General features: G+C 42.7%; 1 protein-coding gene across 1 annotated transcript; it reads right to left on the minus strand.

Annotated features, from left to right (window-relative positions):
- Positions 1-13350: 13350 nt before the first annotated feature.
- On the minus strand, positions 13351-16807 carry LOC126474433 (trypsin-7-like). The gene is made up of 2 exons (XM_050101904.1): positions 16400-16807; positions 13351-13713 (listed from the first exon to the last, which is right to left on the minus strand). Exons 1-2 carry the CDS (start codon positions 16805-16807, stop codon positions 13351-13353), a joined length of 771 nt encoding a protein of 256 aa, XP_049957861.1.
- Between the last annotated feature and the right edge of the window lie 55282 nt (positions 16808-72089).

Consider the following 72089-nt stretch of genomic DNA (forward strand, 5'->3'; position numbering starts at 1 on the left):
TATAATAACATTTCAACTGCCGCCTCCTAAGCTGGTAAGGAAAAACCAATCAGGAGCGTTAATATGAACAGCAAAACCGCTCACAGATCTATTCCCATGCTCTGCACGCAGGTTACACTTTCTGCTCCCATAAGCAGAGACTAAACATGTAAGCATGAGAGCTCTTCACTTCCGAGAGACATGGCAAAGATGTTATTTTTTCAACAAAATCACTCAATCACATTCCAGAGACTCGCCTGTTTGTAGCGAAATAGTGTTTATGTTTCCTCTCCTCATATGGCATCCTCAAAAAAGGACACCACATTGCTTAGCCGAGACTCTCATATTGTCTGCAATCGTATGTCCGCAGAAAACCACCCACCTGGGGTTTGAAACACTCTTTTTTCGCCAACAGACTTTCAGCTGACTGTGACATACTAATACCCACTACTTTAGAGGTTGGTCCAAGCCGATTCTTTAGCTGTGTCTCCCCATTGGCTTCCAGTGGCCCGGTCCTTCCGGCAGGCAGTATACAGCTGTAAATTCCTCCGCTTTCCACTAACACTGGGTCCCACACATTGTTTCTCAAGGTGAAGCCAATTATCACGGAAAATTAAACTAAAGGATCATTCAAACATAAAAACGAAATCACTCGTTACCCCGCCAAATCAAACACGTGTTAATAAAAACTCTCATTTGAGAAAATGATAAGATTCGCTATTGACTTTGTTATCGCAGTGAAGGTGAAGAAGCACTGACGAATGAAATGAACTGTGTGATGAGTACTGAATATGGATGAAGAGTAAACCGGAAAACGACAAATTTCATGAAATTCAGCAGACATGAGAATAGCGAAAAGCTTAACATCAATGTAGAGGATCCCAAAGTAAATAAAGCTAAGGAATTCTGCTACCTCGGAAGTGAAATAACCCATCAGGCACGGATCAAGAAGACGCAAAAAGTAGATCAGCACGGGCAAAGAGAGCATTCTTGGAAAAAGGAAGTATATTTTATGAACATAGAACTTAATTTGATGAAGAAGGTTCTTGGAATATACGCTTGGAGCACAGTATTGTATAGAACTACTTTGGGAATATCGGAAGAGAATCGAGGCCTTTGAGATTTGGTGCCAGGGAAGAATATCGAAAATTAGGTGGACTGATAAGGTACGGAATGTGGAGATTAAACACAGAATCGCCGAGGAAGGGAATATATGAAAAACTCTGACAAGTATGGAGGGACATCAGGGAAAAACTTACACGGTATAGAGGGAGCTTTAGAGCGTAAAAACTGTAGCGGGAGATCGAGTCTGGAATACGTCCAACTAATAATTGAGTGCGTTGGAGTCAAGAGCTTCTCTTAGATGATGAGTGGCACAGAGGAAGAATTCATTGTGGGTTGCATCACACGAGTCAGAAGACTGCAGACTCAAAAAAGACACTTAATGTGAATGTTCTGCGAGAGAGAAGAGCGTTGAAATCAAATTGACAGATCTCTATGCGAGTCGCTAACAAAAGAGCATGAGTGGAGGTGAAGAGAGTGAATACCGTCGTGTGTAATGAGGGAATGGCACGTTTATAGCTGCAGCGTTCCATACTGCGTCTTCTCTGTTTTTCTTGGGCTACGAGTTTAATGGAATTACAGATCGAAGTGATTCTTATTATAAAAAGATTAGCTCAGAAGCTAGTAATGAGATGAATACGAAATCAGAACAGTGAAGAGACACACGTTCTAAGTGCTCTTTTGGGGATGTTTAACACGGACTGTGAAGTTATAATATGAACGTATTAAAGTATATGTTGACATCCACTATCATCAAACCTAAGTTAGAAACGACAATGCAAGTATAACTAAACTTAGTGTCAGTCATTTCCACATCCAATTACTTTTTGCCATATGAAATTCTTCCCCTGGCGGCCTATTTAACTATACCTAGGAGGCTTAGTGAGTACGAGTGGGGCAGAGAACACGCGAGTAGGGGAGAAAATCCACCGTCAAGCCATTAGGAGGACCGCTGAGGTCTCAAAGAACGAACGCCATCTGGGGGATGAGACTCACGGGTAGAATGTTGGAAGAGTATGTTGCGTGCAGGCATAACTCCGTAAAAGAGGCCCCGCCCATTTTGTGTTCTAAATGACAAGAAGAGGTAGTATTGTGTTTTTAAAGTGAAGAGATCTCTTGCGCCGGAGGGAAATGCTGCGACAGACAATAAAGAGCGGACTTTAATGGCGCTCTGTAGCAGGTCAGCATTCTGTGAAACGCTTGACCAGAAGTAACGCAAAGATAGAAATTCTGATGTGAAATAACACGGAAGGTCAACCGACGCTTTTGTGTTTAAGAACATGGCACCCACAGTCGTCAGAATGGTGCCAAGTTAACTGCTCTTTTTTTGACTCTGCAATAAAACAGTAAAAGTGGCCGGATGAAATCTAGAGTGGGAGAATAGGAACCGCTTTGCTTTCTTGCTGGAACCTGTTTCGGTGGAAACGCAAGATAGGATGGTGTTCGTTTATAAATTCAAACACTAAATGCTAATTAATGTTGTGGAGGGGAGATTGTTGTAGAACTGGAACGACCAAATTCTTGAGCACTCGAAAGCATCACTTCCATGCGTGCCCAAAATCATGCACAAGTTGAAAATTCAGCATTTCGCTAAGATTGGTCTGTGGAAGTTCTACATAAATACTCCACGATCCATCTTGAAACGCCTGGCGTAGGTACCCAGTACCACCATTAGTCATTTCCTTTCCTATTCCACTCGCAAGCAGAGTGAAGGAAAAGTGACTATCTATATGCCTTCAGATGAGCCCTAATTTCTAGCGGCTTACCCTTCGTGGTCCTTAAGCGCGTTGTGTGTGGGAGGCAGCAGGATCATTCTGCTGTCAAATTCTGGTTCTCCAGATTTTCTCAATAGTGTTCCCCGAAAGGAACGTCGCCTTGCCTCCACTGATTCCCATCTGAGATCCTGAAGCACATCGTAACAGTTTCATTCTGTTCGAAGCTTCCTGCAAGAAATCTGGCAGGCCCTAACTAAACGGCTTCTATGTCCTCCTTTAATCCGACCTGGTACGGATCCCAAACACTCAAGCAGTACTCAAAATGAGGTCGTACTAGGTACTATAAGTGGTCTCACAAATGAACCACGCTTTCCTTTTAGTCTTCCAGCTAACCGAATTCAACCATTTGCCTTCTCTACCACAATCAAATTGTTCAAATAGCTCTGAGCGCTATGGGACTTAACATCTGAGATCATCAGTCCCCTAGAACTTTGAACTACTTAAACCTAATTAACCTAAGGACATCACACACATCCGTGCCCGAGGCAGGATTTGAACCTGCGACCGTAGCGGTCGCGCGGTTCCAGACTTAAGAGCCTGGAACCGCTAGGCCACTACGGCCGGCCCTACCACCATCCTCGCGTGCTGCTTAAATTTCATAACGCTTTGAAACGTTACTCGCAGATATGTAAACGACATGACCGTGTAAAGCAGGACACTACTAATGTCGTATCCGAATATTACGCCTTTGTTTTTCCTACTCATCTGCATTAACTTCCATTTTTCTACATTTAGAGCTAGCTGGCATACATTACACTAACTGGAAATTTAGTCTAAGTCATCTGGAATCCTCCTACAGTCACTCAACGCCGACACCTTACCGTACACCAAACCATCATCAGCAAACAACCGCTGTGCGCCCTGTCCTACAAATCATTTATGTACGTATAGAGCAACAGTGGTCTTGTCACACTTCGCTGTTTCACTCCTGTGTGTCTTTCACGAACACTCACCGTCTAGGACAACATACCGGGTTCTACAGCTTTTCGACCCATTCACAGACATGTGAACATATTCCATATGATTATATCTCCTTTAACAGCCTGTAACGGGGCATCGTGTCAAAGCCGTTCCGGAAATTTAGAAATAAGGAATATGCCTGTTGCCCTTCATCCATAGTTCGCACTATATCTAGTGAGAAAAGAGCAGGCTGAGTTCAGCACGAGCGATGCTTTCTAAGACAGTGCCAATTCGTGAGCCTAAGATTTTCGGTCTCAAGAAAATATTAAAAGCCGTGGCTCGTTTTTTTACAGGTTACTATCCCTTGCTGTAGGGGCTGTAATTATAATATTTTCTTTAGACCATCAAGGTAAACCAGTGGCCACTATTTCCATCACATCAAGTGGATTTAGTGCTCACGCACTCACACTGAACCGTGAAAACTTCCCAGTTTATCAATGGGGGATGATTGAAAATTATTATTACTTTTATCGGTGCCATCGGTGCAATGGTCGTGCCAGGCGCGCGATATCGAATCTTTATCCTATCATTAAGGCGCGAGACCTCCACGACCTTATAGGAACCATTATCAAGAGAATAGTTCTGCATTATTCTACTGCGACACTAAGGGTGATTTCACGTAATGAAATGGAGAATGTAGAGATTAAAGGACTCATATATTTAACAGTTGAATATTGAACAATTATACAATCAAATGGGGCTGGGGAAAGAAAGAATTGAGTTCAGCAGCCTGCCCCAACTTAGGTTCATAATAAGCCACGGTGGCAGGAGAAATGGAATTTTAGGAACCATCTCCGTGTCATCAAATGGAGTTCAGTTTACTAAAGGCTGGGGATGCAGGCATTCAACGACCACCATCATGAATTAGCCAAAGACTAAGAAAGATGCTACTATGGGTAAATCGCTAGGTAGCCTCTTGTACTAAAGGAATAAAACCAGCAGGACGCGAAACTATTCATATATCCGATACTAGATAACTTTGGCTCCCTGTCCGACTACGTTAATGAAACATGAAGGGGCGCCAGACACTCACCACATGGCGTAGGACAAAGGGCACAAGTTTTCAAGCTAGGAAGACCCAAATTCTGAGTCAAATTTTACACGGGAGAACTGAAAGAGCTACTGCCAGACGAAGCGGAAAAGCGAGCAAGAAAGTATACACTTTAGTGCCGACCTGAAAGCTACTGTGACTAACCAACACATTGCGCACATTATGCCCAACTGTACACGGAAAACCTACTGTCTTACAACCCGGAAAAATGGCGTAAACCGTAATTTAAGGAACACACATCAGTAAAATGACCTTAAATTTTCCCTCTGGGCCGCAGGGTGCTAAGCTACAGTGCACGCCGGCGCTCATGCTTTCCGAAACTTCATCTTCTGGAAGCAGCACCTCCAGCCTCAGGCACGGTCACACTACAACTGCTCACTGCCCCTTTGCCCACTATCCACCAGCGGAGAGCTATTGGCGCCCACCCGTGAAAAACGGTCACGCACCTGGACTGGCCAATCAGTGGACCGGAATCTCACAGGGCAGCGACCTCGCGACGTTAAAATCGAGCAGAAATAGCAGTTACAAGGTTGGTAAGGCAGGTTGGGGAACTGAGAACAGGAGACACTTTGGCCACTTCTGAACGTTCCAACGACACCGCATGGTATCCTGGCGATCGGAAAAGGATAAGAAATGGGAAGCCATCATGGCTGCTAGGAAGATTGCTGCACACGCACATAAATAAATAAAATTCCTAGCGCCAAGCTACTCTCACAGATCAGTGTGAGACAAACTGTAAACGTCGTCAAAAAAATTAGGCAACCCATAGAAATCATTAACAGGGCCTGAATTATTATATTCCGCATACCAGAATGCTGGGGTTAAAAATATCAAATACGAGCACTGAATGGTGAATGAAGTGCATGTCTTTCAATATATTATATTAAAACTGAGAATATTTTCAAGGATTCTGCTGCAAACCAGTATTAGGCATGCTGGTCTAATTTTTTTGGGCACATTATTTTGCTCTTCTTATACACAAATGTCACCTGCGCTTTATTCCAATCGCTTGGGACTTTGTGGTGGGCGAGAGATTTGCGAGCTCGGTAGGGGCTGTAGAGTGCTCTTTGGAAAATCAAACTGGGACTCCATCCAAACTGGATGACTTATTTCCTTTCAACTCTTTCAGTTATTTCTATAGTTCCATCTGATTCTCCACAGATGAAGGTTCAGCTGACAGAAGCACATCGAATCCAGACGCTGAGAGAGAGCCTTTTTCGATGCAGGCCTGCTAACCTCGAATTTTCAGCCATTATAGCCGTTACTCAGTTTTCCCAAGACATGGTTAGCAGCAACCAGTTTCTAGAGGCACTCTGTGAAATAACGGAGTTCACAAGGAGTTGTTTGACGATTACAAAGATGGATTACGATAGCAATCTGTAATATGTTAGATGTAAGAGCATTCCGGCATTTTCTTCAGGAGTTTGAATATACACATGTGGCTGGAGCTGAGGAGACAGTCTGCTATGTAACGTTTCGCTTTCAAGCAGAACGACATGTATCAGAGAATCAGAACTGGAGTGGGAGATATCCACCTGAAAGGTACAGACATCAATGGATCTCTCGGATCCAACGTGGACAATGGGGACGACAAAACTGGACAGATGAACGAGGAAATAGTGGGACCAGAGACGACCAATACAGGCAGGCATCAGAAATAGTGGGGGTAGTAATCCAAACCCGGGAGAAATCAGTGAAATGAGGAACAAGGAAATGATCAGAGAATTTACTAGTGGCTCATGCTACGACTTCGCCGTAAGATCTTTCACAGTTAGCAGGAGCCTTATTTTTAAATTTAATTAAATTGAAGAAAACATTAAAAAATGTAAAGAAATTTTACAACAGTCCAGATGGTATTATCTACCGGATTAAATACGTAAATATGGGCAGTGCCAGAGAACCATGTGTGCTGGACATGGGAAGGCAGGTGTTCGTGATGGATAAAGAAGGAAATGAAATGTGTGACAGAGCTAAGAAATGGCCACGGTTCAAAATGTATGTCCGAAAATATGTGGCTCAGCGAACGCCAAGTGCTCAGATGGGAAAGAACTTCGGGTACCAGTAACATCACTCATCAGTAAATGGCAAATTGGGGTTTAAATTTCTGAACTGCTACTGAATTACTTTCCTCTTACAGAAAATATTTACTAAGGTGTGTACAACCGATGAAGAACTTAAATTAAAATTCAGGGATAGTGGAGAAGAGCCTGAAGAAGGAAGGTTTGATGTACTACGTCTTGTTATGGACGATGCGTTGGAAGAGCTATCAGCAGAAAGCGAAATGGAACAGAGGAGCCGTGTGAGTGGCGATGAGGCCAGTCAGGAAGAGCAAGAGAACTGTGGTTGTTCGAATATATGATTCTGTGGCCGATCCAGATTCGATCGCTGATATCAGACAACGAGGAATGAATGTCAGGGTGACGTAGACTGGGAGGACATCTGGATCAGTGAATCTGAGAACAGAGAGCAGGAACAGGAAAGATGCAATATGAAACTTCCTGGCAGATTAAAACTGTGTGCCGGACCGAGACTCGAACTCGGGTCCTTTGCCTTTCGCAGGCAAGTGCTCTGCGAACTGAGCTACCCAAGCACTACTCACGCCCCGTTCTCACAGCTTTACTTCTGCCAGTACCTCGTCTCCTACCTTCCAAACTTTACAGAAGCTCTCCTGCGAACCTTGCACAATTAGCACTCCTGAAAGAAAGGATATTGCGGAGACATGGCTTAGCCACAGCCTCTGGGATATTTCTAGAATGAAATTTTCACTCTACAGCGGAGTGTATGCTAAAATGAAACTTCCTGGCAGAGTTCGAGTCTCGGTCCGGCACACAGTTTTAATCTTGCAGGAAGTTTCGTATCAGCGTACACTCCGCTGTAGAGTGAAAATTTCATTCTAGGAGATGCAATATATTTGGAGATAACAGTTCTGCGTTGGGCATTTTAATGTGTGGAAGCTGGTCAATGTGCTGCTGAACAAAACTGAGGAAGAGATGAGTTACGACGAATGTATGACGAGAGCCCAACAAGAAGAGCAGACTGTAATGAAAAAGTTCATCTGTTTTCTTGAAGAAAGCGCAAAGGGAGAAATAATGGAAGGAGGAAGGATTACCTAATGCCAGCGAGTGCAGCTTGTGGGGTAACATGTTTAATGACGGTACAGTGTAGAAGGGTAGTATAAATCTAGAGTACTACTGTTGTGATGTCCAGAATAACTGTGTTGCATGTTAGGTTGTCTGCATAAAACGATAAACTTATGAAAGTTGTGTTTATGAATCTAACGTGAATTTCAGAAAATCAAAACTGTTGCATACAGACGGTTCTGTTCATCACGGCAGACAGATTTCTGGCGACAGATGTCTCACTCGCCTCAGCCGCCACTTGCAGGCATAGGTGTCCTTAAGTATTGTGAATGACTAGAGTATTCTTAAACCACTTGACAGGACGCACCCGGATTATCCAAATTGCCGTTATGATTCTTGCGTTTCTAATTCATGTGCTGTCATTAGTAATCTTGAGCTTAACATGTGCTCAATCAAGATAGGACGTCAATACATGAATCTTTCTGTAGTTCATTCTTTCCTCTGTGACTGAAAATTCGTCAACCACCGCGCGACGTCCTCGAACTAGATCTACCCCCAAATAATGTTTTGAACGTATTTACCTCGATCTTATTACCAGAGCGTTTTCAAGATGCTGTTGTTATAATTCTATTTTAAACAAGTATTAATACTCAATGAGCTTTCCATGTGTACTTGTGATTAACATAAAGTAGACAGCCAATTGTGATAGACACGGTTTTATAAAAGTCTTTACTGCATCCCGTACTTTGATGAAACTCCTCCCCATCAGATGATTCTACGTGTTACCGTACCCACGTTTCTCGTATTCTAGGGACACACCTGTTTAGTATATTAAATTCAATAACTCATCCGTAGAGTGAAACATGTAACTTAATTCTATAGGAGGGAGCTGATTATAGGTAAGGTCATCCGTTGCAGCTCTTTCTGACGTCCACAAGGGTATGTCAACGGCTCAGCAGTAGCCTCAAAATTTGAACGGTAAATTGTGATGACGTAAAACGAGTCATGTTATATTCACAGCACCCTTTACTAGCATTATGAAGATATAACTACATGTTTATCTATTACAAGTGATTAAAGCAATTGCATGTGTGAGTTAGTAATTCCTACCCACGACCTTGTACATTTTACGATATAGAATTTCTTCTGCAGGAGAGAGAATTTGTCAAAGAAGACATTATTTCAAGTTTTACTTTTCTGTGTATCAGACACATTATATTACTGGGCAAGCAAACAAAAATTTGGTTGCAGCACTGAGTAGCCCTTTTTGTACTAAAGACAACCTTAATGTGCCTTAATGAAGGTCATATCACTCTGGATATCACCATTACAACAAGAACTGTTTTTGATACTAACCATTTGCTGTAAACTACACACATAAAATTACTACCCTGATTCATACCGTTTACTAATAGCTCAGAAAGTAATACAAAAACAACGATACCTGAACAGTGGTGAGAAATGTTTAATAAGCACAATGGCGTCGTTAAACGTTGTGTTTTCCTGTGTGAAACATGACTGGGCTACGTCGGAGACTGTAGATACTACAGTCAACGAGGAGAACGTACACAATTAACTTTCTACAGCATCACCATACGAGAGACCGTTTTCCAGAAGACAAAACTGCACCATTTCTTAATCAGGATTGTACTTTTGGTCTATCGGATAGTAACGGCAGAGACAAAACACCATTTCCCACTGCTAAATATTCTTCATCGCAGATTATAACTATTAGGGAGGTCTCCCTTCATAAATTTGATTCAAGAAGACTTATTTAATAAACATACAATTGATTTTTGTTGAAATTACATTCACGGCTTCTCACTTGTTACCGATTTCACTTAATTTCGAGATACTTTAAATCACAGTTACAGCAATCTCAAAAATGCGGAACTGAAATTAATTTCATTTATGAAATGCTTTCTCGTAGCAAAATATTGTATGTTTGCGAATACTTTCTTTTCAGTCATTGCTTCCATTATTGTATCGTAATCGTACACAATTGCTGAAAATTTTCATTTTATGTTTTCTTCCTATCTTACTATACGTAAATGTGTAATTGCAGTGTTTTTGAGTTTTACTCCTTTCTTTTGCACGTTTATGTAGATTTCCTGTTGAATTACATGCTCATTCCTTCTACACTCCTGGAAATGGAAAAAAGAACACATTGACACCGGTATGTCAGACCCACCATACTTGCTCCGGACACTGCGAGAGGGCTGTACAAGCAATGATCACACGCACGAGACAGCGGACACACCAGGAACCGCGGTGTTGGCCGTCGAATGGCGCTAGCTGCGCAGCATTTGTGCACCGCCGCCGTCAGTGTCAGCCAGTTTGCCGTGGCATACGGAGCTCCATCGCAGTCTTTAACACTGGTAGCATGCCGCGACAGCGTGGACGTGAACCGTATATGCAGTTGACGGACTTTGAGCGAGGGCGTATAGTGGGCATGCGGGAGGCCGGGTAGACGTACCGCCGAATTGCTCAACACGTGGGGCGTGAGGTCTCCACAGTACATCGATGTTGTCGCCAGTGGTCGGCGGAAGGTGCACGTGCCCGTCGACCTGGGACCGGACCGCAGCGACGCACGGATGCACGCCAGGACCGTAGGATCCTACGCAGTGCCGTAGGGGACCGCACCGCCACTTCCCAGCAAATTAGGGACACTGTTGCTCCTGGGGTATCGGCGAGGACCATTCGCAACCGTCTCCATGAAGCTGGGCTACGGTCCCGCACACCGTTAGGCCGTCTTCCGCTCACGCCCCAACATCGTGCAGCCCGCCTCCAGTGGTGTCGCGACAGGCGTGAATGGAGGGACGAATGGAGACGTGTCGTCTTCAGCGATGAGAGTCGCTTCTGCCTTGGTGCCAATGATGGTCGTATGCGTGTTTGGCGCCGTGCAGGTGAGCGCCACAATCAGGACTGCATACGACCGAGGCACACAGGGCCAACACCCGGCATCATGGTGTGGGGAGCGATCTCCTACACTGGCCGTACACCACTGGTGATCGTCGAGGGGACACTGAATAGTGCACGGTACATCCAAACCGTCATCGAACCCATCGTTCTACCATTCCTAGACCGGCAAGGGAACCTGCTGTTCCAACAGGACAACGCACGTCCGCATGTATCCCGTGCCACCCAACGTGCTCTACAAGGTGTAAGTCAACTACCCTGGCCAGCAAGATCTCCGGATCTGTCCCCCATTGAGCATGTTTGGGACTGGATGAAGTGTCGTCTCACGCGGTCTGCACGTCCAGCACGAACGCTGGTCCAACTGAGGCGCTAGGTGGAAATGGCATGGCAAGCCGTTCCACAGGACTACATCCAGTATCTCTACGATCGTCTCCATGGGAGAATAGCAGCCTGCATTGCTGCGAAAGGTGGATATACACTGTACTAATGCCGACATTGTGCATGCTCTGTTGCCTGTGTCTATGTGCCTGTGGTTCTGTCAGTGTGATCATGTGATGTATCTGACCCCAGGAATGTGTCAATAAAGTTTCCCCTTCCTGGGACAATGAATTCACGGTGTTCTTATTTCAATTTCCAGGAGTGTATATGCTAGTAAGATCCGTATTTTTGACGTAAAGTACCCGCTACTAGCCCGCTAGGCTACCACTGCGTACTTACACTTCCATTGGAGATGTTTTCATACCACATTAAAATTTTAGACAGCCGCCCATTGACTAGGGCTTGTTTATATTTCAGAACTCGTCACACAAACATCAGATTCCTACGACACTGTGGTTTTCGAGGAAACATTTGGACCAATCAACGATTTCGACCATCTTTCGCCTGCGCTTTAACCATTCCTCTGTCTCTTTCAATGTGCACTGGATGAAACATTAAAGTGCTCAAAAATGTGACTGTGATCCTTAATCGGGACCTGATGTAAACCATTTCCTGTTTTTATGTCTCAAATTTGACTGAACGATTGGACTTTCTGAAGACATAGCTGAGTGTGGGCTATCACCTTCCTCAACCGGTCTCTTCTCTTTCATTTACTGAAGACATTCGACTTCTTAACATAAATATTAATTCCCTCAGGAATAGTGTGAAACATATGTATGTATAAATGACGTAAATATTTCACATTTATGTCTTATTTGTGATACAATTTCATGAATAGTATGAGTTAAAAAATTAAAACTGTCCCACTTACTTTCAGAGTAGTTGTTATTTTAGAAATCATTATGACCATTATGACATCTTGGGCTCTTATATCAACAAACGCGCGTTCGTGTATTCTGTTCATGCAGTTCAATATCCATTAAATGGCTAAATAAAGTACCCAGTCTGAAGGACAAATAAATTAAAAAGGAAAAAAACAGCTTTCATGCTATGGTAGTCCAGAACTATTGTGGGTCCATGCTTGCCTGTTTTGGTGAAAACCAAAAATTGTTTCAGTCCAAGTTCCCTAACATGCAATAATTTTTCGAAGCATAAAATTCTATGTTTGTAGTTAGTAAAAGAATACATTCAAAAGATCTCACGCTTCTTTCGTTACCAGCATATGAGGTATCCTCCACTTGTAATAATTTTTGGCCAAATCCTGCTATAGTTGACGATCAAATATATTTGTAATTGAATATTCATTTTTGGAATAAGTAATGTTATGCAGGTTCCTTTTTCGTTAGGTGATGGGCGCCGTTGTTCTAATAGTAAAACAGCAAATGCTTTTTTTTGCAGTACAAGTAAATTGACTTGTTTTCTGCTGTGACACAGCGTGAGCGATATTCTAGCAAACGCTGTGACTTGGCCTCATAGTCTGATTGTCTGAAACCTGTTGGAATCGCACTTTTCTAACATGACACACGGTTGACATATGTTTTACCGTCTGGTTTACATTTTTCCAGGATCTGTTTAGTTTCGTACAGCCAGTGGTTTTTCCTCAGGTAAGTATTTGTGCATACATGTTATCATATAATCAAGCAGTGCATGCGTTTGTACATCTGTGGGTAACGCAATTCATTTGGACCAAATAATAACTAGGAAATTATTATGCGGTGTTTTCAACCGTGACGAACTGGTGCGGCTGTTTGAGTGAGAATGAAGTGCCAGTATTGAATTGGACGGTAAATAAATTAGATTTTTTTGTGTTGCTCTCGAGATTGAATCCCATTTTTACTAACATATTAAAACAGCAACATTTCAAACAAAACCTACTTCTTTCCTCTTTCGCATAAATGGTGAATTCCATTATAAAAAATGATTTACAATCAACGTCCTCCAACATTACGTAATTTGTTTTCACAATACGTCTTACATTTCTGAGGACGTCCTCACGTTAGATGTGTAGCACAAAAATTATATCTAGTAGAATCTAATCTGGAGGACACTTCGGCATGGACGACAACGCAGTACGAGTGTGTACGATGAAACAGCTTCTCGCTGTAAAGTCCTGTACAATCCTGGCATACACAAGCCTCACAGTCACCTACACGCCGGTTGTTTCAGTTATCCAGGAGCGCACGGCAGGCACATTAGAGTAGACACCTGGGTAGCCGGGGTATGCGCATCCTGTGCCCCAAGAGACAACTCCATACTGTGTGGTTCCCACCACCAGGGGTCCGCCGCTGTCGCCCTGGCACGAGTCCTTGCCGCCCTCCTTTTCGCCGGCGCAGATCATGCGCTCCGTGATCCTCCCGCCGTACGACTCGTTACACTCACTCCGCTCAACGATGTGCGTGGTGACCGCCTGTAGCTGTTCCGTGGAGTTTCCCTCATAGGAGAGGTCGCCCCAACCCGTAATGGTCACTGCTGTGCCTGCAGCGAGCTCCGAGTTGCCGAGGCTGACCGCCTACGGAAAATAATCAATATATTAGTAGAACACTGCAGGTATGGTAAGATAACAATACATGGTATCAATTACTATACAATTTTTCCCTTTTAGATCGGAATTGTGGGTTGTGAAGCCATGTTCTCACCAACAGATGCTAGTAAATTAGATAGCATGTTTTATTGCCACGTACACCTTTTTTTCGCTGTCGGTATAAAATTTGCTGGCAGTGGTGAGTAGAGTCTATTGTTTGAATAAAACCTTAGTCTGTCCATGTACATTGCATCAGAAGTGCTGTTAGGTGGAGCTGGATTGTTAAAATACATTTATTTATTTATTTATTTATTCTAAACCACACCATGGAGAGTGTAGACCCTTCGACAAAATGTGTGATTCACGTCTATTACTCGTAGATCACCACAGCTTTTAAGCATAAAATTTGAAAAATTCAGTGCATTTAATATGTTACTGATTGTGGATGTGGTCTTCACTGAAGCTCTTCTATCAGCTGCAAGAGTCTTCATCTCTGCTTAGCTACTGCAGTAAACATACATTTGAACCTGATTACAGCATTCGGCCCTTGGTCTCCACACCGCACTTCCCTCCATTATCGAACTGAGGACTTCTTCCTGCCTCAGGACGAGTCCTATCAACTGTTCTCTTCTTTTCGTCACGTTGAGCCATAAATTTTATTTTTCCACAATTATGTTGTCACTTTTCAATAATTATTCGTTCTACCCATTCAATCTTCAGCATTCTTCTGTGCCACCATATTCCAAAAGTGTCGTTCTCCTCTTGGCTGTTCAGCGTCCTTGTCTCACTTCTGTACGAGGCTACATTCCAGACCAATATCTTAACCCTTCAATTCAACCTGCAATAAATGTTAACAAATCCATCGTTTTAATAAAAACTTATCTTGCTAGTGATAACAGCATCTTATCCCGTCTTCCGTTCGGCCATTATCTTTTGTTTTGCTGCCCAAATGGCCAAACTCATCTACTACTTTCGTTGTCCAATTTGCTTGTCTAATTCCCTCAGCAATAACACATTTAATTTGAGTACATACCATTACCCCGTTTGACTTTTGTTGATTTTCATCTTATAAATTCTTTCCAAGAACATTTCCGTATCTTACAGAGTTACTACATCATCAGTAAACTTGAAAGTCTATATCTCTGCTCTATGAACTTCAATCGCCTTTCCAGTTTTGTCATTGAATGCCTGTACTGGTTTGCTCGACGTATACAGTAGACCGAATTACATCGGGAATAGGCTACAGTCTTGTCCCACCTCCTTCCTGACTACTAATTCCCTTTCGCACTCTTCGACTGCAGTAACTTAGGTTACTTCTACACATGTATTATATCCCTGCTACTTTCGAAAATTACAGAGTGTATTCAGCTCAGTATTTTTAAATGTTTTCTCTAATCTACAAATGCTATGAATGTGGCTTTTCCTTCTTTCATGCAAATTTCTAAGGTTATTTCTAGTGTTAGATTTATATCTCACTTTCTGCATTCTCTGGAACAGAAATTGTTCTGCCCCAATTTCACCTTTTACTGGTCTTTCAGTTCTTCTGTGGGTAACTCATTACAGTGTTTCTGAACCAAGTCTTGTAAACCAATTTCAGTATTATTCATACATGTCGTCACTTGCTAACAACACATAAGTCTGATAATAATTCTATGCTGAAAAATAGGAGACTCTAGCAGAAAATGTAAATGGACTTTTTAGCAGGCACGTAACGGATTTCAGGACTTTTATCAGTTTCCAGAACGGCATGCCATTTCGCTGGTCATCTCATTTGCGATCCACGAACTATCCATTACAAATGATTACCGACCATATCTCCGCTAGATGTGTGAACCACGAAGCCTCCGACAGAAGTTTGGGATACTCATGGTCAGATTGTAATTCTGCTTGGCAGTCACATATTACTCATACCAGGCAATGTTTGAGGGTCAGGCATCAACAGCTGTATTCGTACTCCGTTATGCCATGTAGTGGGATGTCAAATTTCTCTTTAAAAGTATTAAATACGTTAAGAATCGAGGATAGAGCAACAATAAATCAAAGTAAGAGTAATCCTATCGAGCTCTCTACCAGAAAATCTAGAATGATATACGTTTGACATGAAATCTGCCACCATCAACGATGTTTGCAAACTGTGACAACTTTATAGCAAAGCTTGTAGGACTTCAGAGAAGATTTAGGTCAGTTATTCCCAAATAAAGATTCGTTTAGTTATAAAGCTCTGACAGTATCCGTATTTGCTGACTACACTACGGGAATACCGGTCGGCCTGCCTAGCAAAAAACTGTTACTTGTAATGCAAAAACATTTTTCGCCATCTTTGTTCTTTCACCTTCGAGTATGTTAAATGAGTTAGCATTTTACTTTGATGAACAGTTGAAAGCCGAATCGTGGTTGAGCATTAGAAACGAGAATTATCTGCGTATTAAGTATATACGATATACTGTAGTTCAGTTCCTCTCAGTCTTTTAGTACAAAGACAATATTTCCCATGTTCATTCAATACGTACAACAAGTTCTTATTACTTATTCTCACATCCAGAATCAGTAAGTGGGCACAAGTCCTTAAATAGACTTGATGATGGATTTGAATTTGTGAAAGTATTAGTTGTGAAACACAGTGTTGTGACGCACTGTCCTTTCCGAAAGAGTAAATATATTGTTGTGCAATTACCTGGACGTTGCTTTCAAACGAGATTGATACGGAAAGCTCAAGGACTGCAAAGTCGTAGTCTTGTGTGGCGGGCCAGTGATTGCGGTGTGCAATCATGTTGGCAACGTCATAGACGGAGCCGCCGCTTCCACGAGTCGAGGTACCAACTCGCACGGACAGCATGTTTGCGCTTAAACGGTCGAGGCAGTGCGCTGCCGTCAGGACCCACGTGGAGCTGATGATGGAGCCGCCGCATTGATGGGATTCGTAAACCTGCAGTGAGATCTGCCAGGGGAACTGCGAGATATCGACCGGCTCACCGCCCACGATGCGGCTGTCGAGGATGGGTCTGAGCCTACTGTGTCTCGTGGAGGGCGCGGCGCTGCAGGCAGCGACCAGCAGGCAGAAGACGGCGGCGGACTTGGACATCTCTCTGGTGGCTCTCAATGCCCCCGGCTCCTCTGTGTACTTATAGCGAGCAGGCTTATCAGTCTCCTGCTGTCCTATCGGATACTTCAGAATGCGACATCCGGGTTCTCTCACGATGTGTGGATAAGGTCCAAGACTAACGTGTGACGCAAATGGCTGATTTATTGACGCACAAACAGACAGTAGCCTCACTGACGGGTAGTACAATGTTCCGGAGTACTAACATGAATTTCTCTTAACAAGATAAACATCAGATACACAGGTTTATCGAGCCGCAGGCACTGTCAGATGTACGTAACAGAAAACGACGAATAGATTTTATGTATAGGAGAAGGAAATATTTCTGTAACTCTGGCCTGGCAAATTATTAACGGTAATTTCGGTACACAGTGCAAGACAACAGAAAGAAACATGATGGAGTAATGGCACGCTGTAGCTCCCGAAATCCGTAATAATCTGAAAGTAGGACTTTGAACGTTTCCTCCAGCTTCTCAAGAGGTGCAGATATCAAATCAAACACCTTTAAGCCGTCAAATTTCCAAACTTATTTAATTTGGCTACCAGTTTCGGCGATTTACTACACCATCTGCAGACCTCTGACTGGCGTGTAGGAAGATTCCATCTCTGTTCTGGTCAAAATAGGGGCCAACATTCAAATACTTGTATCTGTAGATTTGTGCTTGCTACGGCGATCTCTTCAACCATCAACCGAGTCGTCAGTTGATGGTCGAAGTGATTGCCGTAGCAAGCAGAAATCTACAGATGCAAGTATTTGAATGTTGGCCCCTATTTTGACGAGAACAGAGATGTAATCTTCCTACACGCCAGTCAGATGTCTGAAGATGGTGTAGTAAATCGCACAAACTGGTAACCAAATTAAATAAGTTTGGAAATGGCTCTGAGCACTATGGGACTCAACTGCTGAGGTCATTAGTCCCCTAGAACTTAGAACTAGTTAAACCTAACTAACCTAAGGACATCACAAACATCCATGCCCGAGGCAGGATTCGAACCTGCGACCGTAGCGGTCTTGGGGTTCCAGACTGCAGCGCCTTTAACCCAGCGGCCACTTCGGCCGGCTAAGTTTGGAAATTAGACGGCTGGAAGATATTTGATTTGACATCCTGTAACGAACAGCCGAGTCCTGCAACCATATCTGAAAAAATTGATATAGAGAGTCTCAAGAGGTAGGTTTTTTTCTTTTAATTTCTTTAAATTGTTTTCTGGCTTGTTATAGTGATAAACCGAAAGTGTCACATCAGGAAAAGTTTTGTAAATTTATTTCTTTGTGTTATCATGTATATGTCGATGTAACGCAGTTGTCTTGAATATGCTTGTTAGTTTCATTAATTCTGATGCTATATGCTTTCCCATTTATTATCATGTCCTTCGAAATCAGTATCTAGTTTGGCCAGAAACAATAAATGGATATAATCATAAACTTTGAAAGTGTTACGAGAACCAAGATGTGTGTGCGGTGTACAGGCATATCAATAGGTCGACACAGAAAAGCACCAACAAAAAGTGTGTGGTGAGGCGAGAAGAACTGAGTTGAAGTGTCTGTCACGCCACACGTCTGCCACCACTCATTACGTGACACACACGTGATTTCGGGAAATTCCGAGAATAAATAATTAGTAACTTTTCGTGTGGCGTTGCTCATTATCCGGAACTGCAGTTTGACTCACTAAGCTTAAAACTTTAATGCACAAACCGATAAGTTGCATGAAAGCCGTAAATACACCGTTTTCGGTTGTAGACAACACTGGCTGTTTAGTGCGTACCGCGGACTGCGAAAGTGAGAAACCATGCTAACGAATTTTCTCGTCGTATACTGATACAAAGAACTTTATCTTTGAATGTACAGTACGCTGATCGCCCCGTACGTGACTCTCCACGGCACGGATTGTTTGGTGTACAATGCAAACTGTTGCTTCAAGGTACAAAACACTTAATATATGTTCCTAGTGTTGGCAGATAACTGTGAAATGAGCCGACCCCCGATCTAATAGTAATATATAAATCTGAAAACCGTGGCTATAACGACTAACAAATATTACGGCTTCGGGTTACATCTAGTGTTAATGGAAAGAAAAGTTACTTATATTCGTTGTATGCAGACACGCAAACTGGCGCCTACTCTTGAAAAATCGAGCGATGCTGTTACATTCGCGACAGTAGCTCGCGATCAAGATCAGCAACGCAACAGCACTTACAGGATTGCACGTTCAAGGATCATGGACTAATGATGCAGAAGTCGACGGCTACCCGACAGTATAAAAAAGTGGAGACTGGTTTTTAACGAACATTGGCTAAGAAATACCACCGACTACATTTCCTAACCAGTAATGTAAAAAATCATTTTAAGAAAGTAACTGTAACTTTTCTTTCTCATAGATCTTACGTAACTTATTTTCATTAACATCAAGACTAATAGTTTCGTTCATTACATTATTTCCGTTTATAGTCATAACACTTTTGAAAATCGATTAAATCCTGACACTATAAGTATTACAGAAAATAACAACGGTCAACAATCGATTTGGTTCCTAAATGAAAGTAACGAGTAGTTACTAAACTCGGTATGCTGATTTTTAAAATACCAATATAAATTACTAATTGGTTGTAGTTTCTGAGATATCATTTTTGGATGGTTTTATGATGAAACCTTGATGTTATTTTGTATGAGGGTTGGAACTTTGATAGTGGCAACTATTTCTTTACGGCTAGTACAAAATAGATACGTGTTTCAAAGTTTTACTGACCTTCAAAGTAGTCACCAGCGTTGTGTATAATCCGTTGCCAGAGCTGTGGAAGTCGTAGGATACTTTTAGCAGTGCCAGTTGTGTTGACAGTTCTAGCGGTGCGGTCTATTGCCTGACGAATTTGTACCATTTCTGAGGCAAATGCCGTGAAGTGTTCACTTCAATTTAGAAATCGAGTTTAACTCAAGAGTACTTTAGTCAGGGGAGTGCAGAAGGTGGTGTAGCACTTAGCAGCCCCGTCAAACAGACAAATCAGTAACACATGGCAATGAACGTGCTTGAGCATTGTACTGCATTGTACTGCAGAAAGTGTCATCATGTCTGTCTGTAAGTTGGTCGAAGGTTGTGTTCCAAAAATGAACAGCATAGAGACTTTAAGCCCTCGTGAGTTCAGCTCGATTACTAAACAGAAGGAAACACTTCACGGCAGTCGCCAAAGAACTGCTACAAATTCGTCGGGCAATAGACCGCGCCGCTCAAACTGTCAACACAACTGGCACTGCGACGAGTATCCTACGACTTCCACATCACTGGCAACGGGTTACACGCAATGCTGGTGACTACTTTGAAGGTCAGTAAAACTTTGAAACACATATCTGTTTTGTACGAGCTGTAAATAAATAGTTGCCACTATTAAAGTTCCAACCCTCGTATCATGTAAATAAAACTATTTTCTTTTACATTTCAGTTTTGCCTCAATCCCTGTTAGCCGGTGATTAGTTTTGCAATAAAGTGCCACGCTAGTGTGTGAACATTTGTGACAATTTCTGTTACATTTCTTTCGATGTAGTATTTACTACGCAGAAGAGGAAGCGCACGCCTGTTGTCTGCAAAGGTCATCATCTGTATCTTAGATGCAAGACGGGTGACCGGTAGAAAGGATTGGCTCCTCACTTTTGTTGGAATATCTGTTCTGTGTTTCTAAGGGATAGGCTGAATGCAATGAAAACGACTATGCGATTTTTAGTGGCCATAGTTTGGTGAGAAATAAAGAATCATACTGACTACTGTTACTTTTGTGCAACACAGTCAATGAAAGACATGACAGTGACGAAGGAAAGGAGGATTCTGTATCCAAACTTACCATCAACATTTGGACCAGTTCCCCAAAGCCACGAGCTGACTGTACCTCAACCCCACGGACTGTAGACGAAAAAAAAAAGTATCATCTGATGAACGTGAGATACAGATAAAGCTTTTACAGCTAATGAGTCCGAGATGCATGGTTCTACACAGAAATAACTCGATGATCTTGTTTAGGACCTTGAACTTAGCAAAGCCAAAACAGAACATTCGGGTTCTCCGCTAAAATAGTGGAATGTAACTCATACTGGTGTTAGCATCTCATATTGACAGCAGCACAAGGCTTTGGTATTTTTTCAGTGGATAGGACTGTCACTTTCTGCAAGAATATTGAGCGGTTGCTGGCAGCATTGAGTCTTGAATATAACCCACAGAAGTGGAGGCTTTTCAGCGATGCCTCAAAGGTGAGCCTGACGTGTGTGCTACTCCATAATGGGAATGAGAAAACTCCATTACCGTTGTGCTTGCTGCACAGATCGAAGACACATACAATTCACTGAAACATATTCTACGTTGTCTACAGTAAACTACCTATAAGTAGAAAATCTGTGCTGATCTGAAGGTAGTAGCGCTCATCCTAGATATGCAGTTAGGATATACCAAGTTTTCGTGTTTTATTTGTGAGTGGAATAGCTATGCAAGGAGGGCAAAAGTGAAGCAGCCTAGAACCAGAGAAGAAGAATGAAAATGGGGAACAGATTCTGCTGTCGTCACTCCACATTGAACTCAGTCTTATGAAGATTTTCGTAAAGGCTCTGTATAGGGAGAGCGCAGCCTAGGCGTGCCTTCAAAAAACTTTTTCTCACATGAGAGATGCTAAGGGAAGACGTATTTGTCAGCCCACAAATTGAGAAAGTCATTAAGAGCGATCGTTCCACTGAACCATTGGCCGAAAAAAAAAAAACAGCTTGGAGCACCATCAGTTGCCTTGTAAACGAGCGGTTCTAGGCGCTTCACACCGGAACCGCGCTGCTGCTACAGTCGCAGATTCGAAACCTGCCTCGGGCATGGATGTGTGTGATGTCCTTAGGTTAGTTAGGTTTAAATAGTTCTAAGTCTAGGGGACCTCATATGTTGAGTCCCATAGCGCCTAGAGCCATTTGAACCATTTTTTGCCTTGTGAATAGTAAAGCAGAAAATTACGTGGAATTGGCGGAGATTTTGGTCATATGATTCCAAAACAAGTGGTGTAACTAGTCTCTTAAGCTGTAATACTGATATGCCCACTTGAACGTCTTTCCAGAGTCTGTCGGTACTGTAAGTGGTGAACGTGGGGCAAACTTCCATCAGCAGATTCTTACTAAGTAGCAGCGTTATCAGAGAAAATGGAATCCTAAGGTGTTAGCAGACTGGACAGTCGACAGGCAGACTTCAGAAAGTACCTACGAACGGAAACCTCGAAAGAGCAACTTATGGGAGTGTAAATGCGCATAGATATATACGGAAATGAATTTTTAATATATATGCTGAAGTGACGTGTTAATACATTCATCGATGGAAATGCCGCATACAGGAAACAAACAAAAAGTATTACCTGTATACACTATGTGTACACAGCACAATGAAATGGCTACATTACTAAATAAGTACCAACTAAATAGTTTTAGTACTGTCTTTCTGTTCAGTGAAGTACAAGATACCGAATAGAGTTTGTTTCATCCAGGAACCGGGCAACAAGTTTCCATTTGTTGCATGGTGTAATTGCTATTAGTACTAATGAGGTATAGGAGCTACGTTTCTTTTTATTCGAATTTTAATTTCCAATGACATTAATTTGTGTAGTTTGTAAGTGTTAATCTGCATTTGAAAGTTTACTTGTCTTTGCATTTACCACGTGTGTGTCATCGTGCTGTGCCAATGAAGTACAGACGCTATGCGCTATCAGCCATTGCGGTAGCACGCCAAAAACTGTTCAGTTTGTTTAGGACAATATCTTATCAATTGAAATTTGTTTGATTTGGAGTAATGAGTGATAAGTCATAGTGTTATAGTTTTTGGGAAATTAATGGCGTGCATGAATGTAATATTCGGATAAACTGGAGCAAAGGTTGAGTATTCCTGGCCGTCAGTTACCTTAAAACATCCGTATACGGAAAATTAGAGATTTAGGATTAGCGTTTCGTTCACCTTAGTAGTTGAATACCGTTGGATCGAGCTCGGTCGGTATTCTACTGTTTGAGATTATATAAATTATGTGACGTCACTGGTCCGTTATCTTCACAGGCCTCAAGAGAGAGAAAAAATTGAAGGTGCACATACAGATGAATACTGCGCAACAGATTAAACGATCTCTTCTTCGTAATTATTTCCCATCGGAACGTACAAATCTGGAAACTGACTCAAGGGTGCCTACAGTCTCCTGTGCAAGGATGGAAAAGAGTGGTGTCCTGCGGCTTCACCCTCGGGCTCGGCGACGCTTCAAACAGCAACATGTCGACACATGTGAAATAAAGGGCAGAGCTCATAAGTTCACGAGAGGCGTAATGTGGGTTCGTAATGTCTCATTGTAACTAAGGTGGACCATGGTTCTGCCCAATGCCACCGCCGATATGTCACACGATGCGAAGGTCGTTGTAAGCACTCTTAGCCATATTTTACCCCTTCTTTTTGTATCTGCGCGATGCAGAGTACAACTGCAGTGGCCATCGTTGAAATCAAGCAGTTTTCTTATGTGTGGCCGAAGAAAACGATTCCGACACATCGCCTCTCAGAATCGACACGATAAGGCCTCATGGGTGGCTTATAGGGTATGGATGAAATCATTGCCTCCCTTGAGGCGTTGATACCAAAACATTTTGTGATCGAAAACAGTTCACAGTCTGATGAGCAACAGGACGATGTCCTTGACAATCTTTGACACTACCGAAACTCCAGAGACGTTTCAATCTTTCTGTAAGTACATTGAGGGCTAGCAAATCCGTAGAAAGTGAACACATCCGTTTGGAATGCAATGCGGCCGCAATTTTGGATCTGAGTGCAGTATGAACTTTGAACGGTACCCGCCCACGTTTGTTGAGCACCTTAAAAATTTACCTGCAAAGAAAAAACTAGTGAGAGTCCTGGCCGCCTTCTAGCAGGAATGCTGGAATGGAAAGATGTCAAGTATCTACTTCTTGGCGGCTAGCACTCACGTCACAAATTTTTTCTGTACATATAAATTTTTTAAGTGTTCAACAAAGGTGGGCGGACGACACAGGCTGTTGCCGTACAGGGGTATTAGAGAGACCTCTGCCACTTTATTCATGCATGTGACAAAGTCGCAACCCTCGGGCCGCCCGTGATTACGTCCCAGGGGAGCGCAAAAGGAGGGCTGCAAAACCCTAAGCACTCTTAACTGCTTCGAATTGTGCTCTGTATCCGTCGAGTGGTTTTCAACGGCCTTTGTTGTACCAGAGCAATAACTGCGTTCGCGCTGAACTCCAAAGGTGTGCGATCATACTTAGTGGGGATGCAGGCCCTCGATGTTTGAGAGAAAGGCTGAAACGATCGTGAGGTCTCAGCAGGATCGGATATTGTCGAGAACGTCGGCCTGGGCTCATCAGACTATGAACAGTCGCATTCGACCGCATAATGTGTGAGAATCAACGCCTGAGTGGAAGGGGTGGTTTCATTGACGCACTTTATTCCAATCTAAAGGCCTTCTCGCGTCGATCCTGAGCTGCGTTGTGTCTGAAAAGCTTTCGTCAGCCACACATATGAGAAGCTCGTGATTTCAACGCTGCACGCCGCGGATCTAACCTCCTTCATAGTGACACAAAAAGAAGAAGTGAAATGTAGGAAGGAAGGGGTGTGACGACATTCGCAAGGTAGTGTTGGACAGAACTGAGCTGAAATTTGATGCTAATGTGACATCGGTAGGCCACGTCACACCTCACGTGAACATCTGAGCTCTGGACTTATTGTCACTTGTGTCGTCGACACGTTGCTGTTTGATCGGCGCCGAGCTCGGGGGTGACGTAACAGGGCGCCACGCTTTTTCACCATCACAGAGGAAGTTTTTAGACAAATTTGAGCCAAATTTCAAACTTCTACGTCGCAAAGGAAAATAATTACGCGGTTTCGAAAAAGTGTTCCTTAAACCTGTTGTTACATGAATCCCAGAACTGGTTATCCCACAGTATTGACTATACAGAGGATATTACACTCACACTACGTAAATGAGTAGCAGGTCTTGGTAGTTTTCTCACTGACAAAATGTTCTCTGATGGCTTTAGGCAACACTATGAATCTGCGAGGTTAGCGTAGGCACCCTACAGCTTTTATATGCGTTGTTTGCAACCCATAAAGCAATCATCAGCTCCATGTGAAAGCTAGTAAAATACTTTTCTTTTCTAAAATACCTTTCTTTTCTTGGAAAGACTCTTTTCTAAGCTTTTCCTGTAGAGAATCACTATACCAGTTGCCTGTGTTAGTGTGCTCCCTGCCGCCGTTGGATGAGCAGCTGCCTGCAGCAAGCCGTATACTCCTAGCTCACTTATTTGTGACATAGTTTAATTCTTAATTTCTTTGCGTGTTTTTGGTACTTGCATTGTTTAATTCATAAATTTCGGGCGTAGTATAGTATTTGAGAGTTGTAGCATCGCGTTTTAGTACCTGAATAGTGTAAAATCGCGTAGTCTCCTTCCGCCGCCGAGCAGTATGTCAGCAGTGCGCAAGTAGCAGCATTACTGCAATTACTAGGCAATCTTGTGTTTTAATAACCGTTAAAATTTTGTGTCGAATTATTTGTGCTTTCTGTAGATTAGTTCAGACGTTCTTTGCACAACAGTTTTTAGCATGGAGCGGGACTGCAACTGCTGTGTTCGGATGCGGTCTGAGTTGGCATCCCTTCGCTCCCAGCTTCAGGCAGTGTTGGCTTCGGTCACAAAGCTTGAGGCTATTGCCAATGGGCATCACTGTGGGGGTCCGGATGGGGGTTTATGGGGGGCGGCCAGCTCGTCCCACACATCCCCCGATCGGACTACGGCTGTGGCTGCCTGGGATATTGGCCACATTGAGGCTGACCTCTCACCCGTGGTAGAGTGGGAGGTCGTCTCGAGGTGTGGCAGGGGGCGAAAGACATTCTGGAGGGCTGAATGGAAGGCCCCTCCAGTTTGTCTGACGAACCGGTTTCAGGTTCTGTCTCAGGCTGATACTGATCTTTGGCCAGACATGGCTGCTTGTCCGGTTCCAGAGGTTGCCCCTCAGTCTGCAAGATTCGAGTGGTCGCGGGGGTGGGCATACTGGTAGTTGGGAGCTCCAACGTCAGGCACGTGGTGGGACCCCTTAAGGATATAGCAGCAAGAGAGGGGAAGAAAACCAATGCGCACTCCATATGCATACCGGGGAGAGTCATTCCAGATGTGGAAAGGGTCCTTCCGGATGCCATGAAGGGTACAGGGTGCACCCATCTGCAGGTAGTCCCTCATGTCGGCACCAATGCCGTGTGTCGCTGTGGATTGGAGGAAATACTCTCTGGCTTCCAGAGCCTATCTGATTTGGTAAAGACTGCCAGTCTCGCTAACGGGATGAAAGCAGAGCTCACCATCTGCAGCATCGTCGACAGGACTGACTGCGGACCTTTGGTACAGAGCCGAGTGGAGGGTCTGAATCAGAGGCTGAGACGGTTCTGCGCCTGTGTGGTCTGCAGATTCCTCGACTTGCGCCATACGGTGGTGGGGTTTCGGGTTCCGCTGGATAGATCAGGAGTCCACTACACGCAGCAGGCGGCTAGACGGGTAGCAGGGCTTGTGTGGCGTGGACTGGGCGGTTTTTTACATTAGATGGCCTTGGGCAAGTACAGAAAGGGCAACAGCCTCAAAGGGTGTGGGGCAAAGTCAGGACATGAGGGGACCAAGCAGCAATCGGTATTGTAATTGTAAATTGTCGAAGCTGCATTGGTAAAGTACCGGAACTTCAAGCGCTGATAGAAAGCACCGAACCTGAAATCGTTATAGGTACGGAAAGCTGGCTGAAGCCAGAGTTAAATTCTGCCGAAATTTTTACAAAGGCACAAACGGTGTTTAGAAAGGATAGATTGCATGCAACCGGTGGTGGCCTCTTTGTCGCTGTTAGTAGTGAAGTAGAAGTGTATAGTTCATGTGAATTATTATGGGTGGAGGTTACACTCAACAACCAAGCTAGGTTAATAATTGGCTCCTCTTACCGACCTCCAGACTAAGCAGCATTAGTGGCAGAAGAACTGAGAGAAAATTTGGAATACAGTTCACATAAGTTTTCTCAGCATGTTATAGTCTTAGGTGGAGATTTAAATTTACCAGATATAGACTGGGACGCTCAAATGTTTAGGACGGGTGGTAGGGACAGAGCAGAGCATCGAGTGACATTATACTGAGTGCACATCCGGAAATTACTTCGTGCAACTAAACAGAGAACCGACTCGTGGAGATAACATCTTTGACCTACTGATAACATACAGATCCGAAGTCATCGACTCTGCAAGCGCAGAACATGGAATCAGTGATCATAAGGCCGTTTCAGTATCCCTGAATATGGAAGTTAATAGGACTATAAAAAAAGGGAGGAAGGTTTATCTGTTTAGCAAGAGTAATAGAAGGCAGATTTCAGACTACGTAACAAATCAACACGAAAATTTCTGTTCCGACACTGACGATGTGGAGTGTTTATGGAAAAAGTTCAAGGCAATCGTAAAATGCGTTTTAGAAAGGTACGTGCCAAGTAAAACTGTGAAGGCCGGGAAAAACCCACCGTGGTTGAACAACAAAGTTAGGAAACTATTGCGAAAGCAAAGAGAGCCCTAGTTTAAAGTCAGCCAAAACCTCTCAGACAAACAGAGGCTAAACGATGTCAAAGTTAGCGTAAGGAGGGCTATGCGTGAAGCGTTCAGTGAATTCGAAAGTAAAATTCTATGTACCGACTTGACAGAAAACCCTAGGAAGTTCTGGTCTTACGTTAAATCAGTATGTGGCTCGAAACAGCATATCCAGACACTCCGGGATGATGATGGCATTGAAACAGAGGATGACACGCGGAAAGCTAAAATACTAAACACCTTTTTCCAAAGCTGTTTGACAGAGGAAGACCGCACTGCAGTTCCTTCTCTAAATCCTCGCTGACATCGAAATAAGTGTCCTAGGAATAGAAAAGCAACTGGTATCACTCAACAAAATAAAGTCCACTGGACCTGACGGGATACCAATTCGATTCTACACAGAGTACGCGAAAGAACTTGCCTCTTTCTAACAGCCGTGTGCCGCAAGTCTCTAGAGGAACGGAAGGTTCCAAATGATTGGAAAAGAGCACAGGTAGTCCCAGTCTTCAAGAAGGGTCGTCGAGCAGATGCGCAAAACTATAGACCTATATCTCTGACGTCGATCTGTTGTAGAATTTTAGAACATGTTTTTTGCTCACGTATCATGTCGTTTCTGGAAACCAATGATCTACTCTGTAGGATTCCGGAAACAGCGATTGTTTGATACCCAACTCGCTTTATTTGTTCATGAGACCCAGAAAATATTGGATAGAGGCTCCTAGGTAGATGCTATTTTCCTTGACTTCTGGAAGGCGTTCTATACAGTTCCTCACTGTCGCCTGATAAACAAAGTAAGAGCCTACGGAAAATCAGACCAGCTGTGTGGCTGGATTGAAGAGTTTTTAGCAAACTGAACACAGCATGTTGTTCTCAATGGAGAGACGTCTACAGACGTTAAAGTAACCTCTGGCGTGCCACAGGGAGTGTTATGCGCCCATTGCTTTTCACAATATATATAAATGACCTAGTAGATAGTTTCGGAAATTCCATGCGGCTTTTCGCGGATGATGCTATATTATACAGAGAAGTTGCATCATTAGAAAATTGTAGGAAAAAGCAGAAAGATCAGTAACGGATAGGCACTTGGTGCAGGGAGTGGCAACTGACCCTTAACATAGACAAGTGTAATGTATTGCGAATACATAGAAAGAAGGATCCTTTATTGTATGATTATATGCTGGCGGAACAAACACTGGTAGCAGTTACTTCTGTGAAATATCTGGGAGTATGCGTGCGGAACGATTTGAAGTGGAATGATCATATAAAATTAATTGTTGGTAAGGCAGGTGCCGGGTTGAGATTCATTGGGAGAGTCCTTAGAAAATGTAGTCCATCAACAAAGGAGGTAGCTTACAAAACACTCGTTCGACCTATACTTGAGTATTGCTCATCAGTGTGGGATCCGTACCAGATCGGGTTGAAGGAGGAGATAGAGAAGATCCAAAGTAGAGCGGCGCGTTTCGTCACAGGGTTATTTGGTAACCGTGATTGCGTTACGGAGATGTTTAGCAAACTCAAGTGGCAGACTCTGCAAGAGAGGCGCTCTGCATCGCGGTGTAGCTTGCTCGCCAGGTTTCGAGAGGGTGCGTTTCTGGATGAGGTATCGAATATATTGCTTCCCCCTACTTATACCTCCCGAGGGGATCACGAATGTAAAATTAGAGAAATTCGAGCGCGCACGGAGGCTTTCCGACAGTCGTTCTTCCCGCGAACCATACGCTACTGGAACAGAAAAGGGAGGCATTGACAGTGGCACGTAAAGTGCCCTCCGCCACACACCGTTGGGTGGCTTGCGGAGTATAAATGTAGATGCAGATGTATTATACAGTTCGCGTGGATGGTGGACCCTGCTAATGTACTGAAATCTCGCCGTCTTGCGGCTTATCGATACTAAAGGACGCTCTGCATCGCCTGAAAGCGTCTGTGAATATTTCGTCCCTAAGAGAAATTGTTCCCCATGATGAGCTCTGTCATCCCTGGATATTTGGTGCAAAGATTTTAACACACCCTGTATAATGAAGTGACGAAAGTAATGTTCTACAATCTAATATCACCTCAGACGTCCTTTTTCCATACGTAGTGCAGCAACTCTTCGTGGCATGGACTCAACAAGTCGTCGAAAGTCCCCTGCAGAAATACTGACCCATGATGCCTCTACAACCGTCCATAGTTACGGAAGTGCTTCTGGTGGAGGATTTTGTACACGAACAGACCACTTGACTACGCCCTTTTAATGTCTGGTAGGATTCGTGTCGGGCGATTTCAGCCGGCACGTTATTCTCTCAAACTGTTCAGACTCTTCTTCAAACCAGTAGAGATAAAATCCTTTGTCTTCATTCTACTTCACTTCACTGACCCCTACTATATCTAGATTGAGCCTTTGCATTTCCCTTTTCAGATTTTCTAGTTTCCCTATCACGTTCAAGCTTCTGAAATTCCACACCCCGACTCGTAGAACGTTATCCTTTCGTTTATTATTCAATCTTTTATCATGGTAACCTCCCCCTTGGCAGTCCCCTCCCGGAGATCCGAATGGGGGACTATTCCGGAATCTTTTGCCAATGGAGAGATCATCATGACACTTCTTCAAATACATGCCACTTGTCCTGTGGATACACGTTACGTGTCTTTAATGCAGTGGTTTCCATTGCCTTCTGCATCCTCATGTCGTTGATCATTGCTGATTCTTCCGCCTTTAGGGGCAATTTCCCAACCCTTGGCCAAGAGAGTGCCCTGAACCTCTTTCCGCTCCTCCGCCCTCTTTGACAAGGCCGTTGGCAGAATGAGGCTGACTTCTTATGCTGGAAGTCTTCGGCCACCAATGCTGATTATTTATCAAAATTTAGGCAGTGGCGGGGATCGAACCCGGGACCGAAGACGTTTCTATTATGAATCAAAGACGTTACACCTAAGACTGTTGAAATAGGTTGTGCGATCTATGCTTTTGATTGGTTTTTAGCGGTCAAAATTGAAGACAATCTTACTCCAGTCAAACAGACTCCAGTGCAAAGACGTGTCTGGAAACGCCCTGAACAGTAGTGTGACACCAACATGTCTGTCGCGTTCCATAAAGCCCGACTGTCAGGAGTGCTGGTCTGGCGTCACATTTAAGTAAATCAGCTCATTATTCAGTTGGGATTCTCTTTCGCTTTAATAAAAAATCCAATTTTTCTGGGACTGCGATCATTCGTCTGTCTACACATGTACATTACATCTAAAGATTACATCCAACTCGATTATTTATTTTGTAGTGCATCCTTTTTATGTCTTTGATTGCACCAGTATGTCCATTGCATCTCTACTTTTGGACTGTATAATGTTACATCTGTTGCACGCCACCCTTGTATGGGGCAGTAAAACGGATAAAATTTTAAAAATCCCTTAGCGAAACCATCTCTCTACATTACCGCCAGTGCAGCAACCGGCTGCAACGAAATGTGCGGTGTCAGCTACCTTTAACGGGCTGAAGACCGCTTAAGAGGCGATTCCTCAGTGTGCATTGACAGACGATGCCAGCCTCGAGTCAAGACGCTACCTGTATTTTCATGAAAATAAAGAACTAATTCTGAATTTTCATTCAATGCACCTACCGGCGACCACAGGTCACTACCATCCTTCCGAGGAAAATTGGCAAGGATCGAACTGAGAGACTAGCTCCTGACACAGAAGCAACTCTATTTACGCCCTCCTAACAGCCGCCTCTTGCACGTCTCTCAGACGGGTAATAAGTTCATTTTGAAAAACGAAATGGACTGGTAAAAGCCAGATGTAATGGGAATTACCGAGATGCAGATCCAGGAAGAAGAGATTAAATAAGAGCGAAGTAGATCTAATAATGAATAGTAAATGGAATGCGGCTGAACACTGATGAACAGTGTTGTGAGTGCACTATCTTAGTTAAGACAGACACAAAGCGAGGACACGTATTACAATTACGTACTGAGGTGATAAAGGCTTAACACAGAGATTTGCACATGTACTGATGACTGCAGCATCACGCACCCGAAGTACAAATGAGCTGTGCGCTGGCAAAGCTGTCATTTGTACTTAGGTGATTTATGTGGAAAGCTTCCCGACGTGGCTACGGCCACACGATGGGAACTAACAGACTTTTAACTTGGAATGATATTTGTTAATAGACGCATGAGACATTCCATTTCAGAAATCTTTATGAAATTCAGTATACCCAGATCCACAGTGTCAAGAGTGTGCCGAGAATACGTCCCGAAAATACCAAGTTTCAGGCGTTAGCTCTCATCATGGACAAGGCAGAGGCCAACGGCCTTCACTTGACCGAGCGCAGCGGCCTTCGCGGAGAGTTTTCGGTGGTAACAGACAAACAACACTGAGTGAAATGGCTGCAGAAATAAATGTGGGATTTACGACGAACGCATCCGTCAGGATAGTACTGCGAAATTTGCCGTTAATGGGCTATGGCATCAGATGACCGACGTGAGTGTCTTTCCTAGTAGCACGACATCGCCTGCAGCGCCTTTCTTTGTCTCGTAACGTTATCGGTTGGACCCTAGAAGAGTGAGAAAAAGTGACTATGTCGGACGAGTCCCGATTTCAGCTGGTAAGAGCTGATAGTATGGTTAGACTGTGGCGTAGATCCCATGAAGCCATGGAATCAGTCAGATACTTACTGCGACCAGGGGAATGTTAACAAGGCACTGTGCAAGTTGATGCTGCCTTCATAATGGTGTGAGGGCTGTGTTTACTTGGTCTGGACTGGAAATGCTTATGTCTGGCTAGCTGGACCTTACGTACCCAAACAACGATGGCATTTTGATGGATGTCAGTGCGCCATGACATCAGAATTTCTAAAATCATTGGGGGAAGTGGCAACAAAACGACTACTCACGTTGGTGTGTAGAATATATGAGTCTGGCGACATACCATCTGACTTTCAGAAAAGCATCATCCACACAATTCCGGAGACGGCAAGGGCTGACAAGTGCGAGAATTATCGCACAATCAGCTTAACAGCACGTGCATCGGAGCTGCTTACAAGAATAATATACAGAAGAATGGAAAAGGAAATTGAGAATGCGCTAGGTGACGATCAGTTTGGCTTTAGGAAAAGTAAAGGGACGAGAGAGGCAATTCTGACGTTACGGCTAGTAATGGAAGCAAGACTAAAGAAAAATCAGGACAATTTCATAGGATTTGTCGACCTGGAAAAAGCGTTCGACAATATAAAATGGTGAAAGCTGTTCTAAATTCTGAAAAAAGTAGGGGTAAGCTATAGGGAGAGACGGGTCATATACAATATGTACAACAACCAAGAGGGAATAATAAGATTGGGCGATCAAGAACGAAGTGCTCGTATTAAGAAGGGTGTAAGACAAGGCTGTAGCCTTTCGCCCCTACTCTTCAATCTGTACATCGAGGAAGCAATGATGGAAATAAAAGAAAGATTCAGGAGTGGAATTAAAATACAATGTGAAAGGATATCAATGATACGATTCGCTGATGACATTGCTATCCTGAGTGAAAGTGAAGAAGAATTAAATGATATGCTGAACGGAATGAACAGTCTAATGAGTACACAGTATGGTTTGAGAGTAAATCGGAGAAAGACGAAGGTAATGAGAAGTAGTAGAAATGAGAACAGCGAGAAACTTAACATCAGGATTGATGGTCACGAAGTCAATGAAGTTAAGGAATTCTGCTACCTAGGCAGTAAAATAACCAATGACGAACGGAGCAAGGAGGACATCAAAAGCAGACTCGCTATGGCAAAAAAGGCATTTCTGGCCAAGAGAAGTCTACTAATATCAAACACCGGCCTTAATTTGAGGAAGAAATTTCTGAGGATGTACGTCTGGAGTACAGCATTGTATGGTAGTTAAACATGGACTGTGGGAAAACCGGAACAGAAGAGAATCGAAGCATTTGAGATGTGGTGCTATAGACGAATGTTGAAAATTTGGTGGACTGATAAGGTAAGGAATGAGGAGGTTCTACGCATAATCGGAGAGGAAAGGAATATGTGGAAAACACTGATAAGGAGAAGGGACAGGATGATAGGACATCTGCTAAGATATGAAGGAATGACTTCCATGGTACTAGAGGGAGTTGTAGAGGGCAAAAACTGTAGAGGAAGACAGAGATTGGAATACGTCAAGCAAATAATTGAGGACGTTGAAACCAGTCAGTAGACTGATGACCAAAAAAAAAGTGTCATCTTCAGGTCCTAAACATTTGTATAGTAAAACATGTTCCTTTTACATTGAACCTCATGCACAAGTTGTCAAATGGATAAAACTCAGAACATTATAACATGTTTTACTAAAAAATGTTTAAGACCTGAAGATGACAGCTAAGACTGTTGACAACGGTTGTCTTGAATAAATAATATTTTGTTTCATCTTGGGTTTTGAATAGTTTTCCACAGTTAAAACTTATCGCCATTCAATATTCTCCTAATGACAAAATTCAATATCCAATGATAAGTCGCTCTTCGAATGAAGCCCTGGTGACCAGCGAAACCTTATCTTCGACTGTCAAACTCAGTCACACTTGTAATTATATTGCACATAAAAAATACAGATTAATTATACTTTCACTGCATGTAACTGTATAAAAATAATCATGTCATGTGTAAAGGACGTAACAATAAAGCTCATAAAAAAGTCCATGACACCGACTTTCTCCCTTCAATGGCAAGGAAAGCGTTTCTGAAGAAGAGAAATTTGTTACATCGAGTATAGATTTCAGTGTCAGGAAGTCGTTTCTGAAAGTATTTGTATGGAGTGTAGGCATGTATGGGAGTGAAAAATGGACGATAAATAGTTTGGTTGGTTGTTTCGGGGAAGGAGACCAGACAGCGAGGTCATCGGTCTCATCGGATTAGGGAAGGACGGGGTAGGAAGTCGGCCGTGCCCTTTGAAAGGAACCATCCCGGCATTTGCCTGGAGCGATTTAGGGAAATCACGGAAAACCTAAATCAGGATGGCCGGACGCGGGGTTGAACCGTCGTCCTCCCGAATGCGAGTCCAGCGTCTAACCACTGCGCCACCTCGCTCGGTATAAATAGTTTGGACAAGAAGAGAATAGAAGCTTTCGAAATGTGGTGCTACAGAAGAATGCTGAAGATTAGATGGGTAGATCACATATCTAATGAGGAGGTATTGAATAGAATTGGGGAAAGGAGGAGTTTGTGGCACAACGTGACAAGAAGAAGGGACCGGTTGGTAGGACATGTTCTGAAGCATCAGGGGATTACAAATTTAGCGTTGGAGGGCAGTGTGAACGGTAAAAATCGAAGAGGGAGACCAAGAGATGAATACACTAAGCAGATTCTGAAGGATATAGGTTGCAGCAAGTACTGGAAGATGAAGAAGCTTGCAGAGGATAGAGTAGCACGGAGAGCTGCATCAAACCAATCTCAGGACTGAAGACCACAACAACAACAACATTCTCATTGGTTCAAATGGCTCTGAGCACTATGGGACTTAACTTCTGTGGTCATCAGTCCCCTAGAACTTAGAACTACTTAAACCTAACTAACCTAAGGACATCACACACATCCAAGCCCGAGGCAGGATTCGAACCTGCGACCGTAGCAGTCGCGCGGTTCCGGACTGAGCGCCTTAACCGCGAGACCACCGCGGCCGGCCATTCTCATTCTGCCTGATGCTCTCAAAATGGTGTACAGAATACAAGTGAGCATTCAGTCGAATAGTTAGTAGGATCGGGTGACGTGTGAGGGAAAGTCCATATTTTTATATAATAAATATTTATATTCACGTATAAAATAATACTGATAAAATCAACAGATCAGTAGCCATACTAACTGGACAATAAATTCTAGCATGTCATTAATAAAAGTGATACACCATGCGGCTGCCTTGTGGAGTACAAGCGATTTCTTATATCAGGGAAGACAATGACCTGTGATGATGGAGATAAGTCGCACAATTGCTAAGACATTGGTTCCAGAATACAATGATCCCTGTCCTTAGAGATACGAGCGTGACCTGTGCCTTAGATGTCCTTCATTGCCCCACTATGCCCATCACTGCTCTTATCCTCATGACATAATTGTGTGACAAAGGATCCAGTATAATACATGTTTATTATATACATCTCCTTTGTTAGATACCTTAAGACACAAATTAAATATTCCTTTAAAAACTGATAACTCGTTATCCCCTATGTACGTATTAACAAAATTGTTCTTGCTCTGTTCACTATGCCTTCCGAAAAACGTCGCTCACCAATGAGCAAAAAGTTCTCTTGACGCTAGTTAGAAGGTAATTTTGATAACAAACTACTATTTGGGTAGGGCAACGACAGCTGGAATAGTACATGATTGATGATTATAGTATGGAAGTTCGTAACCTCATATTACGAAATGTGTGTTTAGCAAATTATAATTAAAATGAATGAAAGTCTATATTACTGCATTAGCTGTTTATTATAGACCTTTCTAAGATCCAAAGCGTATTTCGCTCTTTAAAGTTGCATTATTAGGTCCATTTTTGTACAAAAGAATTACAACCGCTTTATGATAAAAATCGTACGTGAATTTTTTTAAAAAACCTCAAAAACTTTTCCTCAGAAAGCTACTCTTTGTGGGTATTGCTAGACGACGTTCCTTTAAACACACTTCAAAAAACCTTTTGCTACAATTGCAATTTATAGGGTGATTCCGATCGTCGATTTTCATATTGGTTACTTAAAAGAAATCACGTCAAGCCGAATGAGAATTGTGACGTTCCAAGGTGCAACTATAAACGATTGTGAATGGTCTCACAAAGTTTGTCATCAAGCTACAGGGTTGTCAAACATCGATGCTGGGTGTCCTAAACAAAATTCTTAAGTTGAGAATTTGTGGGTGTTGAAGTTTGTATAATGAAAGAATTAAGTCGGTCAAGCACCAGGAGTTATTTATAAAAGTAATTAAAATAACTACTCAAATGAACCGAAATTTTATCGGTCAATATAATAGGGTAAGAATTACATGTTACTCACCAATAAACGGGTGTAGTGTTCACTAAAATTCGCACAGCAACGAATACTGTTAGGTGAACGGTAATGCATGTACAAAATTCAATAATGACCTTCGTCTTTGGATCAGATCGGTCTCAACATACTTACGTGCATCCCTCAGCCGAATAGAAATCGATGTGGCATTTTTCAGGTCTACCGACTCCTTGAGACTCGAGCGGCTTCGTGCAAGGGAATAAATCAGCTACAGGCTCTAGTTGAGTTTTAGTCGATATTTATGATTGGAGGCAGTATAGAAAGAAACGGGTAACAGACTAGGGAGGTAGAAGTGAAGAAACGAGTTTCTGTTTGGTCTGATTTTATTGCTTCTTCCCTAGTTTACAGCAACATTTCTCGGAGCAGAAGTACTAGGTCATGATTTCAATGAGCGCAGTACACATATGAGGCTTACTAGATACTTAAATTAATAGAAAAATAGCCTTCTTAGTCTATCACTTTGACTCGAAACATAAAAAGGGAGCGAGTTTCTTATTGCTCAATTTTTAACACTCAGGTTCCGTTACACATCACAATGTAAGTGACAATCGGTCATAGGTACAAGTAAGCCATGATGGATTAAGTATCCACAGTCCAGAGGTACGTACACGTAAGAAAAAAATGTTCAAATATGTGCGAAATCTTATGGGACTTAACTGCTAAGGTCATCTGTCCCTAACCTTACACACTTCTTGACCTAAATTATCTTTAGGACAAAGACACACACCCATGCTCGAGGGAGGACTCGAACCTCCGCCGGGACCGGCCGCACAGTCCATGACTGTAGCGCCCAAGACCGCTCGGCTAATCCCGCGCGACGTACACGTAAGAATGCAAGTTCCTGTTAGTGTACAAGCTGAACTGAATAGGTTCGTTCACTCACACAATTTTCTGCTCTGGGCTGACAGACGCCCGATGCTCGTCTGCTGTCAGGAACTCTCGAACCGCTGAACTCTGCCCTGCTGGTCAACTGGCGGCCTCCTTCCGGTGTGTTGGTGCTGTTTACTTATAGATGATACGTGACCGCATTGTACTTTCACTCACAATTCGCCATCAGCCAACTTGAAATCAGCGGTTTTGAAATGCTCGCGATCTCATATTGGTCTGGCGAAAGCGTCAAGCACTGTAAGTCCTCATTTAGGTTTCCAGGCTCTACTTGTTCAAATTCTTACCAAGATGACGAATCATTTTTTTCTTAGCAATCCCATCATGATTCGTTCGTTCCAGATCCCTGTAGTAGAACTAGACCATGATTAGCGTCGAATAGCTCCAGAAATGTACTTAACGCAGTGACATAGTGCCGTTAACTACAAAGTGTTCTTGGTAGGGCAAAAGCTCACTTCATGAAATACCACGGGCATCGTTAATAGCTGCATCTTGGAACATCGTTATTCTCATCGACTATGATGTGACTATTTGTGAGGAATGAATGTGAAAATTAAGGATCAACAGCACCATATAATATTGTATTAGTGAGAAAAGATTTTTTAAAGTTTATTTAACACAACGGCGTTTAGCAATACCTATAAAGGCTTATTTATAAAAAATCATTTACGACTTTTTATTAGAGAGAGGTTGTAATTCTTTTATACAGAAATGTACACGAGGATGCAGTTTGAAGTGCGGGACGGTTGTGGGTCTTTGAAAGCACCACAGTGAACAAGTAATGCCGTAATATGGACATTCATTCATTTTCATTATTATTTGCTAATTACATTTGTGTAATGTTATGGCATGAAAATTCCAGTTTCACCAATCAAGTAACTTTTATGTTGTTAATTTCTCCCACTAGTGCCTGAGTAACTACATCCCACTCGCACTGTTCACAATCACGCGGAAGCGGTCACACATTAGAGCCTAGTTTCTTTAATTACCATCCGCTGACTCCTCTGTACAAAATTTTCAAAGCTGTCTGTGACCTCCACTAGTCTTTTCAGAAGGTCCAAGTCGCAGCTTTCATGACCGTGAGATAGAAAAACTTTCCATCATCCTACCAGACTTCTGCGAACTTGGTGCTCAACGCACAATGCCTTTCGTCTGCATGAAACGCGTTTCCGGAAGGAACATGTTGTAAAACGTCCATTATTGCGGCGGGGTAAGTCATCAGCGACTGTTATTGTTGCTTGTATGTTGGCTCCACATGCTCTCCTCTGCTTCTCATATTTCGCAGACAGAGACTGCTGCATTCACCAAGGCAGCAGCTGAATGGCCATACAGTTTCGGAGTGCCTGCCTTGGGTGTCAGGGAGCGTCTCTTCCCTTAAGGATTTAAGTTGCCCCAAGAGCACGGCAGTGTGTTCTGGTGTAACGCCACTTCCTTTGGACGCAAAGATGAAATTATAAAAAACAGAACCCATAACCCAATACAAGCCCCAAACCCAAGATCCAGATTTAATAAAAAAAAAAAGGTCCCACTGTGATAGCACCACTGTAATAGTAACAAGTATACTGAAGAGAAACAACGTAAAAAGAAATAGAAAAGAAACCGAGTGTAAAGTAACTTATTATTTTTGCAAAGGAAAGTAAAATAGAATGCCTTTTGTATCAAATTAAAGTAAAAGTAGATCGCAAAATAGTGTACTAATAGATCACGGAGTAGAACAAGTGACCTCAAACAATACCCCTCGTGAGTACTCTTTGAGGTCACCGCAGAATACAGAAGATAAAGTCGTACATTGTTAATATGCTTCTAGAGCTTGCTTGATCGTGTCGTAATTTAACGTGTTCTCTTTTACGTAGGCGATACGAGATTGGTTTTACATTTTCGAGATTTGCGATATGCTAGAAATCATTAACCTTGAAATTGGTAGATCAGCAACTTTGAGTGTATCATTACGTAAAGTCAAGATAGGACAAGAACCGAAATTTTTCTTGGATTCATTATTATCAATGGAAGGCCGAACTTTGACCCAAAGTAATACACTGTTAGTTCAAATGGTTCAAATGGCTCTGAGCACTATGGGACTTAACTGCTGAGGTCATCAGTCCCCTAGAACTTAGAACTACTTAAACCTAACTAACCTTAGGACAACATACACATCCATGCCCAAGGCAGGATTCGAACCTGCGACCGTAGCGGTCGCGCGGTTCCAGACTGTAGCGCCTAGAACCGCTCCGCCAATCCGGCCGGCTCACTGTTACTAATTTAACCAAAAAAGGAAGTGAATATTAGTATCGAATTGTGGGAAAATACTTAGATTTCGTAGAAGCAAATGGTTAAATCTGGATCTTATTGCGCACTCTTTGACTGAAATTTACGTAACTAATTCCACCCAGCTTATGGAAAGGCTACTCCTTTAAGACAAAGTCAGGATGTGCTTAGCCTATAAAAAACCAGCGTGTTTGATATTTATTTCAAACCAAATAGTATTATTTGCTCACGAAACATTTTATCAGTGCAACGATACAGATTAATAACAGAACGCTATATATATTCTTTGCCGCGCTATAGAAGTTATCGTACTTATTCAGACTATTTAGCTTACATGTACTGAAAACTTCAGTGGAGAAACTATTGCTGTATATAGACTGTAACCACGAGTAGTGCAATAATAGCAATTTGTATGCACCTACGTGCAGCTGTGCTCGTACAAGTCGGGGACCATATGATTATTTGAGCTGGCCGGTACAATTAATACGCACTCGGCGTGAATATATTGCATCAGGACAGACTTCTTTTTGTAACATTCCTCATCAGACATTATACAGACAATCTATCGCTAGCTCGTCGGTGCACGAACTTCATCAACGAACATTTTCAATAGAAGGAGCAGTTACAAGGAAATGGAGCCCAACGTAGGGCCCGATTCCATCGAAAAACTAGGATACCACGTTTAGGACACAAGTTACAAAACTAGTGCCCTTAAAGCGGGGCCAGATTCCATTAGGACTTAAGTAAGCGCCACCTTGCGCCACACACACACAAACACACACACACACACACACACACACACACACGACCACGGACCATGCAGAGCTTCGAGTCAATGTCGGCGGACGCAGTGCTGACACAGATATGACGACGCGCCGACTTCGAGTACGCGGAAGGCGCCGACTGCTGAGAGCGACACATTCTGACGCCGTGAAGAATAGGGGTGGGGGGTGGGGGGGCTGTAGTTGCCAAAGCTGACCGTGCATCCGCCGCCTCAAGTCAACAAAACACTAGTAAGTAATAAACTGAACAACTCAAGGTTAGTGAGTTCTAGTTAAATTTTCTTCGTCGTGGTCAAGCACCGAAACCCTTGTACATTATTTGTGTATATGTGTAACACTGTGTGTACAACCAGGAAGACAACTTCGTACTGAATGTGCAGAGAGATTTATTAAATTGCTAATTGGTATAACGTTTAAAAATATCAAAGAGGACAAGGAGGGTAAATTAGAACACGAAAGAGACGATTCTGAAATCAGAGAAGAATCGGTAGAGGAAATGTGTCAAACTGTAGAGAACATTCTCTCTCTTGACAGAGATAATGAGCCAAGGGAAAGATTGGATGACCCGAAATTGTACGCGACTTCCGAAGATGAGACAGAAAAAATTCCGGATGTCGTGGAGGCTCAAGTGACAGTAATTAATGATCAAATAGAAATTTCTGGGTTGGCGAATGTTTCTTCCATGCAGCATTTTGATATGTGCGTGTTGTTCAATTTTACGTCCCGTTTGGAAGATCGTGATACACGTCAAGCAGAAAGAGATGAGGCATTTAGACTTGAATTGGTGAAACGTGATACTGGTCACTGATCTTCGTTTCCTGTTACCAGTAGCTGTTCAAGGCCTCGGCTTGTAAGTGAAAATACGGGGGTGTCCCGATTCCCATTTGTCACATGCAAAGAGGTTAATAAAGATGGTTGACCTAATGCCGTAATCCTCGTCATTAGCATCAGAAATAAGGATTTCATGGGCCTGCACAGGACTGATGTGTCAGATGTGATCTGAACATAAAAAATTAAAACTGTCATACTTAAAATGGCTTGAAACTTTTCAGTCCAGCGGATCATGCAAAAATCACTTCAGGACTATCTACGCTTAGACTAATGCGGATCCTGTGCCGCAACAGCAAAGACAAAACCCGAGTTTAACTCTTTCGGTAACAAGTTAGTTTGTTCGAGAGCGGTGTGTCATGCATCACACAACCACTGTTTCACATAATGAACTGAAGTTAGAGCCCTAAAGACAGGAATAAGAAGAGAGTAGATGAAATATAGAAACTAACACGTAGCTTCATTATTAAAAAAAGCTAAATAAATGTCAAGTAAACAGTATAACGCAAGCAACAGGAAAATATAGCAACATTTTATTTGATTTGTTCTTGAGAACGTTTAAAAGTGAAAATTTAATGCTTTTACATCCGCGAAAGATACATAATTTGTAGTAACTTTTGTTCCAGATGCATCTCATTTATGTGATACCAACATTCGTTTGAAGATCGTCGCTTTTTCGAACTGTCAGAGAGTAATCAATGTAGATGGTAGTGCATCAATGGCATCCCGTCTCCTGCTTAACAATTATGTTCGATTAATAGCACAAAAGGGAGGAGACCTTAAAGAGTCTCGTTTGCTAAGTCCAGATTGCAATTACGAGATGTGAGAGTGCTTTGAAAGAACCTCCTCCTTCTATCTTAACGATCCCCTTTAGCATAGCTCCGGCGTCCGAACGACTGCAGCGGTGTCACCCTGGACGTGAATACGTTTGCTTTTAGTATTTCAGCCAAAGCAATGCATTGTTACATCGAAACTTCAACAACATTTTGCAAGAGAGAGAAAAAATTAATAATATCTTTGTTTCAATATTACCAAAACTGTTTAATACAGGTAATTTGGTTCTTAAAGACATACACGTAGGAGGCATGATAGCAATTTCCCAACTTTTCTTGAACGCAATACTTCTAAATTTTGATAACAATCACGACTGATGTAAAGATGATTCACTGCGGTAAATTTCCCTCTACGAGAGAGTACGCTCACTGGTAAGCACTCCGCTTTGCTTCCTAGTCCGTGTATTTCCATGTAGTTTGCACACACCTGAGCAGCAAATGAGAAAGCGTTCAGCAACTGTTTTGATGAAGATCGTGTTTGTAAATACATTACTGCTTCCCAGATATCTTCTTACAGAAGGCAATGTGCTGGTTGATCTCGCAATGATCACAGTCAAGTATTTAAGATATAAAGTTAAATCGCTTGAGCTCCACCCGAAAATTGCAACCTTTATTTCACCATAAGAGGCAGACTAGTGCACAATGCTACCTAAATCTATTCCATCCTCCATTATCCCCTCAGCTTAACTATTGTTGAAATTAAATGTCATCAATTATTCTGTCGTACATATAAACTATAGTGCGTAGATCAATGTTCTGCATTAAGTCTCTGTAAGCCCGTCTTTATGTGAGTTGGTAGCGGGACCTCGGCTGTTCAGCATAAAAAATTCAAATCAAATCACTTTCAGCCGTCTAAATTTAGTATTTTATGTTATTTGTCCGACCAGTTTCAGCGTTAGATTACACCATCTTCAGACACCTGCTTAAACAAAACCATGATAACAGCGTAAAATACATAACAAATAGGGTGGTGTAAATGTTTTTCAGAAATCAAATTATATACACTGGTAATATGTAGTAAAATACACCAGAATGAAATTTTATGGAGGGTTAAAGATAAATTAAGGAATAAAATGAGAGAACAGTTGCGCACGCTGCATGAATGTAAACTAGGGAACAAATTATATTTTTGCTACATAATAGTAAAAGAGAACCTACGAATCGGAAGTCAAAATTCCATGTTATGCATACATTATCAAGGTTTATTGCTAATGTCAAAGCCCACGAAACATAGGGGGCAAAACAATCACAGTCGTACACTGTTGAGTGCAATACTGGAGGTCAACCCCACGGTAACTACCTGTATCACCATCTTCCATGCACTAATAATAACTAATGAAACCGGAATGTAAAGAATCTGTCAATGACAGATTCATAAAGTAACACATTTTAATCAACTAAACAGTGAAACTAATGTAAGATACCGTCGAATTTCCACTAAACTGGAAGTACTGAAATAACATATGGAAAACGTCGTAACCAGCATTATCATGAAAGTGAGAAGTCGGCTATTAGGCACCCTTGTGGCTAGGTGATATACGAAGCTATAAACTGTGAAGTACGTCTAAAGGAGATAGCAGTATCGTAACAGCTATTATGGATGCTATGATAATAGTAAAATAGCCACAGGTATTTTTGTGTCCACTATTTCTAATGAAGGCGTTTCGAAAATATCACCATCAGATTCAATTACGGGAACAGACACCATACAAGGCACTGAGTGAACCGAAGAGTGCCATATCGAATAGGAGTTTCTATTCAATACGGAACGCTTAATTGACTCAGTACATTGTATGGTGACTGTTCCCCTAACTGAATCTCATGTTGATATTTTCGGAACGCCTTCGTTAGAAATAGTGGACACAAAAATACCTGTGACTATTTTACTATTATCGTGGCGTCCATAATAGCTGTTACCATACTCCTGTCTACACTGAAGAGCCAGGGAAACTGTTACATCTACCTAATACTCTGCAGGGCAGCCGCGAGCACGCAGAAGTGCCGCAACACGACGTGGCATAGACTCAATTAATGTCTGAAATAGTGCTGGAGGGAACATGAATCCTGTAGTTCTCTCCATAAATCACTAAGATTACGAGGGGGTGGAGATCTCTTCTGAACAGCACTTTGCAAGGCATCCCAGATATGCTCAATTATGTTCTTGTCTGGGGAGTTTGGTGGCCATCGGAAGTGTTTAAATGCAGAAGAGTGTTCCTGGAGCCCCTCTGTAGCGATTCTGGACGGGTAGGGTGTCACACTGTCCTGCTGGAATTGATCAAGCCCTTCGGAATGCACAATGGACGTGAATTTATGAAAATGATCACACAGGATGCTTACGTACGTGTTACCTGTCAGATCGTATCTAGACGTATCATGGATCCCATATCACTCCAACTTCTCACGCCCCCACACCATTCAAGAATCTCCACAACCAAGAACCATATTAAGCTGACATGCAGAGTCAATGGATTCATGAGGTTGTCTCCATACTTGTACGCGTCCATCCATTCGATACAATTTGAAACAAGACTCGTCGAACCAGTCATCAACAGTCCAATGTCGGTGTTGATGGGGACAGGAAAGGCGTAAAGCTTCCTGTCGTGCAGCCATCAAGGGTACACGAGCGGGAATTCGGCTCCGAAAGTCCATGTCGATGATGTTTCGTTGAATGTTCGCTCGCTGACACTTGTTGATGGACCAGAACTGAAATCTGCAGAAATTTGCGGAAGGGTTGCACTTTTGTCACGTTGAACGATTCTCTTCTGTCGTCATTGGTCCCGTCCTTGCAGGATCTTTTTCCGGTCGCAGAAATGTCGGTGATTTGATGTTTTACCGGTTTCCTGATAGTCACAGTACACTCGTGAAATGGTCGTACGGGAAAATCCGCATTCCTTCGCTACCTCGAAGATGCTGTGTCCCATCGCTCAGGCACCGACTATAGCACCGCGTTCAAACTCACTTAAATGTTGATAATATGACATTGTAGTAGCAGTAACCGACCGATCTATCAACTGCGCCAGACACTTGTTTTCCTATATAGACGTTGCTGATTGCAGTGCCGTATTCTGGAAGTACAGAAGTGGCACGCTTCATAAAATTCTCAGAAAAATGGTTTCTTTCATGGTTTCCTCACACCTCATTTGACATTTTACAGTACATACACAGAATATCAGAAAGAATTCATTTCAATGTCTGTATGACAAAAAAATGGCTCTGAGCTCTGTAGGACTTAACATCTACGGTCATCAGTCCCCTACAACTTAGAACTACTTAAACCTAACTAACCTAAGGACATCACACACATCCATGCCCGAGGCAGGATTCAGACCTGCGACCGTAGCAGTTGCGCGACTCCGGACTGATCGCCTAGAACCGCTAGACCACCGTGGCCGGCAATGTCTGTATGACATGTAACCCCTATGTCTACATCTACATCTACATGATTACTCTGCAATTCACATTTAAGTGCTTGGCAGAGGATTCATCGAACCACAATCACACTATCTCTCTACCATTCCACTCTCGAACAGCGCGCGGGAAAAACGAACACCTAAACCTCTCTGTTCGGGCTCTGATTTCTCTTATTTCATTTTGATGATCATTCCTACCTATTTATGTTGGGCTCAACAAAATATTTTTGCATTCGGAAGAGAAAGTTGGTGACTGAAATTTCGTAAATAGATTTCGCCGCGACGAAAAACGTCTTTGCTTTAATGACTTCCATCCCAACTCGCGTATTATATCTGCCACACTCTCTCCCCTATTACGTGATAATACAAAACGAGCTGCCCTTTTTTCCACCCTTTCGATGTCCTCCGTCAATCCCACCTGGTAAGGATCCCACACCGCGAAGCAATATTCTAACAGAGGACGAACGAGTGTAGTGTAAGCTGTCTCTTTAGTGGACTTGTTGTATCTTCTAAGTGTCCTGCCAATGAAACGCAACCTTTGGCTCGCCTTCCCCTATAATGTTATCTATGTGGTCTTTCCAACTGAAGTTGTTCGTAATTTTAACACCCAGGTACTTAGTTGAATGGACAGCCTTGAGAATTGTACTATTTATCGAGTAATCGAATTCCAACGGATTTCTTTTCGAACTCATGTGGATCACCTGACACTTTTCGTTATTTAGCGTCAACTGCCTCCTGTCACAACATATATCAATCTTTTCTAAATCGCTTTGCAACCGATAGTGGTCTTCGGATGACCTTACTAGACGATAAATTACAGCATCATCTGCGAACAATCTAAGAGAACTGCTCAGATTGTCACCCAGGTCACTTAAATAGATCAGGAACAGCAGAGGTCGCAGGACGCTTCCATGGGGAACACCTGATATCACTTCAGTTTTACTCGATGATTTGCCGTCTATTACTACGAACTGCGACCTTCCTGACAGGAAATCACGAATCCAGTCGCACAACTGAGACGATACCCCAGAGGCCCGCAGCTTGATTAGGAGTCGCTTGTGAGGAACGGTGTCAAAAGCTTTCCGGAAATCTAGAAATACGGCATCAACTTGAGATCCTCTGTCGATAGCGGCCATTACTTCGTGCGAATAAAGAGTTAGCTGCGTTGCACAAGAACGATGTTTTCTGAAACCATGCTGATTACGTATCAATAGATCGTTCCCTTCTAGGTGATTCATAATGTTTGAATACAATACATGCTCCAAACCCCTACCGCAAACCGACGTCAATGATATAGGTCTGTAGTTCGATGGATTACTCCTACTACCCTTCTTAAACACTGGTGCGACCTGCGCAATTTTCCAATCTGTAGGTACAGATCTATCGGTGAGCGAGCGGTTGTATATGATTGCTAAGTAGGGAGCTATTGTATCAGCGTAATCTGAAAGGAGCCTAATCGGTATATAATCTGGATCTGAAGACTTGCCCGTATCAAACGATTTGAGCTGCTTCGCAACCCAACCCCTAAAAGTATCTACATCTAAGAAACTCATGCTAGCAGCTGTTAGTGTTTCAAATTCTGGAATATTCCATTCGTCTTCCCTGGAGAAGGAATTTCAGGAAACTGCGTTCAATAACTCCGCTTTAGCGGCACTGTCATCGGTAACAGTACCATCGGCACTGCGCAGCGAAGGTATTGACTGCGTCTTGCCGCTTGTGTAGGGTAAAACAAAGGAAAGTGTTACCTACGACCAGATAAACAACCATTTAAATGGGCCTACAATCCACTTGTCATGTAGTAAATACAGGATTACAATAAGGTGGGTATTAAGATGCTGTTAGCGGAGGGCTCACGCGGGTGCATGGCTTAGTTTAATTACTAGTCTACTTTCTGATCCTGTTTACATGAAGTCCAGCAACACATACACGACCTGTCAACATACCCGTCCCTACATGTGACGCCGTTTTCTTGTGCTCTGCTCCCATAAGCGAAACCTGAACTTTGCAGAAAGACAACACTCTGCAAGTGGTCGGCAAGCCATTAGAAAAAAGAACTAATCAAATACAATCAAACACATTAGAAAGGGGCTTTGTCCTTCAGTTCTGTGGCATTATAACATTTGTGGAAAGTTGAATTAGTTCCAATTGACATGAGAATATGGCCTTACTGAATTTGCTACTCACACATACAATTCTGATCTGGATCTGCCGGCACTATTTCAGATCATTTGTCCAAGACGCTAGACGGTATAACTGTTCGGTCATTAATAGACGATCATCAGCGAAAGACCTTAGCAACACTGAAAGAGACCACAACACCGCCCAACTTACCGACATTTGTTGAGTGATGACGTATGGCACGTCTTGAGATTTGCTCAGTGAACTTACCTCTGTGTGTCAGTAGATAATTCCATCGTTAGAAATATACTGGGAGGCTCCAATTAACAGCACTTCTTACACGACTAAACATATTCAGATTTGATCAACATTAACTGAACGAATAAAATTCTTATGATGTAACTATGGTGGACTGACATCTGATACAGGTCCTACCTTAGCGAAGCCCCGATGCATTCTTCTCTTCACAATGAACCGTCACTGCTACTTATAACATTATGGACTTCTTTGACGTCAGACAAGCCACAGTCTTAATAAATATTGTAATAAAACTGTGATGTCCTACACCAGTTATTCCAACGGAAACACTTCCAGAACACTGTCTGATATTATTCTAGCTTAGATCTTAATGCCGTGAAATATGTGACTTTAAACCGTTTCATTGCCTTCCGATCAGGTAATAAACAATTTCACATGCTACATTCAGCTCGACTTAAAACCATTGTAGCTAGACAATGTATAAAAGTTATTGGATCAAAAAATTCGTTTTGATGCAATCCATTTATCTTATTCGTGTAAAGTTTGAACCTATTCGTGGAAGTTGGAATTACGGAAGTGGCACGTTTCATAAACTTCCCAGAATAGTGGTTTTCTGCATGATTTAGCACTTAAAATATGAACAGTGCACATAACAATGATGCCATTAGCTGAGCATTAATTTCAGCCCAATTAAAACACATTGCGAAAGGAATTAAACGATTCGCACAATTTGTCTGGGCACTAGCTCTGGTTCGTTGTTCAAATCTTGCTTAATATACTGTAACGTAGAACGTTAGGACCGATTGTCGAATGACTGTACGGATGGTCACTGTCCCAGGCTAAACCAAAAGCTTTTTACCTTATGTCTCTAACTCAAATAGAAACAAATCACCATGAATCCCCATACCTCCCAAGAACCGTGATTCTGCCAGCTGCTTTTTCAGTCATATTTTTGTCCTACGTCGTTTTCTCTAGTAGAAACTCGACCAGTACACTATGCGAAATAATTCTCCCTTTTCTCATACTCTAATTCAATATAATTTTGAGATGGACGTTTTTTCTTTCCTCTGCCAGCCAGGCTAGGAAATCACACCCAAGCGTTTTGCATAAAATTGTCTGCACTTGTATATTGCATCCAACTTTTGGTTTCTGCGCTCCGTATTCTTACACTGGCCTCCCTAAAACTTTCCTATGTTGCGCTCTAAGCCTCGCCATCATTACATGGCGTCCTTGGGTACTCTGTCGCCGCACCTCGCTACAGTGGTTGCCTTCAGCTTCTGTGCACTACCATGAATTTATGCGAAGTACAGAAACCACAAAAACCACACCATGTGGTAACAAGGTAGATGTATATAAGATAAATGTTAATAAAACCGACAAAGTGCAGGGGCAGATTCCTGACTGGAAATGGAGGAAAAAAGTTCTATGAACATGTGTTCGGAAATGCGACATTACCACGATAGATGGCGCCGACGAACAAAAGTTCTTCTGAGCACAGCGGTTTTCCTTGTGTGTCGCAGGCCGTGTGATTGACGCAGCGTACTGTAAGCAGCAAAATAGTTCGTCGGTAAAGAGGACTGATGACTGAAATCCCATAACTGTGATGGTCTGGTACAACAACCACCTACAAAATCCTTCCCGTGGACGGAAATCCACTCTTGATGATCGTTGCTTTCGTTGCAGGTATGGGGACAGCAGTGGTTGTCATGAAGGATACCTTCGACCACAAATAGCTGAGGACACCGCTTTCCTCGCCCTCGCTCCTACCCTCCAACGGTCCCAACGCCTTCTCCAGAATCACCTTGACCTTTTTGCTGCATGGTGTAACCAGTGGCTCCTGAAACTCAACCCTTCCAAGACCCAGGCAATCATCGTAGGTCATACCACTCGCTCCTTCCGGCTACTGGATTTCTCCCTTACTGTCTGCGCCCGTCCTGTCCGCCTCACCCCCACCCTCACCTACCTTGGCCTCACCATTGACCGTCACCTCACCTGGATCCCTCATCTCCGCTCCATCCAATCCAAAGCCCACAACCCCCTCCGACTCCTCAAACTCCTCCCCAGCCGGACATGAGGGTTACACCCCTCTACCATCCTCCACACCTACAAATCCTTAATCCGTCCCATCCTGTGTTATGCCAGTCCTGCCTGGATATCTGCCCCCCCCCCCCAAATTCAATAAGTCCCTCCAGATCCTTGAGCGTCATGCACTCCGCCTCGCCTTCCGTATTCACCTCCCGTCCCCCACGCGGAACCTCTATGATCTCATTCCTTTCCCCCAACTGCTCCTATTCCTCGAACATATCCGCATCCTCTAAAACTCCCGCCGTCTTGAACCCCCTCACCCCCTGGTTGCTCCTCTCCTCTCTGATCCCTGACCCCTGCCACGTCTTCACCGTTGTGTCCCCCCTACCCTCCATCTCTACACCCTACATCTCCTTTCCCAAGGTGGCTTCCATCAACTCCCCCTCCCGGATGATGCCCTCTCTCCCTCCATTTATCCCTCATATCAACTCTGATCCTCAATCCCCCTCCTTTCCTCTGTCCTTTTCCCGGGCTCCCTCTCCCCCCCTTCCATCCTCTTTCTTCCACACCTCCCCCTCTTTGCCCCCTTCTCTCCCCCGAGTCCTTTTACATTTCCCTCCTCTGCCTCCTCTCATTCCGTCTCGCGTCTGCCCTTCTCCCCCTTTATTAGTCCTCTCCCTCCTTGGTTCCACCCCACTTTTCGTTTTTTCCTCTCCTCCCTCCTTGTTTTTCCCCCTACTCCAGGTCCCCCCCCCCCCCATCTGCCTAGGATCGGGAGTGCCATCTTTGTGCCGCCTTTTTCGTGCACTGTTTTACAGTGTGTTTTCCCAGTGCGTGCTCCGTGTTGTGTCTTTTGGGAAGTGTAGCGAACAGCCATCATACTGTCGCTGGGTGTGCTTTTCACCACTTGCGAACAGAAACCAGACCGTCGCCATGTTTTTTAATTGTGTGTCTACTATGTCACTTGTCTGACTCCTGTGTGTTTTATCAACATTGCCGTCCCATTTTGCTTTCTGTTTTAACTTTCCGCATTTTTACGCCATTTTCCACTTTAAATCACCATTTTATCGCCTGTTTTTTCTTGTTTCTTTCTTCTTCCTTTTTTAAAAAAAAGTCTGTAGGCTGTAGAGCAGCTGCTGCCAGCCCGCCCCCTTCGGGGGGAATTGAAAATCAATAAAGAAAAAAAAAATAAAACCCCAAATATAACAGACTGGCGCTGACGTCATTTTCGTGGCTCCAACATCTCTGGGTTAACGTGAATGTTGGGAAAACATGGTTGTTCCGTACTGCGCTTATGGCTGTACTAAGCGTTTTGTCGGGGGAAATGGCATTACATTTCACGTGTAAGTGTTTCTATGATAGTGCAGATGGTTTTTTTTATATGTTTTTTTCATTTGAAATAGAGTATCACGTAAATTAAAGTGCTGAGGGTGATGCCTGTAAAGTCAGACTCATATTACATTTGGAAAGTATCTGTGACAATTCGGTTACAGAAGTAAGTATAACTGTTTCTCGTTCCTATTCATAGGTTCCCTAAGGATGAAAACCGATGGCAGCTTTGGATACAGGCCCTGGAACGGAAAATAAGCCACCTGCACATACGCGCCTTTTTGTATATACTAGTGAGATTACAATAAGGTAACTGCACCTGTAGTCGACACATGAAGAGAATGTTTTCTGCCTTCTAATATTATTAATTAAATGTTAATCCAAAATTATTTTCTGAAACTTCAAAGTCTCACCTCTCATCCGAAATATCTTTTTTTTTTTTTTAAACTGATAGTTTTAACTTTTGTAAAAATAGTAGGAACTGAACCTTTGAAGTGCACCTAAAATAACACTCTAAAATGGACCTGGTCTTAAAGTCGACAATTTTGGCACCTATAGTAGACATAATTCCCATATCCCATTTTCGTTTATAAGTGACTAGAGCTCTAAACGCGGCGAATCCAATGTTTAAAGTTTTGACACGAGCCCACTCTTACTTTAACGACATTTTACTTTAATTGATAGTTTATAGTAATTTCGTCCCGCTGCTACCAGAGGGACGTTCGATGTATAAATGGTACTGTGAACAAATCCATGTCAAATGTAGTTCTGACATAATTTTTCGCAAATGAAAAAGTAATTTTTGTTGGAAGCGTTTGGCAGTCAATTGAGAAATGTGGGTAAAATATGATACGAACATGGGTTGGCAGACCGCTGATTTGAAAACCCGCCACGTTTTGCCAACAGTCACGTGGTTTATGTCGGAGCCACACCAGCACAGCAAGGCCAGTCTACTAGTATCCATGGTCGAAGGAGGATACACATAAGCGTACATTGGCATATGCCATGTTGGCGGGCCACTTCTCTGGAGCTTGTATTAGGGTTCGCCTCAATACCCTGTAGAAGCCGTCCTCCAAATCTGGTGTACGCACAGTCCGCCGTCTTCCTGCACATTCGTCTGCGTGAAAGAACCCATGAGCAAGCAAACGCACAAAAACAGCTTGAAATGTTGTGTGATGTGGTTGGTGTTTGTGAAGGTACTTGTTTGGTATAGCTGTACAGCATCTCGACTGTTTCCATCTGCTTGGTTGTACACGAACGGCATCTCACCTTGTTCCCGACAAAAATGCTTACATTATGCTTCGTCAACCACAAAGCCTGCAGCGCACAAGGAACAAACGCCATGGGGTCAGCGGAACTTTCATTCGTCAGCGCCTTGTACCGTGGTAGCGATGCATTTGTGAATACACGTTCATAAGACCTTTTTTCTTCTGTTTCCAATCAGGAATGCGTCCTTGCTGTTCGTTGGTTTTAATAATGTTCACCCTGTATAAAAAAAAAAACTGCCTGTTATCAAATTTGTGATTTACTTTCTTACAAGTAACAAATTTGTGTAAGTGCTAATAGTAAAGAGCAATTTTCCAGTTATTTAACGGAAGAAATAAAAAAACACTGATGACAGCGCAATTTCAGCGAAACATGTCTGGGTGTTTTGTTATGGCAGAGCGGTTCTAGGCGTTTCAGTCTGGAACCGTGCGACCGCTACGGTCGCGGGTTCGAATCCTGCCTCGGACATGGATTTGTGAGACGTCCTTATGTTCGTTAGGTTTAAGTAGTACTAAGCTCTAGGGGACTTATGAGCTCCGCTGTTAAGTCCCATAGTCCTCAGAGCCATTTGAACCAGTTTTTTGTTCAAAAAAATTTAAAAGGTTTTATGGAGAAACATACGGTCAGTAACAAACGTCCATGCTTACGGTGGTACAGCATTGTCGTAGCCTGTGTAGCCTGCGTGTGTTGCTGTGCAGGGATAAGGAGAGTGACTGCTGCAGCGCATCATCTGTACTAAACAATGAAAATAATTTTATCTGATAAACTAAAAAAACACCACTTTTTCTACAAGGACTGACAAGACGATCAATATGTCGTGAACAGAACATTTATAGCTGTTACTGGATTTGTGAGTAGTACTGTGAGCAATGATATTTGTTGCTCATTTTCATTTTCTCTTTTAATTACTCTCTTTACTTACACCACAGTTTGTGTTCTTAATCCCTAAGAAATGTCTGTTCTTTCCTGTTTCTTTGTTTCTGAATACCCATACAGCGACCCCAGATTAGGTGTGTCATGATTCCACCCATTCATGAGAAGAATGTTTACAACAATGAGATCCTGATATACAATGAAACTGGAGAGCTCATTTATAAAATAGCTTCTTCTGCATTGAAAGTCACAAATTCGTTGGGTTTCGTCAAGGATAAACGTTCACGTCTCATTATACCTAATTTACCAGAGTGGAGTACGCTGTCAATCGTTATAGGACACAAGTTAGAGGACAATGTTATTGCACGACAAGGTGTGAGTGCGTCTACGGTCGCTGTAAAAGTTTGAAGCTCTCCTCTATGAGATGGTGGTAAACGCACTACTGTATTTATATTTAGTATCTGTGAAAAAATCATGAAATAGTCCAAGCACTTATTCTCATTCAGGGGAGAAAAGGTGGCAAAGAAACGAATGTGAGCAGTTTTTCGATAGTGTTCCTGTATTGCAATGCCTGGAGGTGAGCCTGGATAGAAATATCAACATGCAAATTACACCCACCGTTTCAACACAGAAGCGGCTTACTCTATAGTTTCAAACAATATATAATACTATTTCCTCTGATCCATCATGGACAGGGGGCATAGGCTGGTTAAGTAATTGGCAATATCAATGGAATTCTCCAACATCCGTGTAAATGAGACATTACTTTATTTTGAGGGTTACCGGTTTCGGCAATCCACTGTGCCGTCTTCTGTCCCCATATGCATCTCTCCAAATAAACGATAATGTCACATAGTGCCATATATCCCTGCATGTCATGAATTCACAACATACAGGGATTTGTGGCATCTCAGTTGCTATCAAGCCTTCGAATGAAGCACTAGTGAACGATTGAATTCACGACATCCGGGGATTTATTGCAGTATATGACATTCTTGTTTATTTGGAGAGATGCATATGGGGCCTGAAGTTGGCATAGTGGAATGCCGAAACTGGTAGCCTTGAAAATAAAATAATATCCCAGTTACACGGCTGTTGGAGAATGTTGTTTATATTGGTAATATATATGACTTTCCGAATACTTAACCATGTGAGCCTCTCGTTTTCAAAACATTTAATACAAGGTGATGCCGTGACGTTGGTAAAAACTTTTAGTGATGATGGGGAAGGATAAACGTATCAGTTTGAGCAAAGGGGCCTAGTCCGAGAACGACCGGGCCGAAAATTAAAAACGAAAATCGATCTGATACCTCGGACATTAATACATCTACAGGTACTATTGTTGCTAAGACTGTAGGGAGGCAACTTACAGATACGGAAATATGGACCACAACAAGACAATAAGTACAGTAAATATGAATTCTAAAATGCAGGCCTTAAAAGTTTTAAGCACTTGATCAGTATAAGAAATATGTATCGCAGTAACAACGATGTACAAGTGCTAAAAGCACTTAATGTGTACATTTAGAGAATTTGTTTAATGGGCTTTGTTTTGATCCATACTGCGTGCTCCAGAAGTACGGAAACCAAAGAATTTGCAATAGAAGAGATTTCTGTCATTGTATCGAAGATGAAGAAGCATTCATAGTTGTTAAGGTACGTATTATAGAGCCCATGTTTATCTGAAATATTTTTCTTGTTTTGGTCCATAATACCAGCTCTGAAAGTTGCCTACCCTACAATCTTAATTACAATAGGTATTAGAACAGTTTTCGTTTATAACTTTCGATTTGCTCGTTTTCTGACCAGAGCCTCGTATCTGTAAACGATACATTTATCCGTCATCCCTGAAAATCTATATCTCATTACAAAATCAGGTTGTACATTTCGTCCCTCTTACATACATTTAATCATACCTACACATCGTGATTAACAAGGTTCCCTAGCAACAGCAGTACAGCATAGTCGATGACTACACGTCGTCTCTAAACGTTCTTTCACAATGATATGGTGATTGTTTATCGCAATGTATCAACTGTCACATTAAAAATGCGAAACAAGGGTTAGCGCCTAGTACCGATAAGTAGCTGATGGCAAGACTTGATTGACAGCGAAGACAGGTTAGATTAACAAGAAGGATGATTGGAGCCGGGCCTGGCAATATGCGATAAGAGAAACTAATGTGAACTCGTTGATTCCCTTTAACTCATTATAACACCTGACTAGTGTTCCTAAGTTTTTACTATCAGTGTTCTAAGTGGTTTGATGCGGCCAGTACCAAAGTCCTCCATTGTTACAGTCTCTTCATCTCGCAGGAGCATATGAATCCAACGTTCCTAATTCTTTATTGGATATTTTCCAGTCTCCGTCTTTCCCAATAATTTTTTTAGTCTCTACAGTTCCCTCTGGTACAACGAATTCTGTTTGTGGTATGTTAACACACATAACTTATAATCAGGCTGTTCCTTCTTCTTGCCATTGTCCTCTGCATGATCCTTTCCTCGCCGATTCAGTGGAGAACCTCCTCGTTTACTATCTTATCAGCTTACCTAATTCATAAAATCCTTCAACGGTACTGCTTCTGGAACGCTTCTGTTTTCTTCATTTCCATAATTCCCACACTCGATGCAACACTTACATGGATAAAAATTTATTGCAGGAAGTCGAAATTAACAAAAAAAAAAAGTCTAAATGTGTCTGAGCACTATGGGACTTAACATCTGAGATCATCAGTCCCCCAGAACTTAGTCCGCAGCTCGTGGTCGTGCGGTAGCGTTCTCGCTTCCCACGCCCGGGTTCCCGGGTTAGATTCCCGGCGGGGCCAGGGATTTTCTCTGCCTCGTGATGACTGGGTGTTGTGTGATGTCCTTAGATTAGTTAGGTTTAAGTAATTCTAAGTTATAGGGGACTGATGACCATAGATGTTAAGTCCCATAGTACTCAGAACGATTTAGAGCCCAAGAACTTATAACTACTTAAACCTAACGACAGCACACACATCCATGCCCGAGGCAGGATTCGAACCTGCGACCTTAGCGGTCGCGCGGTTCCAGACTGAAGCGCCTAGAACCGCTCGGCCGCAGTGGGCCGGCTCTAAACTAACATTTAGATCAGTTGTTCTCAACTTTCCCGTATCACCTGATTGCAGTCAAATATTCGCTGATTACCTCCTCCCACCTCCAACACTTCACCAAAATAATCAGCGTCAGCGATTAACTGAACTTTAGAAAGCGAAATAAATTTCTTTGACAACATTGATTTTTAAAATGACGAAAGACAAATATTTAGTTTTTCAAATCGTTGTACTAAACCACGAACTAATGAGTCAATGACACAATTGGAACTGCTCATTTATAAAAGTTTTCGATACAATTACGAAGCAATTCGAAGAACACCGCGAGTGAAGACTGCAATTACTTCTCAGGAAAGAAAGCTTACTTTCACTATTGAGAGTACAAGCTTGACAAGAAACATGCTTCGTCTAAGCAGCTCCTGTTCCTAGTGACACACCCAAGCTAAAACACGAGCTGAGTACTGTTCGTAAATCACGTGAAAGATGAACATTTTACTTGTGATGACGTAGATATTGTGATCACACTGGCAGAACTCGTTTTCTGTGCGTGGAGTTTCACTATTATTACATTATTATTACTATTAGTGACAGTGGTACGTGTTATTACTACTATTGTTATTGCTGTTATCATTACTGAAGCCTAAAGTCTTGCTCGTGCAAGTCGGACAGTAGGGAGCAGATACCTCCACACATGAGTCGTTTTTCTAGCATGACAGGAGTGCTTTTGCAATGCAACAGTTCTTAAGTGTTAACAGCTGTGGGTGAAACGTGTCAGCATCTTAAGGACTTAAATCATGCGTAGTCGATACAGTACATTTTGGAAGCAAGCCGCTATCTTCTGTGAATACCCAGTCTTCTATTAAATTTTGTAAATTTAATGTGTTTAATTATTATTATGAATGATGGTGAGAGTGCAATGTAATATATTAAATGAAAATTGTTTTCCTATTAACTGGGTAAATCGTAGTGAGGGAATTGTGTCATTAGAAAGCGAATGACTCATAGTCTCAGCGGAATTTGTTAACGGCATGAGGCCAGTTTATGGTTTTAAGAAAACAAGAAATATTTTACGATAATTCGTTATTTAAAGAGCGACTTGTTTTGATATTTGTAGGGCCTATAATTTTCTTCGTTTAATAAATTACTCGTACAGGTTATGAATGTGTGATTGGTCCAATGTAAAAGAGGTGAGACTGAGCGGTTTAATTCTGATATCGGATTGGCTGTGGTGTAACTCATCTATCAGAAGAAAATACGTTCGCATGTTTTCGTGGGATAAAGCAGTTCTTTGTGAACCCTGACGCATGCATTAGGAACACTGAATAGATGTGGTACTTTTCGGAATAATGTGGTAAACTTGCCCTTGGAGTGCCGCTAAGTGAATGAGAACGAGTGAGGAGAGCGAACGCGCGAAATTCAGAATTTCATGTGTAAACCGTAACTTCTGAACTGACTATTTTAAGTCCGCTTGGAGTACTGAGAACATCAGGACCAAGAACTAGAGGTTAAAGAGATTCAAGTTGTGAGAATTTTGTCACAGATAATCAGGATGGAATCTCTTCGGTAATAGGGTATGTTGACTGCCATAAGGTGGCTGTTACGAATGACGGTGATTGCCGTTTAATTTGTTGTGCCAATCACACGAGTAGATGATTCATTGAGTAATGACGTTTCAGTTGATGATGTACCTCAATTACCTCCGGCTGTTGGGAATAAATGGAACAAAGTTGTTCAACAAATGTAGGTTTGGGAGCTAGTTTAAATTTTGACATTAATCATTAGTGCGATTTGAGTAATACTCATTTATTTCATATTACAGCACGTAATGTAAATGAAAAGGAAAGTGTAGAAGCAGATGCCAGATCGGTTCTGATTCCTGTTTAAAACAGAAAGCAGGAATAGTCTTCTGAAAAACGAAGCGTAGCATGCATGCAAGAAATGCGTGCTGCACTGATGGGCAAACCAACAACTTCACTGATGCCAACGAAGTTATAACGAAGTAGATAAAAATATGAAACAGCAGACGAGTTATCTCGACAGGATTCTTAAGCAGACTGGTAATCCTGATAAGACAATCACTCCAAAGTTTGGGGAGCTTAAAAAGCAGTCTAGTTGCATTAACGGTTTAGCTGCTGAGCTTAAAAAATTTGAATCTGAAATTGGAAATCGAGGCAAGAGAGTTAAGAGATTGTGGAAGAAAGATTTACGTTATTTGGGAGTGAGCTTGACGAAAGAGTTTCTCAGTTTCAGAAAACTGTTAGAAAGCATCAGAAATTTTGAAAATTCTGTTAAGAGAGACTATTAAAAAGATAGCTATTTGAAGCAAGCAAAGAACGGATCAGTTAAATAGGCTACTGTACCATCAGATATTAATTGTTCATAGAGTAACTACGTAAATGATGCACCTGGGCACCTACTCTGAATCTACTCACAATATTTTGTTGTATCGTTCGTTAATACCTCATGTCTACAAGATGAATGTAAACGCTGCGTTAATTTCATTCGTATGCTATTTGTGTTCATCTGATGTTTCGAAAAATCTTGTTGGCGCCATCTTTCGTGGGTTATCTTGATACAGAGGAGTCGACGACACACGGTTAGTGGACGTTAATAAACGAACACTCATTGATTCGGTCATTCGTTCTCTCACAATCACGTCGTACTGCCTATACCAGTCGGACAAAAGCCCCCATGACTTACTGAATTTGATGGTGGTTTTAATATCTTATTCTCGTTGAACTGGACATGGAACGTGGCGTGATTTAGTCGTACGTATTGCGAACGACAGTACACGTGCAGTCACCATCTGGTGAAGCCTACACCAATTAAAAATTATTGTCAATTTGTGTCAAATCTCAGAAATTTTTGTTTTAAAATATATTTACCGTGCAGTGATGCGTCGTCCTGACGTCGTAAGCACGGTCAAGATAAATAATTTGTATTGGATTAAGCTGTTTCTTGTTTTAAGTTTCATGTGCCGATAGAAAAGCAAAATATAAGCTGTGCATGGGGGCTTATTTATTTAAATATGATAAATGCGAATAATTTTTAAATTTTTAGTAGCTGTATGTCCGATTACGAAGTCTCGTAAACGGTTGGCCCTGACTAGTTTTAGTACGCAATCTGACTGCATAGAATAACAACAAAGAATGGAATGAAATTTTCCGTTAGCACAATTAATTAATTAAGTCCCCAGCAGCTATAAAACCAATGCAACAACAAAGCACAAGTGTAACTGTTCTGTGTGTGGAAGTGTGATTCAACGTATACATCTGGCACGGTTCTTCTTCAATAAGACAAGAAATTTTAAATATCATTTATACTGAAGTAATTAAAAAAAATAGATATACTATAATTGTGCAAGAAAACCAGAATTACACTCTAATACAAGAACACAAACCAGATGCTTTGTTGACTGAACCTGTAATGACACATTATTTAAGACATTGAAATAATAAGAAGAATAGGGAATTTTTTTTTTTTTTACCTTCATATATATTGACGAAATGCACTCGGATCATTACAATATCTCCATTCGAACAACATCTGCTGTCTAGCACATCAAACAACTGCATAAAACATGGGACAAGCACTCCCTACTACAACATATCAACACCGACTCACTACTACCACATGTCAACAAGCACTCTCCACCACGACTTCTCGACAAGAACTCTTCACTACGACATCCCAGCAAGCACTCCCTACTACGAGTTCTCGACAAGCACTGCCAGTGGAGGCGGCGGAATAATACTCTTTGGAGCAATCTCTGGCGCTGTGGCTCAGTGTAGCCACCTTTCAGCTGTTGCTTAACAACTCATGTTTCGGCATTTTTCTAGTAACTGTGTTAATTTCCATTATGAAATTAATACTTGTTGTTGGGTTACGATGTGAAACACGTCTGCTCTTTGATCTGTGCCACGACAGGATGACACATTATTCATTCTAGTGTTCAGTTTTGCCCTGCAGGCATCAACCTTGTCTTTTCTGCTTCACATTATTACAAATACGCGTAGTATTAAGTAATCGGCACTTTGGCATTATGCAGTTAAGTTTCATTTGCATTTCGAATATCAACAGTCGAATGCCGAAGTACTCTGTATTTCAAAACATGGATATCGGTGATGAAACAGAAACACAAGCGCATGTCGAAGGCTGTAGTGTTGGCCACCGAGTAACGGGGTGCACGAAATCAGAAAAGGACGTTTCTGATACTGAAGTAGCAAATGTTAACAATTTTTTTTAGTCAGAGGAAGTGCAACCGGGAATGAGTCACGTAACTGCTCAAATTGTGCAACCAACTGCATCATTCCGCGACTCATATCAGAGACGATATTGATATGTTGACTGTTAATATTACGAAACAAAGTGCCGATCTGACAAAAAAATTTGTCAAGAAACAGGTGTAAAATTGGCTGAACAAAGGACTGAATTAGATACAAACTTTGAGAACTTAACCAAGAACATGCGTGAGAGTTTTGATAGTGTGGTGACGCATCTGAACGATCAGATATATGCTAATCTCACCCACATATAAAACGAAATCACGAGTATCAGGAGGCTTACGGTGTGATTTCTAAACTAGTTGAAAAGTTGTCTGATGATGTCAGGGAACTGAAAGATACACAGTTATTCAGACAAGAGTGTAACATTTGAAGCATAGTTTAACGATCTCTCCATTGAGCAAGATCGTAAGATACAGGAAAATCTCACTGCTGGGAGTGAACAATTTAATTTCGTGCTTACGAGTGGATTGCATAACATAACACTCATAAAAATGGTACATGATAAACTCGTCGAACACTGCCTGGCGTTCAAGCAATGGAAAATCCAGGATGGAATGTAACAATATTACGGAAAGGAAAGTAGAAAGAAAAACCCGGCGAAGAAAAATTCGGGATGGAATGTAACAATATTGACATACTTCAGAAAGCGAAGAAGGAAATACGCACCCCAGTGCAAGCTGTCTGCGAAAGTATTCTCAGAACCGGGGACGTCGGGCGCACCACTTCGCAACGAAGTCGCCCAGATACAAAACATACGAGGGTTGGAACTTCAATAGTGGCAACTATTTATTTACAGCTCGTACAAAGTAGATACGTGTTTAAAGTTTTACTGACCTTCAGAGTAGTAAACAGTTTTGTGAATAACCCGTTGCCAGCGATGTGAAAGTCATAGGATATTCTTAGTAGTGCCAGTTGTGTTGACAGCAACAGCCGAACAATGTTGTACTTAAGGACAGTTCGAGCAAGCGTTCTTGGCCACGTATTGGTCGCCGAATATACTAGCCTACCTGCAACTGGAACTACACTCCTGGAAATTGAAATAAGAACACCGTGAATTCATTGTCCCAGGAAGGGGAAACTTTATTGACACATTCCTGGGGTCAGATACATCACATGATCACACTGACAGAACCACAGGCACATAGACACAGGCAACAGAGCATGCTCAATGTCAGCACTAGTACAGTGTATATCCACCTTTCGCAGCAATGCAGGCTGCTATTCTCCCATGGAGACGGTCGTAGAGATGCTGGATGTAGTCCTGTGGAACGGCTTGCCATGCCATTTCCACCTGGCGCCTCAGTTGGACCAGCGTTCGTGCTGGACGTGCAGACCGCGTGAGACGACACTTCATCCAGTCCCAAACATGCTCAATGGGGGACAGATCCGGAGATCTTGCTGGCCAGGGTAGTTGACTTACACCTTCTAGAGCACGTTGGGTGGCACGGGATGCATGCGGACGTGCATTGTCCTGTTGGAACAGCAAGTTCCCTTGCCGGTCTAGGAATGGTAGAACGATGGGTTCGATGTCGGTTTGGATTTACCGTGCAGTATTCAGTGTCCCCTCGACGATCACCAGTGGTGTACGGCCAGTGTAGGAGATCGCTCCCCACACCATGATGCCGGGTGTTGGCTCTGTGTGCCTCGGTCGTATGCAGTCCTGATTGTGGCGCTCACCTGCACGGCGCCAAACACACATACGACCATCATTGGCACCAAAGCAGAAGCGACTCTCAACGCTGAAGACGACACGTCTCCATTCGTCCCTCCATTCACGCCTGTCGCGACACCACTGGAGGCGGGCTGCACGATGTTGGGGCGTGAGCGGAAGACGGCCTAACGGTGTGCGGGACCGTAGCCCAGCTTCATGGAGACGGTTGCGAATGGTCCTCGCCGATACCCCAGGAGCAACAGTGTCCCTAATTTGCTGGGAAGTGGCGGTGCGGTCCCCTACGGCACTGCGTAGGATCCTACGGTCTTGGCGTGCATCCGTGCGTCGCTGCGGTCCGGTCCCAGGTCGACGAGCACGTGCACCTTCCGCCGACCACTGGCGACAACATCGATGTACTGTGGAGACCTCACGCCCCACGTGTTGAGCAATTCGGCGGTACGTCCACCCGGCCTCCCGCATGCCCACTATACGCCCTCGCTAAAAGTCCGTCAACTGCACATACGGTTCACGTCCACGCTGTCGCGGCATGCTACCAGTGTTAAAGACTGCGATGGAGCTCCGTATGCCACGGCAAACTGGCTGACACTGATGGCGGCGGTGCACAAATGCTGCGCAGCTAACGCCATTCGACGGCCGACACCGCGGTTCCTGGTGTGTCCGCTGTGCCGTGCGTGTGATCATTGCTTGTACAGCCCTCTCGCAGTGTCCGGAGCAAGTATGGTGGGTCTGACACACCGGTGTCAATGTGTTCTTTTTTCCATTTCCAAGAGTGTATTCAGTCCTGAGACTTACCATCCCAAACGAGAGCCTCCGAAAGTATTTCGAAAGGTACATTTATGAAACCTTGTATTCGGGCAAGCCCATCGCACGAGAGGATGTTATACTTAAAGGAAAGTTACCTGTGTATGTATGTGAAAAATTGGTTCACGCGCCGGAAGATAACATTGACGGTTTTTTTTATCTGTCGTTGATGCACTGAATCTTATCCAGACTGACACGCGGCGCACCACAGATAACGGTGGCGCACCAACAGTGCATTGTGGCAACCACTACAGCAATGCAAGAAACAGCGCTCTTCGAAACGGTGTGAGCCCACCGCCTCAAGCTGCGTAGAGTGTATGGTAAACATAAATCACGAAGTGCGTAACGGCGCTTGATTCCAGCTCGAGAACTGGAACAATCGATTTCACCTTGGTTATGAGAATGGTCGGAATGATCCGCGAGCAGGGCAATGGTCATCCGGACAGAACCACGACAACTAGTGGCAGCAGAACTGTGTACAGCGTAATAACCTTCCGGACGGTAACAACGGCTGCAATCGATCTGTTTCCGATATGAGATCACCGACAGGATAGTCGCAACCTAAGCGGTATGAGACAATACAGGTAGTGGAGAGCGTGGATGAGCGATCGCCACTCTCTAGTAATACGTCAGATTAAATGTACTCTCGTTGCACTCCTTGATAGTGGGAACTGTAATTAATGGGGACAACAGTTCTAATCGTAGTCAAAGTATTCGTGATGAGCTTAACAGTTAGTCGATATCATATAATGAACTTTTGGTAGATACGGTACAAGCAGCAGTACACGGTGGTAGTCGAAGGCATTCCGGTCACCATAGTGCCAGATACTGGCGCTAATATGTGATGGGTGCACTTTTCCTGAAAAGAATTTCAGAGGAAACAAGGATTCTGACGTTACCGTTAGAGAACTGTTTTGTATCAGGAGCTATTAGCGCCCGCACACCAAGAGTAGAGAAGCAGGTGCAGGGTTTAATTGAATTTGGGATCGGAGCCGATGGGTGCACGTTTTGTGTATTTAAGGGTCTAGCCATAACTTGCTTGGTGAGGATGGATTTGCCAAGACGGAGGAATGCGAGTGTCAACCTTCAACATGTACCCTATTTATTGATGAGAAAGAGGTAAAATTAAAGTTACTTTGTACCAGGGAACGTTAGGGGAGATTCTGCTAGTACCGTCAATTACATTAGTTGCTGTACATGTGCTGGAGGCAGAAAATCATTTTCCCAATTGTAGTTCAGAACCAGTGTCCGTTAATGTGAATGGCAATCTACCTGATACAATCAAAACTGATGCCATGGCTCGGGAGTCTGAATGCCTTCACGAACAGCAAAAGAACGAACTACAGATGATGTATTACTGTTTTTCTGTAAGAAACCTGGTATTGTGAAATATACTTTAATCACACTGTTGCTCCCCCTGACACTAACTGTAATCACACTTAATGCCATCCCGTGGAGGAAATGAAGTGGCAAAACAGGAAATACGCAGGATAACCGCGGGAGACGTCACTGAGAATTCGTTTTCTCCTTATTTAAGTCCGTTAGTAGCTATAAAGGTAAAGGGAGGAGGTGGCAAGCGTTGAGCCATGGACGCACGATACGTAAGCAAAATTATCATGCCTCTCAGAACACGTTATGAAGTTCTAGAAAAGTTATTACAAAAGTTTTGTGGGATAAATTTCCTTATGACACTCGATTACCGATCGTCGAACTGCCAGAGTCCATTGTCAAAGAATTCTAGAATGTATTCTGCTTTTGTGTTTGATAGGCGGTCGTATCACTGTAAAGTAATTGCGTGTGGCCTGAACGGTGGTTCTGGCGTGTCCATTACATCCATTGACACTGCACTCAGGGCAGGTTTGCTATTCAAAGTTGCGGTCTAGACTGACGATCTGTTCATAGCCCAACACTCATGGGAAGTTCGTTTACAGCTATTGGGGCTAGTTTTGCAACGGTTTTAAGACTCAGGAGTGACCACTAATTTTGTAAACAACAAGTCAAGTTTTTAGGACACACCATATCTCCGTCAGATACTGAGTTCAGTCCGTGTAAGATATAAGCAGTAGACAGATGTCCTCCACGAACATCCAGAAAACAGTTGAAAGAGTTTCTGGGCACGACATTTTTCTTTAGATGGTTCATTTCAAATCAACTTCTAAACAACCCAGATTCACGGGCTTTTGCAAAGAAAAATGCTCCCGCATCTGGTATCCTCAGTGCCAGGAAGCTTTTTACTGAATTAAGGATGCGCTGATCTACGCTGAGCTATGGGCCAATTGGTATGGAGAAGAATTTTTGTGTCGGCTCAGATGCGTCGTACACAGCATTCGTATACAGTTTGTTTCAGACAGCAGATATTGCTGGCAGAATGGAAGTTCGCGTCATCAGTGTCAGTTGCAGAAATTTGACAGACTGAGAGGTCATACACGGCTACTGACCTAGTGGCACTCGGTGTGATGTAATTATTTTTATCAGTGGTCGGCGTGTCAAAGTTTTCTGCGACCAAAAAGCCTAAGGCTTAGTTTTAACTTGCCGGCTGCTCCACCGTAAATTAAAGCAGTAAGTATTGTTTCTGCAAGGATTTAATTTTAAAACTGTCTTTACCAAATGAAAAGAAAATGTTCTCGCTGATGCACTATCCAGGCTACACTCTGATCTGCATAAGTTCAGTAAACTTGTGGAACAGGTGACGGATTACGAAGTGTTGTTAATGAAAGATCTTTTTCACCGACATTGTTATTTCGAAATATGCACGAACATGCAGGCATCACAGGATGCGAGTCCTAAGCGGTCTAAGGTTAAGCCTGTTTTAGTGCTTCAAACAAATCACAAGCTGAGCCAGTACTACTCTTGCATTATGGTGTATTGTTCCATAGGACCAATATTGCTAATGAGTTTTGATGCGTGTGTGTACCTCGTGCTAACTAGGATTACCAGATCCTGAATACGCACATGACCTGAGCGTATTGCGGAACAGATAAACGTGAACAGAAATTTGCCACCTACTGCTACTTGCTGAATCTGCACATGCGCGTGCATCGTTTGTTGAAAGCGTGCGTTGTCTGTCAAAAATTTAACTCATGAACATGCCATTGCATCCGATTCTTCCGACCAATTCTGAAGATGGTAGATACATGATTTATTCTCAAAACATGTCAGATTATTTGCAACAAAGTCGACGCCCGCCCGACCTGTAAAAAAACAGATTGAAGAATGGCTACTTGCATCGCTTCGGAAATTCGAATACAGTTTTGTCCAATAATGCTGCGAGTTTTACTGAGCGACTTTGGCGCTCATGTCTTCGTGAACATAACATCATGTAAATATTGCTGGCCGCGGTGGCCGAGAGGTTCTAGGCGCTTCATTCCGGAACCGCGCGACTGCTACGGTCGCAGGTTCGAATCCTGCCTCGGGCATGGATGTGTGTGATGTCCTTAGTTTAGCTAGGTTGAAGTAGTTCTAAGTTCTAGGGAACTGATGACCTCAGATGTTAAGTCCCATAGTGCTCAGAGCCATGAAGCGAATTTTAATTTCACTTTCCCATCCAGAAAGTAACTGTAGAGAGGGAATTTACAAGGAATTAAGCCGTTTTGTTCGACCCCACTCTCAATATAAACAATAAATGGTTCAAATGGCTCTGAGCACTAAGGGACTTAACATTTGAGGTCATCAGTCCCCTAGAACTTAGAACTACTTAAACCTAACTAACCTAAGGATATCACACACATCCATGCCCGAAGCAGGATTCGAACCTGCGACCGCAGCGGTAGCGTGGCTCCAGACTGAAGCGCATAGAACCCCTCGGCCACAGCCGCCGGCTCCACATAAGGAAACAATGTGAATATTTTCCTATTACATTGTGGCAATTTGGTACAGAAACCGGTTTAAAAGTGTTTAACAACAAAAATAGACTCAGTTGCGAAATTATTTAATTTCAGTTCAGTGACGCAATTCAGCATTTTAGGCTATCATCAGATTGAGCTGAGTAGCTGGATACGTGACCAATCAGTCGTAAAACCAAATACTATGTAAAATAGACACCAAGCAAGCCGGATACATAATCCAGGCATCATGGAAAATCTAAACCATGTGGTGGACGTTGAGCTCACGAGCCGGCTTCGTCGTGGCAGTGCAAGAGAGGACCAGGTGCACACTGCACAATGTCTGTATCCAACTACTCTGCACAACCTGGTCATGTCCTAAAAGAATGAAACGCGTCGTTCAATTGGCATTAAATAATTTCACAATCGAGTCTGTTTTCGTTCTGAAACAAACGAAGTGGGTTGATTTTGTCACTTTCTTTGAGGAAATTGTCAATTATCTTCCACATCTTTCCACAGGGCGCACACCAAACTGGATTCTATTACGGTAGAGAGAAATGAGTGGGTGGCTCCACTTCCACTCACCCCAAGGCTTGCAATCTCGTGGGAAGAAAAACCACGCCAAGCTTTTATGTCTTTGAATGCCAGCACCGTGTCACGAAAGAGAGTGCCTGAACACAGTCATTTGACCTAGACGAGATGGTGCTACTTAGATCTGATCGTAAACCATCTCTTCTAAAGAAACGGAACAAGAAGTGGCAGCTATTATATACTGGCCCGTACTGTACTGTGAAAATTCTCCACAATGGGTATTTTCTCTTGGCGTATCCGAATTGGTGTAAAGGGCATTATCACCTCATAGGTCTAAGAAAATTTATAAACTAGAGACTTGTCTTCTTATTGCATGGGTTATCTATGTACTTGTTTTATTTGCTATGTACTTTATATTGTATTTGTATATGTGTATGTCAATGTAAGTACACTACTGGCCATTAAAATTGCTACACCACGAAGATGACGTGTTACAGACGCGAAATTTAACCGACAGGAAGAAGATACTGTGATAGGCAAATGATTAGCTTTTCAGAGCATTCACAGAAGGCTGGCGCCGGTGGCGACACCTACAATGTGCTGACATGAGGAAAGTTTTCAACCGATTTCTCATACACAAACAGCAGTTGTCCGGCGTTGCCTGGTGAAAAGCTGTTGTGATGCCCATTGTAAGGAGGATAAATGCGTACCATCACGTTTCTGACTTTGACAAAGGTCGGATTGTAGCCTATTTTGATTGCGGTTTATCGTATCGCGACATTGCTGCTCGCGTTCGTCGAAATCCAATGACTGTTAGCAGAATGTGGAATCGGTGGGTTCAGGAGGGTAATACGGAACGCCGTGCTGGATCCCAACGGCCTCGTATCACTAGCTGACGAGATAACAGGCATCTTATCCGCATGGCTGTAACGGATCGTGTAGCCACGTCTCGATCTCTTAGTCAACAGATGGGAACGTTTGCAAGACAACAACCATCTGCACGAACAGTTCGACGACGTTTGCAGCAGCATGGACTATCAGCTCGGAGACCATGGCTGCGGTTACCCTTGACGCTGCATCACAGACAGGATCGCCTGCGATGGTGTACTCAACAACGAACCTGGGTGCACGAATGTTAAAACGTCACTTCTTCGGATGAATCCAGTTTCTGTTCACAGCATCTTGATGGTCGCATCCGTGTTTGGCGACATCACGGTGAACGCACATTGGAAGCGTGTATTCGTCATCGCCGTACTGGTGTGTTACCCGCCGTGATGGTTTGGGGTACCATTGGTTACACGTCTCGGTCACCTCTTGTTCGCATTGACGGCACTTTGAACAGTGGACGTTACATTTCAGATGTGTTACGACCCATGGCTCTACCCTTTATTCGATCCCTGCAAAACCCTACATTTCAGCAGGATAATGCACGAGCGCATGTTGCAGGTCCTGTACAAGCCTTTCTGGATACAGAAAATGTTCGACTGCTGCCCTGGCCAGCACGTTCTCCAGATCTCTCACTAACTGAAAACGTCTGGTCACTGGTGACCGACGAACTGGCTCGTCACAATACGCCGGTCACTACTGTTGATGAACTGTGGTATCGTGTTGAAGCTTCATGGGCAGCTACACCTGTACACTCCATCCAAGCTCTGGCTAACCCAATTCCCAGGCGTATCAAGGCCAGAGGTGGTTGTTCTGGGTACTGATTCCTCAGGATCTATGCACCAATATTGCGTGAAAATGTAATCACATGTCAGTTCTAGTATAATATATTTGTCCAATGAATACCCGTTCATCATCTGCATTTCTTCTTGGTGTAGCAATTTTAATGGCCAGTAGTGTATATAACAGCGCTTGACGGCTTGTCAAATAATCCTTCACTGACAGGCTTGTCGCTTAGACGTACTGAATGTAAATGAGGCTTGTGCTAGGGGTGAACTATTCGCTTAAACGATGCCAGACTTCATTAATTATGATTCAAGTTTTGAGGATTGCATCCTGTACACATCAGTTAGCGTCCCAACCAATTATAGTAATGTAAGTGAGTGTGACCCAATAGTTAATACTTTTTTCTTGCCATTAGTCTCGTATGTTCTTTTATGTAAGTATTAATCTGGAATTTAACGATTGAGGAATTGGTTCCTCCCTTTCATTGTGTCACTACTCAGTAAAATTTCATTTAATTACTTATATGAGGACGACATTGTGTACTTGAAGCACGTCCCCTAATGACTTTAATAACCAGTCGTTGTATGGACTATTCCTTGTAGCACACATGGACTTAGCGTCTGTCGCTCCTCTTCAGTTTTCTATGAGATACGGATTATTGTAATCGGACTGTATATAGTACTTTTAAGATTGATGAGGAAAACACTTCAGTAGAAGTAGTTTTTAGTGACTAATTATTTAACTAGAATTAAGTTCTTCGATTTTTGTGTTGGTTTAAATGTATTGTACGAAATTTTATTTTCGAGTGTATTTCTGTTAATGCTTTGTATGTATGTATGTATATTTTGTCGAAGTCCTGAACAAAATGTGAAACTTAAATTACTGGTAAATGTTTAAAGTGCGTCATGTAACGTTACCTTCTGGCGAATTGCCATGAGACTTGTTTTCTTGACTATGGTCGTTTTGCTTTTTTTCTCCACTTTACTGGTTTAGGAGACTTTATGTCCCCACCTTTAATGCATATTTTCTTATTTGTTAGATCATGAGCCATTTGCAGGTGTCTGATTGGTGAATTCCAGACTTGGAAAAGAAAGCCGAATTTTACCTATTCTTTGTAATTGACGTTCGTTAGTTACTTGTCAGATGATCAATTGTAACTGACTATGATATTACGTATGAGCATCTTGGAAAGACTACTACCACTGTCCTGGGACTAGAATGAAAACGTCTAGAGCACCTCTCATTTATAGACAGTGGCGTGAGTAGCAATAGAGGATAGGCATTTTGCAAAGTGAATAAACAAGCTGACGTTTCGACGAAGCAACACTTTCTCATCTCTGGGTGGGATCAATAAAGCTGAAACAGAAGAACTTGTACAGTAGTGGTGTTTACTCAGATTACACATCCTTGCCCAGCCCCTATAGGGTACTGCTGAATTGTGACTCCTTGGACTCTGTAATCCTATATTCCTGCAGGTAGGACACCTCTCACAAACATTTTCGCAAATGAAACACACTTGTGACAAGCTTGAAAGCTTCTGGAACTTATGTGTCACGTGCCCACATGTGGTAGCCAATGATGTCAGACTCTGCTGTGAACTCGATTGTTCACATATCGTGTGCATTTTTAAACTCTCAAACTTTCCGCGAGGGCGATTAAAATGTATGTGTATGCCATTTATGGATACTCAATGATTCTGTGTAGCGTCACTTTAATATGAATGTGACTTTAAGAGATCTTATTTCTCTGTCAGGCAACGTTGTATATTTAGGTTAAATGTTTTGAATGCTACTAACAGTAGAGCCAGCATACAAGCTGCACAATACAACTTACATTCATTGTATACAAAAAACAAGTCCCTAATGCAGCAGATCGTGACTGAAGGTTTGTACTGAATGTTTGTATAGATCAAGACTGTGTTTACTGAAAGAGCCATCATTTCAGATCATTGCTTTGCCAGCACTGCGCGAATGAATCCTTATTAAGCCCTAATGCTGTGATTTAATTTTGTTTAATGAATCCTGTAGACGGCTGGGCAAACAGTCGGCCACAGTTCAGAGTCTTCCAATGCACGCCTCTGCACTTACTGCATGTTGCCTCCGCATACTGCAGCTACAGTGACGGTAGAGGAGGACATTCTGCCTGTAGTCATCAGCCAAAGCAAGGGGCTGCTTGCATTCCTCCTTCTTCACACCTCTCACTCCAGGCGTTTCTCCGTAGGTGAGCAGAACATATAAGCAACGAGTCTACATTAAGTTCATATCACCTTAGCAAATTCTTATAGACCACTAAGCCAATTGGCTATGAACCTAGTTTGGAATTGTATACATTCATTTTCTATGAAGCTTTCAGTACCAATCAACATGAGAAGTCTTCGAGTTTTCGTTGCTTTTGTATAATTTCACCACATTTGAACACATCATTCGTCATCCACTGTCAGAAAACTACGAGTCGCCTTTGAGTTTATACAAGTTAACTTTTCTTTTAAAAAATTGTAATTCATCTATGAAAGATATCGAGTTTAATTGTGTTTCGATAAGTACTACATTTTCTTAGATCATTGTGATCATCGATCCATCAAGATAGCGAGTATTCTTACCAGTGTGTCGATCCAACTTTCTAAAAATAGTTGTGATCTGAATCACAACTAATACATAATTCATTCTATACAGACTAAAGGTATGAAATTATTGAAATCAGCCACACTATGATGAATGCACAACAGAGCAAGTTGTTGTTCGTCATTTGTTGAAGCACTCTGAATTTATGTGAAAATTTTTATCAATTGAATTTGCGTTTGCTCCATATATCCGTATGTTACCTGTAAAGACACAGGTAATTAAAAAGCAGGAAAGAAATCCTAATTTTCTGTATCAGTCGCAATATGTGTAAATAATGACTAACTTTGTTGTGTGAATCTATTGTCTGTAAGACTTTCAGA

The sequence above is a fragment of the Schistocerca serialis genome, chromosome 4 (assembly GCF_023864345.2).
Source record: "Schistocerca serialis cubense isolate TAMUIC-IGC-003099 chromosome 4, iqSchSeri2.2, whole genome shotgun sequence".
NCBI lineage: Eukaryota > Metazoa > Arthropoda > Insecta > Orthoptera > Acrididae > Schistocerca > Schistocerca serialis.

What these genes read in the sequence shown, in the direction of transcription:
- LOC126474433 (XM_050101904.1), bottom strand. Translation starts at nt 16,807, where the DNA reads ATGTCCAAGTCCGCCGCCGTCTTCTGCCTGCTGGTCGCTGCCTGCAGC. An exon ending in CGTTTGAAAGCAACGTCCAG is followed by an intron (nt 13,714 to 16,399) that starts GTAATTGCACAA and finishes TATTTTCCGTAG; the next exon opens with GCGGTCAGCCTCGGCAACTC.